The sequence below is a fragment of the Enoplosus armatus genome, chromosome 10 (assembly GCF_043641665.1).
Source record: "Enoplosus armatus isolate fEnoArm2 chromosome 10, fEnoArm2.hap1, whole genome shotgun sequence".
Lineage (NCBI taxonomy): Eukaryota > Metazoa > Chordata > Actinopteri > Centrarchiformes > Enoplosidae > Enoplosus > Enoplosus armatus.
In genome coordinates, this window is record NC_092189.1 from 7,058,066 (window position 1) to 7,128,225 (window position 70,160).

The 70,160-nt window shown below is 41.9% G+C and overlaps 6 protein-coding genes across 10 annotated transcripts; 3 read left to right on the forward strand and 3 right to left on the reverse strand.

Moving 5' to 3' along the window:
• Positions 1-7,124: 7,124 nt before the first annotated feature.
• On the forward strand, positions 7,125-8,155 carry insb (preproinsulin b). Its single transcript, XM_070913323.1, has 2 exons — positions 7,125-7,317; positions 8,010-8,155. The coding sequence occupies exons 1-2, from the start codon at positions 7,128-7,130 to the stop codon at positions 8,153-8,155; spliced, it is 336 nt and encodes a 111-aa protein (XP_070769424.1). The 5' UTR covers positions 7,125-7,127.
• A 415-nt stretch (positions 8,156-8,570) lies between these two features.
• On the reverse strand, positions 8,571-15,920 carry hmmr (hyaluronan-mediated motility receptor (RHAMM)). Its single transcript, XM_070913448.1, has 20 exons — positions 15,849-15,920; positions 15,480-15,578; positions 15,304-15,380; positions 15,107-15,184; positions 14,740-14,928; positions 14,502-14,588; positions 14,261-14,372; positions 14,077-14,142; positions 13,803-13,876; positions 13,625-13,695; positions 13,196-13,542; positions 12,954-13,102; positions 12,619-12,854; positions 11,476-11,592; positions 11,155-11,355; positions 10,330-11,055; positions 10,167-10,239; positions 9,389-9,565; positions 9,096-9,254; positions 8,571-8,979 (listed from the first exon to the last, which is right to left on the reverse strand). The coding sequence occupies exons 1-20, from the start codon at positions 15,892-15,894 to the stop codon at positions 8,938-8,940; spliced, it is 3,126 nt and encodes a 1,041-aa protein (XP_070769549.1). The 5' UTR covers positions 15,895-15,920; the 3' UTR covers positions 8,571-8,937.
• A 2,378-nt stretch (positions 15,921-18,298) lies between these two features.
• cyfip2 (cytoplasmic FMR1 interacting protein 2) lies at positions 18,299-31,281 on the reverse strand. Of its 4 annotated transcripts, XM_070912785.1 has the most exons (29): positions 31,165-31,281; positions 30,927-31,016; positions 30,099-30,176; positions 29,445-29,546; positions 29,060-29,241; positions 28,873-28,969; positions 28,080-28,208; positions 27,856-27,960; positions 27,673-27,761; positions 27,307-27,544; positions 26,989-27,141; positions 26,277-26,416; positions 26,038-26,185; positions 25,072-25,225; positions 24,763-24,919; positions 24,578-24,674; positions 24,417-24,493; positions 24,203-24,311; positions 23,939-24,058; positions 23,627-23,826; positions 23,447-23,534; positions 23,167-23,310; positions 22,948-23,038; positions 21,836-21,966; positions 20,090-20,162; positions 19,842-19,936; positions 19,410-19,648; positions 18,570-18,717; positions 18,299-18,466 (listed from the first exon to the last, which is right to left on the reverse strand). In XM_070912785.1, the coding sequence occupies exons 1-29, from the start codon at positions 31,279-31,281 to the stop codon at positions 18,299-18,301; spliced, it is 3,759 nt and encodes a 1,252-aa protein (XP_070768886.1). The 4 variants fall into 4 exon arrangements, with proteins under 4 accessions (XP_070768886.1, XP_070768887.1, XP_070768889.1 ...); XM_070912786.1 differs by lacking the exon at positions 30,927-31,016; XM_070912788.1 differs by lacking the exon at positions 30,099-30,176.
• A 6,620-nt stretch (positions 31,282-37,901) lies between these two features.
• On the reverse strand, positions 37,902-44,164 carry itk (IL2 inducible T cell kinase). The gene is made up of 17 exons (XM_070912972.1): positions 44,027-44,164; positions 43,763-43,867; positions 43,512-43,593; positions 43,254-43,379; positions 42,920-42,957; positions 42,161-42,312; positions 42,000-42,065; positions 41,828-41,882; positions 41,286-41,365; positions 40,913-41,055; positions 40,738-40,812; positions 40,452-40,620; positions 40,156-40,372; positions 40,002-40,066; positions 39,746-39,864; positions 38,876-39,033; positions 37,902-38,781 (listed from the first exon to the last, which is right to left on the reverse strand). Exons 1-17 carry the CDS (start codon positions 44,162-44,164, stop codon positions 38,716-38,718), a joined length of 1,854 nt encoding a protein of 617 aa, XP_070769073.1. The 3' UTR covers positions 37,902-38,715.
• A 2,350-nt stretch (positions 44,165-46,514) lies between these two features.
• On the forward strand, positions 46,515-48,613 carry med7 (mediator complex subunit 7). 2 transcript variants are annotated; one of them, XM_070913587.1, is made up of 3 exons: positions 46,515-46,624; positions 47,623-48,171; positions 48,241-48,613. In XM_070913587.1, exons 2-3 carry the CDS (start codon positions 47,632-47,634, stop codon positions 48,394-48,396), a joined length of 696 nt encoding a protein of 231 aa, XP_070769688.1. In that variant the 5' UTR covers positions 46,515-46,624; positions 47,623-47,631; the 3' UTR covers positions 48,397-48,613. The 2 variants fall into 2 exon arrangements, with proteins under 2 accessions (XP_070769688.1, XP_070769686.1); XM_070913585.1 differs by having other exon boundaries at positions 47,623-48,613.
• Positions 48,614-50,566: 1,953 nt separating this feature from the next.
• lonrf4 (LON peptidase N-terminal domain and ring finger 4) lies at positions 50,567-58,729 on the forward strand. The gene is made up of 12 exons (XM_070913682.1): positions 50,567-50,864; positions 52,803-52,921; positions 53,514-53,636; positions 54,326-54,514; positions 54,625-54,751; positions 54,938-55,013; positions 55,256-55,370; positions 55,919-56,040; positions 56,177-56,335; positions 57,360-57,522; positions 57,634-57,783; positions 58,369-58,729. Exons 1-12 carry the CDS (start codon positions 50,567-50,569, stop codon positions 58,516-58,518), a joined length of 1,791 nt encoding a protein of 596 aa, XP_070769783.1. The 3' UTR covers positions 58,519-58,729.
• Positions 58,730-70,160: the final 11,431 nt, after the last annotated feature.

Consider the following 70,160-nt stretch of genomic DNA (forward strand, 5'->3'; position numbering starts at 1 on the left):
TACACATTCTCCACAAAATAATGAAAAGTGTTGAAATCCCTCTATCTTTAGCTTGTGCCTCTTTTCTTCTCCCAAATAAGCACCTGTTGTTAATCCCACTTATATATCTGGCTGTAGGTCTGCTTTCTCTACTTTATCTCTAAGAGCAGGGGGGAGACAGGCTCAGGGGGGTGATACCAGCAGTATCGATCGGTGCAAACATGTGCACCCACACACACACACACACACACACACACACACACATAAGAATTCCTTATAGGAGGTGGATGTGCACAGTTTTGCTATAATCCTCAAGGTATCATCTTTCCTACACCACAACTACGAGATGATTTGTGATAAAAGTGAAAACAGTTTCTGATTATCAATACACACACACACATACATCAGCACCAAAATAACCAGCAATATTCTACCATATAATACTCTCCCACCTCGTACAGTAAGATATATGTTAGCAGTGGGGCTAAAATAGTAATGTCGGTTGGTCAGGCGATCCACCACTTCAATCCACACTGAAATATCTCAACAGCAATTTCATGGATTGCCATGAAATTTGGTACAAACGTTCATGTTCCCATCAGGATGAATTTAATCACTTTGGGGATCCCTTCACTTTTCCTCTGGTGCCATCATCAGGTCCACTGCTTTAGCTCAGAGTTCACGAGTTGTGACGTGTTTGCTGATGTGTTCAGAAAGAGGCCGTGGAAGTTAATTTCTCGGTGGATGTTTTTTTCTTCATAATTTTATGTCTGAGGAAAATGTTGATATTCCCCACGCCTTTGCATTTCCTGCCAAGCAGCGGTGTTCTCACGACTTACTACTTGAATGGCAGGCGTACAGTGTACACGACTTCCCATGTCGTAACCATGAGCTCATCTGAATTTGAAGGCAGCATAAGTACAGACTCACCAAGCCGCTAGCATGGCTGTGGACTCTTAGTCTTAAGATGGATGCCACCATAAAACTGATTTCGAATGCTGTCAACAGCAACAAGGCGAAGACTGTATCACCGTCAATCCCAAGCTAAAGTGAATCAACACTCTCTTCCAATGAGAAATGTGAGAGATCAAGCACATTTCAAAGCTGATACTACCTCTCATTGGTGCATTGAAGTGTTATAATACCCAGTTGGGAGGGTCACAATACAAAGAGACACAACATCCTTCTCCCTTCAGATGTGGTGAGAAAAAGAGAAAAAAAAATCCCTTAAGAGAGGAAGCGAGGCGCTCTCATATCAATCCATCAAACTAAAGGACGCCTCACGCAAACTAGAAAAATGCCAATTCTAAATTGAACTCTCTTGTCTCGCGCTGAGCTCAACTCGAAAAGGCCGGTCACATGAGGGTTTAAATAGAAATCTATTTTCTGGTCTGAAAATCAAACTGGCCATCATTCTGTCCTACCTCACCTCCCTCTTGGGGACTTGTCACATTTATAACATGCAGTCATTTTCTCAGCTGTCAAACCCTGCTCTCACCAAGCACTGTTCCCCAACCCAACCTGTCAACTTCTAATTCTAATCTGCTCAAATGTCTGTGTGCGTGTGTGTGTGTGCTATGAATCAAGTACAGTTTTTTAAAAAATGTCTTTGGAATTACGGAGAGATTTCATTCCTTATATTCATCGTTAATGTATGCATGTGTGTGTGTGTTCTGAAAGGGTCCGGACAGAGGTGGCATAGCAAAGTAGGTCATGACAGAGGTTAGTACTGCATTAGTGACTGTCACTGGCAGGACAAGAGAGTGCAGACACCAGGGCAGCCCTCTTCCTCTCACTCACAGTCACACACACACACACACACACACACACACACCAGCGATTTCTGAAAGTCCGTGGCGTTCTGTCATGGATCTGAGCCAGCAGGCCGTGACACACATGGAGGGCGGTGTCCGGAACAGGCAGACGTGTCCAGCCTGTCTTTTGTGTGTATGCGCACGCTTGCATGAGACAATGTTTGCATATGACAGGGCCTGCTTGACCTGCCAGAGTCCAAACTGTTTGCCTTTGCCAAAGATTAAAAAAAAAAAAGAAGTTCTCAACTTTTTTTGATGCGTTCCCTTTGTGGCCCGCAGCGTTTTTTTAATGGCAGTCATTCAGTATTCAAAGATTTGCTCCGTCTAAGCACAGATGAATCTTCATGTAGCCTTTGTATCAGTATCCAGTTCTCAGAGTTGACTTATGGAAATCTGTCTCATTACTTCTGCCTTCTTACGGTTCAAACTCACATAAAAACATAATGATCCAAGCTGTTTCTGTTGTCTGCTGCGTCAGTCAACGATTTTTTTTTTTTGATGTTCTAAGTCTCCTCAGTTTCCATCCTCAGAAAGTCAGGGATAATTATGGGAGTAAAAAAGGCTCTCTATCAGAGCAGATTAACAACATCTCACTAGGCTGAACTCCTCACTCCCTTTTATCTCCTCAAACGCTGTAGAAGAGAAGACGAGTTACGCAACTCCACCTTAGGGATCCAGCCGACTTTCCACCCAACTTCTGTCTGTCTCTGCACGTCTAGGGCGTCTGCTAGTCCTCTGCTATTTGATGTGCGCATTTGAAGCAGCCATGCGACCGGGGAGGGAATGTGCCTGTTGTTCGCAGCCTCTTTTGCTCGGTTCCCTCGAGGAACGAGTTTCAAAGCATGGCAAAGTTGGACCTTTCCTGGTTCTACATTTAACACCTTCTCAAATTGCAGTGCCAAGGTGCTGGATAGCTTTCTTCCCACCTTTCCCTTTTATCATTCCTCCAAAGACCCTCCTTTCATTAGCAAGGTTTTGAAAGGCCTGCCCTCCGCTCTACTGTCATTTAGCTAAAATGTCTCATTTAAAGGAAACGAACATCTGCTTCAGATCATTTTTACAGTGCCCTTTGACACACACATGGACACCCTAATAGTGATGTTCTTTGTCTTACTTTGTCTGATCATGTCAGCTTGATAAAATGTTATTATACATCAAAAACTTACAAGATTTTTACAGTCATCTCATTAGAAACAGCTTCTATTCCCCTTGTTGGAAATAAATGAACAACAAGCTGAACTTTGGGTTAATTAGTCTCTGAGAGTGCTGGGTAAAAATCTTCCATGAAGAATTTTTTGGCTCTGGTTTTCTGGCTTGTTACCACACAAAGGCAATAATTAAATCATCAAAACATCAGGAGTGACCAAAAATGAATTTGAATTCTTCCATCAGAATGTAAACGTATGTTTACTGTAAAAATGTAATTTACAGTCACATTTATCGTATCAGGATGAACCCCTTTGAGATGTTTTATTGTGTATTATTATATTTCCACTCTATGTAGGCTCTGCAACACTGGTACCGATAAGTTACCTCCCCAACTTATATCAGACAACAGATTAGCATCTATGACATCAATAAGGTTGTTGTAATTTCCATAAAATCATGAATCTCTCTCCCTCTGTGATCCATCAGGGGAAAAAAACTGGATCTTTGATCAAACAGTGCATCTTCTGGATCAAAACTCAATACCAACATGAGATCCGTATAAACAAGCAAAATTATCCAGAAGTAACACCGATGGGAGCTTTCTCTACTTGAATGTAACATTCAGGATCCCGTTTGATGTTTTGGAGCTGTTGGTATTGCATTTCATTCTATATCTGCAATGTTTAGATTGGGTTACGTATTAATCTCAGTAAGAGGTCAGGATGCAAGTTTATTGCATTTTCCCATTTCAAAGGGTACGTATGAAACACCAATGATTATTTGTAGAGCATTTTTATTGTTAGTGGACATTGCAGCAGCAAACATTACAGGCAGATTGAGCTGCTTCAGTTTATATTGTCATATACAAAAAGGTGCCCAGCCCATGTGATCCTTGCAGTACAAAAACAGGAAAATCGTAGCAGCATGCAAATATAGATCTGCATACATAGAGCACCACAAATAAGCTTTGGAAATGTAACATGATCCAAGAGTTTCAGGAGTTGATGGCAGGTATATTACAAATGATAGCTCTATCAATCTCAAGACTTTTTGGCCTTAATACTTCTTCAGGTTACAGTAAAAGTACAGAAATCTATCTCATCTCTTAAAATGTACTTGGATTTATTGACCACTGGATCTTTTTCAGGGTGAGCACGCAGCTGGTGAGTGCATTTAAATTCAACGCCGCAATGACAGCTAAAAAGGGGAACGTGGCACATTTTTAGAAACCACATTATTCCTGCTCCGAGGACAGTTCCGCTGAAATTCATGAGCACGCGCCTCTATTTCCTAGAGCTACAAAACTGGAGAACTGACCCTTGAGAGTCACTGAAAGATGTAATATCTGCCAGAGCTCCATACACAATGAATAAGTACTGTTCAAGATTTCTTAGTTTTTGCCCCCAAAGCAGCAAATTTTTGGTAGTACTGTTATAAAATACATTTTTTAGTGTGACAAAATCAGAGCTTTGTTGTCTGTGGTACAGCACCAAATTCCACACTGTCTATGTTATAATATTTTACATGCCAAAAAAAAATGGAAATGAGGAGGAAAAAAAATCTGATCCCTGAACTGATTCCAGTTTATTTACATAAATATGTCAGTATTGATATTTTCCTCTTATAGTCTCCTGTATGCTCTATTTTAAGCTATAGGTGTTCTTCTACAGTGGATTACATTACAACAACACACTGTCCGTGGAGTGGTACCCAGTATCAATTATAAACATTAATAGTGAAATTAAACCACAGAGGCAAAGAGGTGATAGCACAGAGCTGTGCTGCTTCCTCAGGGCCTGACAATTGAGTTATCATTAGATATAAAATTATACAGCATGTCACCTCTCATCAGAATTCGGCCCACCCCCAGATACTGTGGGCACACTAAAATTATAAAGAACAGCTGCTGCACATGACAAGAGACGAGTCGAGGCCTATGTAATAAAATGAAGCTTGAGCAGAAGACAAAAGCAGCTAAATAACTTTTTTCTCCCAAGAATTACACTTAGGATGTAACACATTTCGTAACACAGCAGCTTTGCATGGAATATAATATATATAACAGAGATTTGCTTAAATTTTTAGGGGGACCAAACAAGTTAGTATTGACATTATCTGCACATACTGATACAAAGCTGCGTTGAAAACAGTGTAGAAATTAGCACCAACAGAGCATACGGTCACAAAATGTAAAAATTCTCATCACATCACATCATCACAGACGAGCTCAGAACATAACTGACATATAACCTACTAACTAAACTTATAACTAAAAACCAACACATACACTCAATGCATCCAGGAAAGTAAAAAATATCTATAGATAAAATTATTATTAAATATAATCATTATATTTGACTTAATAATAATTTTAGTCTGCATATTTTATGGCATTTCTAACTTATAGTCAGACTTGCTTTTGTGAGACAAACTGAAAAAAACTCTATTCTCATGAGTCATTATTTGTGCACACAGCTCCACCTTAACCAACGAGCCCGGAAGTCCTCTAATCTACACGATGTGATCAGGACATGGCATATGGTGTTTGTCTGTCAGCGTGTGAACTGCCAGTCAGGCCACAACACAGTGGGGGTTGAACTGGGTATCGCTCTGGGCGACTGCCTTCTCAACTTTATCCCAACTCTGCCGTTAAATGACTTAGTGCCACTCAAGAGCAGATCAACATGCTTACAGGTCAAGGTGTTAATGAGAGGACCTTAGCGTTTTCCACTTAGGCTGACAAAGGCCAGGTGGAGGTGGGGAGTTATAAAGGGGAAAGGTGGCCAAGTGGAGATGTTCTCAGTGCCTGTATAGTCCTAAAGGCCAAGGCCCTTTTCATCAACTCCCAGCTGCTCTTGCTGCACCGAGGCCTCACACGCAGGTAAGCAAGTTTCTCTGTATTCCCTCAAGATTTCAACTTTTAAAATTTATGCGTGTAATAACCAGGGATGAAAGTAAAGAGTAGCACGGGCAGGATCTATAATTCAACCAATCTACTGTGCCAAGGAGCATGGCATACAGCCAAGAGGGATAGAGGAGTGGCGGGCCAGAGAGAGCACTCTGCCAATGTTGTAATGCCTGGCACAGGTGCATTGTTAAAGACACTGTTAAAATGATTCATTTTCAATCCAATAATCTGCAGTACACTGTAAGATGTCCACAAAAGGTCTATATAGTTTCTAGATGACTGCTAAATATGTTTTTCACCTTGAAAATGGAGCTGAACCTGCAACCCGGGAGAACATCCATCACAAATGGGATTTAACTAATAACACTAATAACAATTCTGTAATCTTGGACAGATCATTCCCACTCTTGAGCACCACAGCTGCTAAACTGGACTGCAAGGTGGGAACTGACCTTGAGGATACACTGGCAGTATCCACGGCAATGATTTGGGGACTGTCTTTCTTAGCTTGTAATAGATGGTACTTTGATAAAATAAGGCTCACCTGGGGATAAAAGTAAAGCAAAAAGAAAAAGTCAAAATAAAATCAATTTTCAATTTACTTCAATGGGAGCTGTGTAGAAATAACATTAAACATAACCTTGGATGGCTGATCTCTAAAAGGCTGTTTGCAAAAATGAACTATGAAATGTCCAGCATCGAAAAGATAACATTAACTTTAAAACTATCCAATTCTTTCAGGAGTTTAGAACCCAGTAAAGACTACCTAGGTCATCAAGACGTCATTCTTCACTTTTCACCTGCTTGGGCTCGCGCTAATTTGGACAATTTAGAGATTTGAGTCAAATACCATCCAACGACTTTTCTGCAGACCTTGTTTTCACCGTGGCTTTTCATCCTGGCCTTCGACAGAATGAACTGTTACATTTTCTGCTGCCTTCAAAGCCCTTATTATGAGTTGTGGAGTTTGTACCCTCAAGGCCTGAAGCTATCGGGGGGGGGAATTTCACAGGAACATTGTAAAATATCTATATCTAACATTCTTAAAAGAAAGTGGTCTTGTAAAGCCTGTCAATGAGTGTCATCAAGAAAGGTCTGATCAAATCTGAACATCACTTCATCCTTTAGCTTTCAACCATCTGGCCTTGAAGTATTAAGTATTGATAGGTGGATTCAGTTACTCTGTCTTTGAAACCTAGCATACTAAAAATTTCATCAGATGTATTATTTTGTGAGCTTTTCTTTTTGTGCTCTATCCAAAAGGGTTTCTCTCTCTCATGGCCAGGGTACCATGGGCGGTGCCCATGCTGTTACTGCTGGTGCTCCTCTCTCCCGGGGTGTCCTCGGCCCCCGCCCAGCACCTGTGCGGCTCCCACCTGGTGGACGCCCTCTACTTCGTATGTGGAGAACGGGGCTTTTTCTACAGTCCAAATCGACCCCACAAGCGGGATGTGGAACATCTGCTCGGTAAGGCCACATCAACTCTGGGAGCAGTTCTGAATTCTTTGGTTTTGACTTGTGTAAAATAAGTTCTAATTGCATCCCCTTGATGGTGGGAGTTCAGAAAGGAACAGCATGACATTGCCCCGAAACCCCAGGCTGACTCTGACCACAATGTTCAAAGTTCAGACTCAGTCTAATGAGAACACCAATTTGGATTCTAGCTGGAGGAAAATGTTTAGACAACATGCTGCAAACTTCCCTGAACTAAACCTATGTCCGAACCTTCATTAGGGTGCAAAGCCCGTCTCCAGCCTCTTTTAAATTCAGTGATGTGGCCATACTTTTGCTGGCTTATTGTTGCTCTCAACATCTATGATGTGACAAATGCAATAATCACAAATCTTGTGAAATCCACAAATTCCTCATTACGTTATTCCCAAAACGCATTATTTGGATGTTCCGCCTCAAACGTTCTATTGATGTTTTGAAGTTAACTTTAGAGGTGTAAGCTATGATATGCCCCTGTTGGAGCTCCGTCATATCTCCTCTTGAAGTAGAGACTAACAAGACTAAATGGATTGGGGAGATCAGATTACCTAGCCATTAAGTCTCCATTAAAGTGTGAACAGTCCAAATGGTAGTTTGAGGAACTGGAGGTTTGCACACCAGCAGCAGGACTTAACACGGGGCTATGGAAACTTTCTCCACTTCAAAAGGGTTCCTGTCTAAAAGGGCCAGACAGGAGCAGCGGCTGTGGAGGACTCTGTCTGACCACGATGAGCCCAAGGTGAAGAGAGGCATCGTGGAGCAGTGCTGCCATAAGCCATGCAGCATTTACCACCTGGAGGGCTACTGCGACTGACACTCCACAACTAGCACCACTCATAGCTTGTAGAAAGAAAAAAAAGTCAATTTCTGGCCCAAGACTTGCTGGCTATGTCTTATCAACTGAAGGAAATAAAGCTTCATGACCTATAACCCAGGGCTCCTCTCTGCAAAGATGTGAATTTGTTCTTTGTAGCTAGTATATATAGTGTGGATGAAATAGGGCTGGTAATAGCATTTTGCTTTACTCCAACCTGTGGCTGCAGTCCTACAGTGCTCTCTACTGGCCGAAGACAGACATGGCCAAGAAGACCCAAGCAAAAAAAAAAAAAAAAAAAAAGCACACATTTTTACATTTGGAAAGTAAATAAATCTGTGCAACATTTTTGTTTAAGAAGAGCATTAAAATCTGTCTTTATTTACAAGGAAGAAAGATTTATAAAAGAGCTATCCCACATGAAGTAGTTACTGGTTCTGCTACCCTAAGAATTGCTAAGGAAGGTAGAAGGATAAAATCCCCAAACGTTTATGCTGACTATGCTTCTGTTCTCTGGAACCTATTTCCTCATTATTTTCAAACACACACACACACACATTTTTTAAAATCCATATGTCCTCACTATGTAACAAATTGACACAAAAAAATGGTGTAAAACATCAGAATGTGGGAATACCGTTAACAGTTAAGAATGATCAATTACTGATAAAACTGATGCAGAATTATTAGTACAAATCCAGATTAAAAAGCCTCTGAGTTAGAGACTGATAAGTATTCAAAAGGCCAAATCATAGAAATTAAATTTGGCAGCTAATTGGTTGTCAGTTGTCGTCTGGTTGAAGAGCTCCGTTACGCATCAATTCCTGACAAAAACAAACAAAGAATTAGACTTCAGCACAAATATCTCAGCAATGGCAAAAATCAAATAACTCCAAACTTCTGCTCCTATATAGGTTCAGGGTGTTGCAGTGAGACTCACTTTAAGGGGTTCAGTTGTTTCAGTTTGCATATTCTCCTTGTCGTGTTGGAAAGCTTTGCTGGGATCAAACCTGCGGCGAGGAGCACCAGGGAGCTTTGACTTCAGCTGCTCCAGATCACTCTTTTGCCGGCTCACCTGAGACCGCAGCTTAGACACCTCCTACACACACACACACACACACACACACACACAGCCAGAAAAACGAAATGTGGATGAAGTACAGGCACTTGAGCATTGAGACAAAACGTGCGTGTGTGGGGTTTGAGAAGCAGACAGTGGTGCTGATGCATCACCTGTTTTAGGGCGATATTCTCATCTTTCAGCTTCATCACATGTTTGATCTTCTGCTTCTGGTTCTGGTGGCCCAGCAGGCGAGCGTACGCATCATTCAACTTGTTTAACTCCTCCTGGTTCGCTCCATTTTCATTAAGTAGTGCATTTCGCTCTGCTGCAAACGCATTGAGCTGTTCCTGTGGGCACACATCAACATGAACATTGAGAGGCTTTAACTCATCCATTTGTTTCCACTTAGACCTGCAGGAATTGATTGCTTTGGCCACTTGGGTTCAGCTCAACCAGCTGTAAACACAACAATGACATACAGCATTATCACCTTTATATGGCGAACATGTTAGCAAACAACATGCCCATTTACACATCCAGACATGGAGCAACTGCATTCATTTGGGGTATTTCTAGCCAGGAAATAGAACTCAAAGTCCTGAGGGAAATCATCCAGCTCTTCGCTATGTTTACCAGCTGGACACTAACTTCATCAGTCTGCTGTTGTCGGCTGTTTTCAGCAAAAAAACAAACAAAAACAAAAAACAGTGTTCTGGGGACGGAAACAAGCAGGGAGACTGAATCGAAACAGTGAAGCTGCAGCCTGTAAAACCAAACCAATGAGCTGAAAGACACTAAAATGCTCCTTAAAGCTGAGTGTAACAGCAGAGAATAGTTATCTGTGGTTTTGTTAGTATTTTTTTCCCACCGTTAATATAAAAATATTAATGAGTGCAGCTTAAATGAAAGATGATCTGGGCTACTTAAACTTATGTGGACACGACTGACCTGGAAGGGCCTGACTTTCGCAAACAGCTCCTCATATTGTTTCCTCCAGTGTTCCGTCTCTGACCTTGGGGAGCTAAGAAGAAAGAAATGACAAGTTAAAGCTTGCAAATTGTGAAGAAAAAAAAGGGAGAAAGAAACAATAAAAAAATCCAATCTTGCTCACCTTTTCTCCCGTGCTTCAGTTATTTGTTTTTGGAGTTCCTGTCGCTGCTCCTCCATCTCCCACTGCAACGTAACCTTTTCCTGTGCGAGTACCTCTACCTGCGCCTGCAGAGCTCGTCTGTCTTGTCGTTGTTCTTCCAGCTCACGCTGCAGAGCCAGTGTCTTCTCCTCCGTAAGGTCTAATTGGGCCTGGAAGCTCAAACCCCCTTGTTCAACCTCATCCAGGCGAGACTGAAGCTGCTTTCTCTCCTGCTCTGCCATGTTTAGTTGATTTTCAACAGCAAGCCTGGTCTGGTCCTTGAGCTCTACTTGAGACAGAAAATTCCTCTTTTCCTTGTCTACTCTCTCAAGCTCGGTCTGTAGTCTGAGCACCTCTGACCTGACCTGCTGGTGGTCTTTCCTTTCAACCTCCAATGCCCCCCTTTCCTCCTGAAGGGCTGTCTGGATTTTAACTCTCTCTTCTCTTTCTTGTTGGAGCTGCTCCATTATTTCCCCTTTTTCCTGGCAGACCTCCTCTCGCAGCTCCTGTGCTTTTTCCTTCTCCTTTTGGAGCAGAGTGATGCTCTGACCTCTCTGTTCCTCTAGTTGCCCCAATGCCTCTTCTCTCTCCTTTATCTGCAGCTGTAGCTCCTGCTGTAGCTGACTGATCAGGGCAGTGTGGCTCGCCTCCGTGGCCTTCATCTCCTCATCTTTTTGTGCAAGGCGAGTCTTCACCTCCAGCAACATCCTATCAAGTCAGGGAAAAAAGGGAATATTAAAAAAGAAAAGAAAAGGTGGAATAGTGACAGTTATTTCAACACAGACTGAAAGTGAATTTGAAGCATACCTTGAATTCTCCTCCCTGGCTTTCACTTCAGCTAACTGTCTCTCCTGGTGGTCCTCTAACCCCTCCTTCATGCCATTGATCTCTTCCTCCTTCTGTTGAATCACTTTGTCCATCTCCTCCTCCATCTGCTGGGTCACTCTCTCCACCTCCGCTTCCAGCGTTTTCTGTCTTCCCTCTGCTCCCTTCAGAGCCTCTTTGGCGCTGAAAAATAAGACAAGCAGCCTGTGAACTGTACACGCTGACAGAATGTTAAGCTGAACACAAATCAAACTGACTCCATTCCAGGAATACTTCAAGAAACACTGAGGCTCGAGCGCTCACCTTTCCAGCTCTGTGACAATGTCAGCCATCTTGCCCAGTGAGCTGGTGTGCGCCTCTTGGAGTTCTCTCATGGCGGCTAAATGCTCCTCTTTTAAAGCAGCCACATCATTGCTCTTACTAAAAATGACAAGCACAGTTTGGATGTGTTGAAAGTAGGTATCTTGACTTTACTGCTCTAAAACACAGAACTAATCATAAGCTTTCACATCCTTTTATTTCGGTAATTTTACAAAACTCTAATGCTTGTGGAAATGTAAGTTAAAACAATAAACATTTTCTAAAATACTGGTCCATGATGTCAGTACATCAATACAAAAGTCTTCCGTCAATGATGAATTTGCACAACAGAGTAGTGCTTTAATAATGTTTTTGTAAGCAGAGCTGAAACAATTGGCCAATTCAAATAGTCATCAATAATAATAATAATAATAAATCATTTCAGTCTTACAAGCAAAACATGCCAAATATTATCTGGTTCCTAGCTTCTCAAATGTGACTATTTGCTGCTTTGTTTGTCATGCATGATGGTAAACTGACTATGTTTGGGCTCTGGACTGCTGGTCGGAAAAAATTAGACATTCAAAAGGAGTCCTCCTGTATTGTGTTCTCTACTTTACAGCATTTCATAGACTAAACAATTATCGAATAATCCAGAAAACAACAGATTTTTTTAGTTGTAGTTCAAATTTGACACAAGATGTTTGTTGACTATTTTTCCCTCTGTCTCTACTCTCAACTGTCTAATGAAAACAAAAAACAACATGTTCCCCTCCAAGTGCCCTGGTGCCCCTCACATTCCAAAGAAGAGGTAGTGAGGTGGCTCACAAACTTGAAACTGGTCATAAACAGAAATAGACAGCGACCTACTGTCTGTGTCAGACCCGTGACAGACTGGCAACCTGTCAATTATTTTTCTCTACTTTGTACTCGGTGAATGCTGGGACATGCTCCCAGCTGTCTGTGGCTCTAAATAGTAACAGACAGGCAGTGGCAAACAAATTTAAAAAAAGCTGTTTTGCAAGTGTGGTGGAGAACGTCTTTCTTGTATGACTTCCAAACAAATCTTGATACTTGAGCTGGAAATGGAAGTTTTACCTTTACCTTTTCTTTTCTTATCAGTATGCTTGGCCTTCGGTTGCTCACCTCTCCAACAGTGCCCTGGTATCACTCAGCTGTCTCTCCAGCTCGCCGTTTTCCTCCTGCAGCCTCTGGAGGGCCTCCTCACTACTCTCCGCCACCTCCTGCCTCCTCTGCTCCTGATCCTCCAAGAGAGCGAGCTCTCCCAGCACCTCCTCCAGCTCTTCCTTTAGCTGTCTCAACTTCTCCTCAGACTCCTCCCTCTCCTGCTCCACCAGCACAGACAGGGAGTCCACGAGTGCCTGCAGAAGAGAGAAAAGAGTCAGTTACAGCTTTAGGCGATTCTGCACTGAATCGAAAAAGAATGGCTCATGTAAGACAGAAAAAAACGTTTGTGTAACCTTCTCTTTGGTCAGTTCCTCGGTAAGAGTAGCATGTTCTTGCTGGAGCTGATCCTGTCTCTTTCTCTCATCTTTTTTAGCCTCCTTTAGTAGGACGAGCTCCGTTTTCAACTCCTCCACTCTCCTCAGCCCCTGCTCCTGAGTCTTGCCTAAAAAACAAAAAATATATATACACATCACATAGCCATCAATTTACTTTTGCAATTCAAATTAACATGGCGATAGGATCTTGGCGAACGTACTTCTCTCTTCCTCAGAGAACAGATACCTCTGTTCAAGATGCGCCACTCTCTCATCCAGCTCCTTCTCTGTCCTCCTGAGCACCTCCCTCAGTCTAGCAAGCTCTGCCTCCTGCTGTCGAACTGTCGCTTGAGAGTCTTGAACTTCTTGGTTGGCTGACTTTGTTTGCTCCTTCATGTCGCTCGCTGACTTTTGCAAAGACTTCAGCTCCAGCTCTTGGTTCTCCAAACTCTTCTCCACTCTCACTAATGCTTTCTTTGACGCCTGCAGCTCTTGCTGGTACTTCTGCGCCTCCTCCTCTTTTTGTCTCAGCACATCTCGAGTGGTTTCTAACTCAGACTCTAGTTGCCTGTGGAAAAGTGACAAATGAGTGTCATGGTATACAGTTGAGATCTAACTTGCTTGGCTTGAACCATTAGGTATTTGCTTACTTCACTTTCTCCACCTGGGAAAGAGAAACAGTGTTCTCCTGTGTCTTCTCTTGGAGCTTCAAGCGGAGATCCTACAAAAATACAAACGGTTCATGCATGTCTTTCAAAAAGTATGACTAGAAGAGGGAAGAAAGATGTCCACTTCTGTAAGATTTGCTCTTATAGGCCTAGTATATACCTGGATCTGGTCATTGGCTTCGTCCAGGTATCCCTGCACCACTCTGATCTCCTCCCTCAGCTCCCGTATCACAGCTGGAAGAATATAACACACAATTATGGGTGGAAGTATAAGGAAGCAGACCCGCCAAACACAAGCAGGAGCACCGTTACCTGTGATGTTTATTTGTACATCAAGGGCAATAATACAGACAAACATGCATCTGTGCATAAGGCAGGCTGGAAAATCTGGCAACTGTGTGTCAAGGAAAAACCAGGCCATACACAGAACTTACCATGCAATCTAGCAGTCTCGTTCTCCAGCTCTTCATTCTGGGTTTTGGTCAATTGATGAAGGTTCTCTGTAAAAAGGTAAAAATCACAATACAGCCCTGGTTACTTCATCATTGCTGTTCATCTAATGTGTATGCTTTATACATGCAAGCATGTTAATTTCACTAGCAGCACTTTATGTGTTACCCATGTCTTTATTCCTGTCCTTTAGAGCAGTGACAGTAGCTCTGGCAGCTTGGAGATTAGTTTCGAGCACCTTCAGTTGGCCTTCTGTGTTAACCTGCAGGATACTTAATTCCTGGACGGACACACACACACACACTATACATAAGCATCAGCATCTACTGCAGCTGAAAATGGGCTCATAAACTCTGAAGATGAGGGATTTTATTAAATAATAAAGGAAGTAAGTGTACATAAGTCATACCTTGTTTTTAACATCCAAAGTGTTCCTGGCCTCCATCAACTCCATTGTGAGAGAATTGATTCTCTTTTTTGTAGTGTCAGCAGAAACCTAAAAAACATGTACTCAGTCACACTTTCTGTGCAGCACTGCTAAGAAATAAAAAGCACCTAAGACACATCTCATCCAGAAGTAATCAAGACAAGATGTTTCTAAATACACTAAAGCCTAAATATAAACATAAAAAAACAAACAAGCACACCTTGTTTTTTAGGAACTCGTTGACTTTCTTCAGCTCAGCCCGCTGTCTTTCAAGGGTGGTAACATTGGCAGCAAGGCCTGTCTTCTCCCTGACAGCAGCCAGCAGCTTGGCCTCCACCTTCTTCAGTTCCTCCTCTACAGCCAGCAGGCGACGGTCCTGCTCCCCTCGCTGCTGAACCAGGGACCTTATCTGGAAGGACACAAAGCTAAGGTCATGAATACCTGTAGTAACAGGAACAATGACAATGTGAACATCTGCTGATGTTGCTTAGTTATGACTAAAGGACACAAGCCACTGATTACAGAAGACTAATGATAAGATTTCTGTGGTAAACATATAGCACAAATGTTCCTTTCATGAAGTGTACCTCTTTCTCCAAGAGCTTCTGCTGCTTCCTTTCCATGGTCATGCAGTTCTTCTCTTTCTTTACACTCGACCCTTCAACCTGGGTTTTCACAAGACACAGAGGGTTAGTCTGATGACAGGAGCAGCTGTAGGACTAGCAGCTCTGTTATTGAGCCATCTAAGGGTCGTTATTGCATGCTGACATATGAGAAAACTTACAAGACCATCAACTGACAGAGTCCTACGAACAGGTGACATCAGGGCATTTCTGGAGGGCGATGGAGGTGGCAGAGCAGCTGGAGACACAGACGAAAAGAAGTTATGAACGTGATGTTTTAGATATCATTTGTTGCTTTGTCTTTCCTTGTTGCACTGTGCTTCTCAGATTTACCCACCTGCTTTAAGAAGTCTGAATCGATCAGATTTGTCGAAGGAAGCAGCTCCCTTCAGGTCCCCAGGTTTAATCTCATAGGATCCCGGTGGAGGGGCACAACCTTCGGCCAACAGCACAATGTTAGCCACGTTACTTCTTTGGTAGTTTATCTAACGTTAACCTACGTCCGCTTGCTTTGTTTTTACTTGATTTCATTAACTTCAATTAACCTAGTAGGATACCACACTGATTAAGTGTATCCTAACTAGTTAACGTTTCCTTAGCAATTACGCTATGTGTGTCAGCTAACATAAGCTACTTAGCTACCGTTGAACTTGGGTGGATAATTTGCCAACATGCTACTCGCTACTAGCTTTTAAACGTTACTTACCTACGTTCTCGTTGAACCTTTTCAAAGGGGCTCTTGAAAAAGACATTTTTAATCCACTGCACGTAGCTAATTTTCAATTTCCAACCGTATCGATAAGGCTGCAGTGCAGCTCCCGATGACACACAACAACAAACGCTTCACCGCTGAAATTTCAAAATAACGTCATACGTACGTTTACGTACGTGTGGCCAATAGGCATCCAGTCCTGGATGACGCTGCCCCTCCCATCCTTGACTTCCTCTCATATTTTCATCCAAACCCGCTTCTACATAAGTAAATAAATGATTGAAATGTGTGTAAATTCATGTATCGTAGTACTATATATATATATATATATATATATATATATATATATATATATAAGTATTTGTAATAACTATAGTATACATTACATATAGTGGCTTTGAAAGATATCAAAGTCCGCCTTGAACAATCCCACAATGTGTTTTATATACACCTTTCTTAAATTCTCTTCATGTCATTAAACTATGTGTGCACGACAGTCAGTCAACAGCTAATTAAGTCTGAAAAAACGAGTCTGTTCACAACTTAAGTTAACTTAAGAGGAGCACATAAAGGTAGAACCCATTGAAAACCAATATCGTAAACACAACTTCCTTTTTGTTTTCAGTTAAACATTTTTTATTTCATGGAAATACAACATAATTTCAAATCCTTTGCAGGACCATTGTTGTACATTTTATATTCTTTTTCTCCATTTTTTTTGTACTTCAAAACATGGTCACTTGTACAACAATATCATAAACAAAGCCTCATGTCACAAATGGAGCCATTGATGACAATAAATTACACTTGCCATGCTAAGGTTTTGAGATGATACATTGGTACCTTCAGTTTTACTAGATTAACCTTTAAATGAACAATACGTCGGAGTTGAATAAATATGATAAAAAGACACTGGAGTTACAAAAAGAAACTTTGTTCATTCAAAACGGAGCAGAAAAAGATCACAGGGTTGTTTGAGGAGGGTTCCTTCTTAATAATTAATTTGCTTTCCTTCATATGAAAAGAAAATAGGGACAAATTTTGCATATTTTGATAACACTGCTAAATCTAAAGCAAAAGTCCAACAATAGTAAATACTGACTATATTTAGGAAACTGCCCTTTAATTATAACTGACATTTTAGTAATGTTTTTTTTTCCTTTATGTGCAGAGTATTTCATAGGTCTGCTAGAGACCAACATCATCCATTCACACTCAAAACAGGTTAATCTAGTACAGCACTGTCTTTATACAACCTAGAGGTATTTTCTAATCTTGTTTCTTTTGTTGTTGTTGTTGTTTTTTTCACTTTTGAAAAAGCAAACACATTTACCCAGATGAAGACGCGTCTTTTCCAAATTGTAAATAATATCACTGTATTCATGTACAGAATATAAAAATCTTTCCAACTGACAAAAGAGAGAAAACAAAAAAAAGTTGATGAGGTTTCCGGCCCGTAGTAGAGTGGCAAGTATACCAAGGATGTGTAAATTAAAATATTAATAATTAAAAACAAGAACAATTACAACACTCAACACTTCACTTAGTTCAACAGTGAAATTTACAGTGGTACCGAATAAAAACGTGTCAGGAGGAAGCAAGAAACCAGATGCGGTTAGATAAATAAAAAAGCAAATCAAGGATGCGATGTACCTTCATTCCTTTGAAAGCAAGCAGGTGAAGAAAAAAAGCAATGATAGACACTGTGCATCATGAAAATGGGCAGACCAGATTATCATACAAATGAGTGAAGAGTCTGAAATGTACCACGATAAACAGGTTTGGGTTGTAATAGAGGACACGCATGATGGTAGCACAGGTGTACTGGTGCCTGCGCTAGTACTGTTAGTAGCTGTAGTAGCACTTAAAAGCACCATGTTTTTACTTAAAAGATATTTATATAACTTAGAAAATTAGTCATTTTGTTGCATTATTTAGTATTTTATTTAAACTTTGTTAGGTCTACTTTTTGTCTCGGCTCTTGATTGCAAATTCTGAAAGGCGTTTTTTTGAGTCCCGATGGCTGTGACTTCAAAACAAGTGGCTTCAGATTACAGGACAGAGATACTCTTTTGGCATTTGTGTCAGTAGTCCAATCCACAGGTGTGCAGCGGAAGGAGTAAGAGAAGGCATGCATGAGTCTGAGTGAGAGCCACACAGATAGTAAAATAAAATAAAAGAAGGAACGGCGTGAATATACACTTCCACCTCCAGCCTGGTCCACTTCTAGGAGTTAATGCTTCGAGAATTCAAAGACAGCCACATTTTAGAGAGAGGAACAGTTTGAGAGGATTTGTCTTTGGATTCTTAAAGCCAGTGTGGAGCCATCGTGGCAATCTACAAGACCAGGAAGAGGCAGAAATTGTGTGTGTGTGTGTGTGTGTGTGTGTGTGTGTGTGTGTGTGTGTGTGTGTGTGTGTGTGTCTAGGTGTGAAGGGTCTTTTTCAACAGGTGGTAGCCAGGGATTGGTGTATAGGAGGCTGGAAACAGCGCACATGCTCCACAGTGGAACTGTCCGTCTCCACCGCCTTCATGTACTTGTTGAGGATGGCGAAGATCTCGTTGTTGAGGATCTGGTACTTCCTAATGCGGTCCGCCATCTTCTTCAGGGGCTGTCAACGAAAACCAGACAGAAAATCATGAATAAGTCAGATCTCAAGAGGCGTGTTTTATGCGTATTAAATGCAGTAAATGTAGTGGATAAAGTATACCCACCACATTTTTGATGATCTCATCCTTGCCGTCCTGTCTTTGGACTTTCAGCAGGTGGTAGCAGAAGTCAAAGAGGTCAAAGCGACGCTGCTGTCCCAACAGAACAATGATGGCACAACCGGCCCAGTTCAGCCCATCGCCAAAGCACTGCCTGGAAGGCAAGGCACGTATAACACACGAGTGATGTTTCCATTAAAGTGAGGCACAAGTCTTCAAATTTCAGCAAAATAAAATGCAATTAAATTTTTTTCATCAGCTGCTATGGTGACTGAACGGAGAGACATGCAGAAATGGTCCCTATCTGGACCTGAACCAATGTGTGGTCACGTATGCGTGCCACAACTCCATTCTTTTTATTTTATTTGATCTGTTTTCGGCTCTCCTGCTGCAGTCGAGTCATGTCATGAGTGGCAGCATGATACGAATACTTTGTTTACAGCAGAAGGAGAAGAAGCAGATACTCCAACATCAAGGTGTACTGAAAAAGTCTGTTTCCCTTCAGCTTTATCACATCCTCTCTTTCTACACATGCCAACTTTTCCACCTCAGCCATGAGTAAAAACTTTCACAACATTCTTTTTGCCAAATTTCTGGTGTTTCCAATGAATAAACAGATCAAGCTTTCAAACAACAATAAACAACTACACAAATTCCTCCAGGAGAAAAATCAGGGGAAAATACTTGCTATTTTTGAGAGAGCATTTGCATTCCACATTGACAAACCAACATGCAATTTAAATTGGTAAGACTTTCTAAGATCATGTTTGACTGCATATGTGGTTGATAACTGAAACATCTGCAAACACACTCCTACAGTACACGCAGCAGCCGGGTGCCACTTACTCTGCTGTGAACTCGTGTGTGCCCACAGGGATGCAGTAGACGAACTGCATGGCGCTCCACAGGCGATGGAACTCCATACACTCGTCAACGTGCATCACGCCGTTGGTGGGTGGAGGCCCACGCCACACTCCATCCTGCAGGAAACTGCGGATGCGTGTCAGGATGACTTCGAACATGGAAAGGCCGCAGCAGAGGCGCTCTTTGGTCAGCAGGTCCCCCTCACGGGCAATGGCAATTTGCTGGTAAAAGAGAACAGCCACAATATATCATTATTATTAGTGGTATTAAAATATCAAGGAGGAAAGTGTTTAATCAAGTATTATATATACAAAATAGACTATAAAGTAGGAGAGACAAAGTATCAGATATGTCCTCGTCTGTCTGCTTTCATGCCTGTCAGCCCTCTTCAAGACAGAGTGGTGCTGAACTCACCTGAGGGGTTCCCAACCTCTCAATTAGAGGCACAAGGTGGAGAGGGGCGTACTTTGCTTCCAGCCTTTTCATCCTCACCTCCAGACGCTCTCCCTCTGTATAACGCACAAACATAATGAAATGAGAGGGCCAAGTACACACTGTACAAAAATGACACATAAATCAATGGGCACTGGACTGGACACGAGTAATTTGATTTGTTTTTACCCATCTGCCTTTACTTTACTGCCTGTAACCCTTGTGTATACCTTTGATGTAGACTCTGGGCAGAATGTTCTGGAAGGGGGCGGCATGAAGCAGGTCACACACCTCCTCCTGGGACTAAAATTCAAGCACAACACGAGACAGGGTCATTTCAATTCAAAGAACACCACCCTCTGTGCTTTATGGATCCTTACAGAGCATGCAGGTAGCCATGAGGTGATGTTGAAAACTTCCAGCTGAATTCCTTAACTTAGTCTCAAAGTCAATTAGGTTGACACAGAGTATGATAGCTTTTCAAGGATATTTTAAAGTTATAAGAAAACTGCCATGAGCTCCGTACTGTGGCAGTATACTGATGGATTACTCACTATCTTCATCTTATGCATAGAAGGAGATAAGTTAACTGATGACTGATTGTGAGTGTGTGTCTGTGTGTATCAGGAGGCTATGTTTATCGTGCCATGCTGACAGGCCAATATTAGCAGGATTATAATTTGTCACACTCCAGGTAAAAGATCCCATCTAATCTGGTTTAGCAGCAAGACGTCAAGTTTACAATCATCTTAAAAACATCAGTGTGTTAGTGCTATGTTAGCTATGAGAAGTCATGCTGACAGTGCTGACAGAGTCACTTGTCCATCTTATTTAGCTAGAAGGTTGTCACGGCGATTGTTAGTCAAGACAACAAGCTGTAGGTCAAACTAAATGCCGAGATGCAGCGTCTTGAAACTAAAGGGTGATGGATGAGAATAGAGAGCCATGCAATAATAAAAAAGCCACACACACACACACACACACACACACACACACACACACACACACACACACACACACACACACACACACACACACACACACACACACACACACACACACACACACACACACACGTCGGTGCAGTCAGACAGAAATGGTAGAAAGAGTGACAGCTGAGTAGTGTTATGTAGACAGGCATCACAAGTCCCAGAACCAGAGGAGAGTATGGAGAAAGAAGTGCAGAGTTAAGCACATGACTGTACCAACAACCAACCAGAAATGTACTCTCACCTCTTCCATGGAAGACGAGGACATAAAGATTCTATAATACAGCAGACAAATGTGTCTTTTTTTTTTGACTTATTATTGTCTTGGTCTGTCGTCAAATACAAATAATTTCTTGAGGATTTTGTGTCAAATCTCTTCCAATTCCTAGTAAAATAAAAAGACACTAAAATTGTCTCAGTCCTCTTGCTTCCATGGCTGATTGGAGGTGAAACCGTGTGTGCCAAACTAACATGGTGGAAAAGAAGAAACAGAAACACAACAGTCCAAACCAACAAGAGATAAAAGAGAAAAAGACATTCAGTCTCTGTTATTTTGACAAAACCTAAATCCTTACCACCTGTGGTAGTTGCCAGCGTGTAAGGAAAAATAGAGTTGTATTTCAGAAACAAAACCCATCACAGATCAAACATACTTACAGGCACACGGACTTGGGGCCTGACTGTTTCTGTCCGTGGCATTAGGACATGAATCAACATTATAAATTGGACAGAAACCTTCAGGCACCCAGGTTTATTGTTCACCCACACAAAAAACATGGCAGTCAAAGACGGCTACACATTAGCGGTCCCTCACACTGAGGGAATTAACAGTAGAAAGGTTGGGAAAACAGAGGAATAAATGGAGACAACTAATGTGGCAAGAACGTACAGAAATAAACATAAGATGTCAAAACAACAAAATTGAACAGGGGTATAATAATATAACAGTTTGAAGGGAAATGGAAACTTGTTAAGGAAATGTCCTACCAGAGCTTGCTCGATGAGCAGGCAGAAAAGGATGGCATTCCCCACCTCCCTTAAACTCTGGAAGACATCTGTCTTCAGCTCAGCATATTCGATGATATCCTTGAGCTGATGGTGGAAGAACTCCAGGATACCTGGAATGGCAAAAATGGAAAAATATAGCTATGATGCCTCGCAAGTCCACATGCAAAATCTGTTACCGCACCACCTTTTCCTTCCTACAGTCAAACATACAGCCAAGCATTAAGCGCCCTCTAATACCTCATTATGTCATTGATAATCTATTGCTACCAGGATGAATCGGGATGATGTCAGCGGACCGGCGTGGCTGCCCTGACCCACATTTGGCCCGAGCATCAGGCCCTCACAGCAGAAGACGCTAGGCTCATTAACTGCCAACAGTAAGATCACAGGCAGTAAGCCAGGTACAGAACTCAGGGTACAGAACATCAGTAATCTACAGATTACTCAACCCTCCTCATAGGGATATCCCATCTGACTGGCCTCTAATCTGCACACACAGCTCGGGCCAAAATGCACAGAGAGGTCAGGAAGTACACAAAGATGCAAAGTAAGTAGGAAGAAAAGTAAAGTGTCTTCTACGCTTTAAAGGGGACACGCAAAGGCATGCCTGATCGGATTTATCTCATTTTAATTTTATGGTGACAAATAGATCATTTATAACTCTTTCTGTATTTGTTTTATTTATATTACAATATACCAACTATCCCAAACTTGATTTCCATGGCAGCAGAGTTGCTATTTTTCATTATTATCAGCATGCTAACCTGCTGATGTTAAGCAGGTATAATGTTTACCACGTTCACCACCTTTGTTTAGGGTTTGCTACGTAGCACAGAACACAAAATACAGCAGAGGGTTATTGGGAGTGCCATTACCTGTTGAGATATTTCAGTCTGGACCAAAATGGTAAGAGACTGTGGTAAATTCACAATTTCCAAAATGTCCGCCACTCTACTATGCATCTAAATGTAATAAGCATCATTTATCACAGCTTAAATGGCATGAAAATTGGTGTTGCAAATCTCGTCAATTCCACAGATATAACCCCGCATGCACTCTTTTCACTGTAACAGTGGGGACTGTAAGCTCACCGGGGGAGCCGTACTCATGGCGCGGTAGGCGGCAGATCTTGGGCATGACTTCTATCAGTGTTTTTACGTACTGCAGGATGGTGCCCTGTAACTGCAAAGGGACAAGGACGATAGATAGAGCACATCAGACGAGAGGGTAGAGAGGGAACAAAAGAATTCACTGTGAGAGGGGAGGGAGACATGTCTTTAGGGATGCAATGGATAAATGAAGATAAATACCAGGCTCTTGACAATCTTAAGCAGCTCCTCCATCACTACAGCAATGCCTTGGTAACCAAGGAGACGGCAGATGGTCTTGAAGTGGGGCGGGCCAACAAAGTTTCTGTAGGAGCTGTATATGTGGGAGTAGGCAATGTTGAGAGGCTGAGAAGAGAAGAAGAAAGAGAAAATGTGCTAATCTGGAACAGTAGGAAGACGGGGTTTCCTTACACATACTGCTACAAGATTTGAGGAGAATCTTCACTGTAATATCAAATACAAGTCACCAGTGGCACCATACCTTGGACCCATACAGGTAGTAAGGCTGCACGTTGGCTGGCTTGTCTCTTTGAGGCTCCTGAGTGAAGGGAATGGCTGTGCGTACAAAGCTGAAGAGAAATCGACGTTTAAAACCAAAAGGAAAAAGAAAAATGGCTGTTAAAATAAATGTATCTCTACAAACAGGCAACGACAAACTGACCGGTTCGTGGATCCGTTGTAGCAGTAGTTGGGGAGGAAATCGAAGTTGAGCTCCCAGAAGACGTGGAGCGTGATTCGCCCGTAGGGAGCGGAGACGTTGTGGTTGGCCTCGCGGAACATGGCGTCAAAGCTGTCCAGGGTCATGTGCTTGGACAGGAGGCGGTGGGTTAGTCTGTTGATCTCAAGCAGCCACTCCAGCTCCTGTCACAGAGGGACACAGAGTTTGTATGTGAGGGTTGATTGAGGAAATGAAGGGGAAAGCAAAGAGTGTGTATCCCCGGTGTGTGTGTGTGTGTGTGTGTGTGTGTCGTACCACTATGGAAGTGAGGTCCTCGCTCTCAAAGCGGCTGATGGCATGGTCCAGGGACTTGTACATCGCTGCCGAGATCCTCTGGGTGATCAGACGGTTCAGGTCAATAGAGCGACCCAGCAGCTGCAAGACACAGGAGGAATGGTTAAGAAACACACAAATAAAGTGCCAGAAAGGTTTTACATGAAGGCCAAAAATGATGGCTGTCAGTCTGAGAAGTAGAACAGAAATAATGGCACCCTAGAGGACAGTTCATGTTTCCAGTACCTGTACGTGTCTCTGTTTGAGCAGCGTCTCGTAGCGGTTCGATGGAGGGTACGGGATGATCACGCCATAGTTTTTACACTCGGCTCTGAAGCGCTTGTCTAGGAGGACACTGTGAACCAACAAAGCATGCAATTTAGTAGATGAAGTTTGCAGAGACTGCTATAATATCTGCCAATGACTCCAAACGTATAAAGGGGGAAGCCACTCATCCTACCTTCCAGCCATTGCTTTGTAGTAGGCAAATATCTGATCTGCTAACTTGTAGACAAACTGGTCAAAGCAGAGGTTTACCTAAGAAGAAGAAAAGCACTGTGAAGCAAAACTGCATTTGAATTTTAAACAAGACTGATTCAAGTGACGGCCATAAGACCTTACCTCAGCCTCGATTTCATCATAGAGGAACTGTTTCTTGAACTTAGTGAGAGCGTAATAGCCGCTGTCATTATACAAGTCTAGAGGGTACAGCACATATCTGGAGGAGGGAGAATGGCAGTTATAACAAAGTCTCAAGGTACAAACACAAGCTTGAGTTTTTTTTCCACTGGAGGTTTTCATCTTACTCCATCATAGAGGGCTCCTTGGTCTCCAGGATGTGGTCGGTGAGGATCCAGGGCATGGACATTTCAATGGGGAACTGGATTCTGCGACCCATGGTCAGCTCCAAGAAGAACTCTCTGAACCACAGCTGGGACAGGTCACAGCACTGCTGCAGGGCCTCTGGACAGTGCAACGACACAAAAATTCATTTGAAAACATTCAATCATTTTTACAAGAGCGGCTTCAATACAATCGGTCATCCTGGCAATTTATTTTATGCTTTTTGTGCCATTTTAGCGTTTTTGCAATCTATGTTGAGAGCTTGTGGTCACCGCTGAAGTTGAGCAGGTGTGTGAAGAAGAAGGATTGTTTGTGGAAGTCTTCTATGGCCACCACTATGGGTCCATCCAGACTGCTGCGGAGGGTCTTCTTTGAGCCACTCTTATCTGCTATCAAGGATTCCAGCATAGTGCGCACCATGTACAGCTGCAGAGCAGAGAAGAAGGTAAAAAAAAAAATCAAAACTGACCCAGCAAGTTCTAGGAGACGAATGAAATGAACCATTGTTAATCATTTGCCACCACATTATTAAACATGACTGACATTTTCTGATTATACTTTGCATGCAGCATTTGAGTTGATTCAAGAGAAACATTTGCACTATTTTGGGAGGAAAAGGAATAATAATTGATGATTTCTAACCTTCAGAATAAAGGGCAGCGTTGCCTAGTTACACCATCCACTACAACTCACTATGCTCTCACACTGCATGTCAAATGATGAGTCTCATTTGATGTGTGGACCATTAGGCCTGCTGTATGTAAGTTATTTTGGGGTAAAATTCTAACCAGTTCACAGGATTGCTCTACATATGGGAAAGTTTGTACTCAACTATTTTGTTTTGGTCAGAGCCAACAGCATTTCAGCTTCTGGTGTCATTTGGGCATTTGCACTCCACACCAGTAGGGGGCAACAGAATAGCTCTGGTGGTGGCCCTCACTTTTATGTAATGAAATGCACTTTTACTCTTGGTAGGTGGTAGGTTTGAATAGCGGAAGGCACAGCAGTTCTTACAAAGCAAAGATAAAGATAATTCATAAGCAGTAAGCGCCATACCATAAGTCAAACTTCCTCACATCCTCTGCACTTCAAACGGCAACCCACCACCAACACACACAACACTGTGCTTCAGGTTAGTATTCGTCTTGTAAAGCCATTCATTCACTACAGTGTCAGTTGGATAGCTTAGCTGCTAACCTTTTGGAATGTACACAACCCTGTTCTGTCCCATATCCTACCTGTGTGCTGGAGGGTCCTACAGCCCTGCGTGGCACTTTGATATCAAAACCACCTTTTGGGTCCTTCTCTCCCCTCAGACAGGGGTCATTCGGTGGTTCCCTCGCCCCCTCCCAGTCACAGACGGTCTTTCGAATGGCCTGAAGAACACTACAGACAAAGAAAATCGGATTATACTTTAACAGTTAAAAACACAAGAGCCATAAAATGAAGTACTTTTGATCCGATCATCACTGTGTACCTGATGAGGACGTTCTTCTTTTTGCGTACAGCCTGGCGCAGAGGCTCTCTGAGGGTCATCTGGGCAAAGTCCTGCAGGGCTGCGTAGATGGTATTCCTGATGGCTTGGTTAAACACAGACTCCATTCTGCCCATCAGAACCTACACAGTTCATTACACAGCACCATGATCATCACCGTCGTCTTGATGATAAAGACTACTGAGCATCAACTTGCTATTAAAAGGAATCATTTGACATTTTGGGAAATGCACTTATTTGCTTTTTATGCAGAGAGTTAGATGAGAAGCTCAATACCACTCTGTCCATTAAAAGATGTCTTCCAGACATTAAAATACTCTGAATAATCATTTGCGTTGAACAAAAAGTTCAATTACTTCTTATATATACACATATTCCTACATCACGTTCACTCCTTCTCCCTCATTGACAAATCCAAAAATCGAAGAATAGACTGAGCCAGGCTAACCCATTCCCCCGTATCCAGTCTTTATGCTAAGCTAAGCTATCCGACACATATGAGAGTGGTACTGATCTTCTCACCTAACTCTCAGAAAGTAAATAAATGTGTTTCACAAAATGTCAAACTATTCCTTTAAGGTTAACAGTGGACGACATCATAGCTGTTTGGAGGATAGTTTCTCATATTGGATACAATTATCTGACAAACTAAGCTCCATTAATATATATATATTTATGTACACCAGTATTGTACCTGCAGCCCCTTGATCATGGCAATGACCTCCACCAGTGCAAACTTCTCCTCACTGGTGTAATTGTAACGCGTGGCTCGTTCATACTCCTCCGCTGTGCCTGGGCAGTCCTTGTTACAGAACTTGTCTGTGGGATGGACCAGCTTCCACGAGTACTAAAAAAAGAAACAAGGAGAGCTTATAAATAGAACAAAGCTACAATGATCAATGGCAAAATCACAAACTTTTTCATACCTAAACCCACACACATTGACTGCTGCACAACATTATTCCTGCCCACACACACACACACACAAAATCAATCCCTTGCTTTTACTCACAACTTCCATGACGTGCGTGCTCCACTTGGACAGCAGCTGCAGACCCCTCAGAGCGAGGTCGAACAGCTCTCGGTACTCCTCGTCGGACTTCTGGCTGTCCAGGCCCGAGCCTGTCACCACCTCGCTGTTGCTGTAGCGCGCCAGCTCCGAGATGAAACGGATGTGGTCCTCCCTGATCTGCACCATCTGCTCGCACAGGTTGTACTGCGGCGAGATGCTGCTCTGGGTGCACGTCCACCTGGGCACAAAATGGAGAAGATGGGAGGGTTTGGGGGGGTGGGCGGGAGCAGATGGCACGGCGGTCAAGAATTGCTTGTGGTTGAGAGCATCTCTGTAATGTAGGTATATAGACGGCCAGACTCTTACTTGGACTTGTTCTCTTCGTAGTGAGCGCTTGTCTCAATGTAGCGCGACAACTCTATCTGCATGTCTCCAAATAGCGGCACCACTTGGAGCTGAACAGCAGAGGGAAGAATGGCTCACACTCAACGTCATGCACACAAACACAACTCTGGATGGAAGAGACGCTGAAAAAGCAAAAAGCCTTACTTTGAAGAACTTGTCAATCTTGCTCAGGTTGATCCTCTTTTTTGCATCTAGTTTGTAGATATTACTCACATTCCCGTCCATCAGGTAGAGACCAAAGCCCATCACCTGACACACAGAGAGAGGCGATTTGTTTTACATGAGCAAAGGACGTTTAGCCGCCGTTAAAGATCAGACTATTGGCTGTTACTGGTTGGCAGCAGGTGAAGATGTCAAAATGCTTGTACCTTAAGTAGCATGTGTTTCTCACTGGGTGTCAGATACATCTTGTTCTCATAATAGTCTACACAGATGTTGACAATGTCTGCCAAAAGTTCCTCGTAGCCAGGGATCACCTCCAACTGTTGGTGCAGGCACTACGCAGAAACAGGGACGGAACAACAGGTCACCTTCAGATAAATTCATTTACAGGCAAATGCCACTACCCTGCATATAAACATATAAACATGTTATATATATCTAGATATCTATATATATCTATATATATATATGTATATATAGATATATATATACATATATATATATAGAGAGAGAGAGAGAGAGAGAGAGAGAGAGAGAGAGCAATTACAAAATTTTCATTATGTTTCGAATGGGCTTTTAATGGGCCTCTAAGTTATTAAAAATGCTCAATCTATAAAAGGGACCATACAATCTTTGTAAGTTGAACACTGCTTGTTCTGTAGGTCAGACGTTAATGTTTAGGTTAATAGCTAAATTGCTCCATAAGACACTTTCATTCAGACTGCACAACAATCTGTCATGTCACCCTTTGGAGAGTACAAATGTGAGTCACTCATCCGCTCAGTTTATCTAGCGAGTCATTTCCTGCAGTAGTAGGTTAGAGGGTTGCTGTAATTTTGTGTTATTACAGACTAAATATTTTGATTAAAAGGTCTATTGTGCTTATTTTTTATTTATTTATTTATTTTTTACAAAAATGCACTGAAAAAATGTCTGTGCCCTCAACGTAGTTACACGTTTATACACCACACACTGACAGTCCAGAGTCTGCACACCAACCTGAGTGATCCTGTTGTGATTTGCTAAAAACATGGAGAGGTTCTGGGACTCCTGGATGGACTGAGGGTCAGCCATCTTTCTCAAGAATTGAGCTGCCCTGGAGGTAGAGGAGGAGAGACATGTTAGCTCTAGCGGAGCTAGACTACCATGTTTACGATCAGGATTCCTTCATTTATGGTTCACCTACCTTTTGTAGGCAGAGTGATCATTCTTAACGCTACACTTCATGTTCTTCAGCTCGTCTAGCACTGCAAACATGTTAATAAATTTGCCCAGAGTGAGCAGGTAGGCCTCAGACACAAAGTCCTTCCTTCTCTCTGCGTGACACAGACGCTTCACTTCACTGCAGAAACGTTCTATGGCTTTCCGCTGCAAAGACAAAGAAAACAGGATGTACGGAATTGTTTATTGACAAGAATATATTTAAAAATGCTTGCATTAACATGCAAACTCTGCAATGAAAATGAATTCCATTATATGAGCCCAATTGCAGGGTTTTGTCTGGCATGTCTCTCTACCTTTTCAGGTTCAATTAATGATAAAATATAAAAGACACTGTCAGGCAGTCTTACCTGGAAGTACATGAACTTCATGAGCTTGGTCACTTCAGGTTCTAACACCTCCACCGTCTTCTCGTAAATCTCCACTCTGTTAGGCTGCTCATTGCATTTCACCTAGCAAACACAAGAGGGTGCCATTGCACAGCTTGATTTTGCAGCAGCAGTACAGTATGTTTAGCTCAGCTAGTTCATGGAACAGTTATTTTGTCTGCAGATAAACGTTATACTTAACAAAGTTTATATTTTTCCCACCACCATATACAAGCTGTAATTGGCCAGTTAGGAGAAATTATATACACACGTGTACACATTGCATAACTATATATTATGTACATGTTTTTTCAAATCAATGACTAGATTAGAACTCAATATATTTCCAAAATACGGTGATCTCTGATTTATCTTAAAAAATGTAGTTAGTCAAAACAAGTGAATGCAGGGTAGAGGCAAAACGCTCTGGCCGAATGACATCAGGTTTGGTGAGGGAACGGTCACATTTCATCCAGTCACAAACATTTTTACTTTACAGAGGAATTTATGATCAACCTTTGTTGAGTCTCTCTTGGAAATTTGACAGTGATGCAATAAAAAGTAAGAGATGAGGCATCTTATTAAGTGCAAGTGTGTGTGTGTGTGTGTGTGTGTGCGCGTGTGTGTGTGTGTTACCTGGGGAATGGCTCTGGAGCAGCTTCTCCAAGTGTAAAGCATCACAGCATACTCATGTCCTTCCTCCAGCATCTCATTCTGCACAAAAAATATATAAAAAAGACATAATTTACAGCAAATATTCAACTGCGAAAAGCCTCGAGTGTATCCCCCTAATGCCTTGTATCTCTTACTTGTTTAAATTTTGCAAAGCCACTTAACAACAAAGTATTATGAGATTATTATGAGATATAATATATCTCAGACGAGTCACACACTCCAGGATGAATGGGGCTTGATAAATATTTTAGCAGGGGAACATTTCTTCCATTCAGAAGTAGGTGAGAGAGATTTCTCCATCAGTCTGCCTGAAGAGAGGAGTGTCCTCAAATAGACCAGCTTCAACCTCAATGGGACTTCCTGAATAAATAAGGTTAAATAAAGCGCTACTTCCCCTCTTTGCCAGTCAAATCACACTCACCATTCATTCACCATCAGGAGAAAGAGGTTTACTGGTCCACTGCCTGCCTGATTCACCAGCGTGTGAGGGAAGTGTGTGTCTATATGAGTGTGCATGTGTGTGTGTGTGTGTGTGTGTCCCGCCACAGGCCTAGCCAAATCCCAACAAAAGAGCTGAATGATAATCAATTCACCAAAAACACAAGGCTCTCTTTAAGGGCGTGAGGCTGCGTCCCACAGTCGGCTTTGTGTTCACTGAAAGGGGAACAGCAACTATTTAAATATACACAACAAAAAATGTATTCAACCAATCAGATGTAAAAACCAATACGATTGAAAGCCATGGCGTGTGTGTGGGGTTTTTTTTTGAAACTGGAGCACATATCTCACCATGCTGGAGTGGACTGTAGCTTGCTCTATATATCGAGCGATGCCGGTCACAAATGCATTCCTGTCTTCAAAGTTGGTGTCAAAATTAGCCTGCAGAGTGAGGGAGAGAGGAGAGAAAGGGGCACATTGAAAATGTCAGAACAACTGGGGATGATGGTGGGTGGCAGCAACAGAGTGTGTGTGTGTGTGTGTGTGTGTGTGTGTGTGTGTGTGTGTGTGTGTGTGTGTGTGTGTATACCTGGTACATGATTGAGGAGGGAGGGGGTTCGATGCATGGCTGCTGGTCCGGGAGGGGCAGTTCCTCCAGCAGGTCCACATTGGACAGGGCATCTTCCAGGGTCACGTGGGTCGTCATGGTAACAAGGCGTCACTCACACAACACCCCAGTCTGACAGAAATAAAGAAAGATAGAGCAAGGATATGAGATGAGGACGCAGAAGATGCAAAATGGGACTGTATATGCAACCAGGGGCACTTGTACCCCGGGGGGGTTATTCTGCAGTTGCCAGGAAATACTATTTGTTGAGATAAATATATCCAGTCAGAGTTAGAACAGCTTAACTTCAATGTGTTGCAAATAAGAATCCACGAAAAATAATTTGCAAGCGAGCAGAGAAGTTGAAACAGTTGGCTAACAGTTATGGACGAATGGTCAAAATAGATAGTAAAAGTAATGGATAACTGGTGGAAACGTCCAGCTTCTTCCATGCCAAGTTGTAGTATTACAAACGCTTAACCAAACAACCTAATCATCACAACATCATAACTGTTAGCCTCAATAATGTGCAGTTTAAAGTCTAGCCTAGATCAAATGAATGAGGAGGGTGACATATGCCAATTTAAATATATGCTATGGTCAGTTGATTTTTCTTTTCACTCAGAAACAAATACACAATATTCTTTGATATGTGACATGTCTAGACAACTTCACTTCCTCTTATGAAACCCTGTTGGGGCTATGCAGTGCAGTATGTCTGTGTGTTCACCCTGCACCTGTATCCTCTCTCATTTCACTATATGTCAATAACAGACTAAAGCTCAGAGGAAGTAAAGGGCAGAGGCCCCCTCACTGTTTCCTGCCTTTCTACCTTTTTATTTGACTAGAGACATACTTGAAGCGTATAATTCTTGAAATGCCTAGACCTGGAAATCTCGTTGATCTGAGAAAGGCAGAGACCGGTCTGGCAGTGAGTGACATTTGACGAACACAAAATGTGCTATCTTGCAAACCCAGAGGACCCACTGGCAAATGCCTTTTTTCACAGAAGCTTTAGGCGAGCTGATATTTTGTGTTTTTCTTACTCAATATTAATATTGGGTGATATATATGAACACAGAATGTACATGCACCTCATGCACTTAAAACTTAAAAGACTTAAAAAATCCACAGCTACCATAATGACCGTACTCCGTCTGATCCGTCCTTGGAATAAATTGCTAGACCCCCTTGAAACAGTGCAGCCATTGAAGTGCCCTCTTCCTTGTTATAAAACACCAGCCCAGCCAAAGCAGCGAGTATGCGCCCACCCGTATATCATGTGCCTCTCCGAAATATGTGTTTTACGTCTGACCTGGCAGACAGGGCTGACAGGGCCGATAATCAGCTTAATATTCACAGCCAGAGAGAGCACCACTAGAGCTGAGAGGGCCAGAGGCCAAACAGCACAGAGAAAAGAGGCAGATAAAACTAAAACGTGGCTGTCTCCCTTCTCCTTGCCATAGGTAGACAAACAGCTTACAGTAACAGAAGTGTTGCATCAAGTTTGCATTAAAAACAGTCAAAAAGCTTTTTATTTGTCCTGGAAGTCAGCCACAGACTGAGGATCACATGAACAGATAGGTGAACTGCCTACTTCTGAACACAGTTATACTTCTACACACAAGTGGCACTCACAAATAAACGCCAAAGCAGCAGCAGCATGTTGGCAAATATAAAGCCAGTGTAAGATCTTAAGAAACATCATTATGTACTTTCAAACTGAAGATCATGTTTACATTCATTGTTGCTTACAAAAACATACAGACACACACCCACATCATACATTCACAGTCACACTAGCATGATCTCAAATGGCCTGAAAAGGAGGTGGGTGGAGTTTCCTGTCACATCAAACTGTCAACGTTAGCGTACACGAAGGTTATATTTGCACGAGGTAAACCACCAGCCTCCAGGTCAAAATCAGACGAATGGCTAAGTCATCAAACTTCTAGTGATAGGTAAGCAAGTGACACTTAAGAGTATTGGTACAGAAACAGCCATTCACATACAGATGGTCATAAGGGAAATTCATCTGGAGTGCGGTTCCCTGGACGTTATTTTTCATTGTAGCATACAGAACCACTGACATTCTGGGAGTTGTAGTCCTTTGCAGAAACCTTTTATTTCTGCTTAATAGCTTAAGCAACAATGAAGATGAGACACATTCTGATGTACTGCAAGTTTGAAAATTAAATAAGTAAAAGGCCTGCAGATCTTAAAAGATATCGGTGAACACTGACGAGGACCCTGTGCTGCTGTAACCTTGTAATGTTTAAATTACGTTTAGCTGTTGTTTCCTGTATTGTTTCCACTGCTCTGACTTCACAACCTGATTCTTTGATCACTTGGTTGGTTATTTTTAACCGTTCAGCTTATAGAAAATGAAACATGCAGCTTGCAATAAGGGCTTCTGTCAGGCGGACAGACATGCTCAGTGCCACTAAACTCCCATCTGTGCTTGGGAATACAGACGCAGACTGAAGCCTGGGTTGGCTGAATAAACTTTCCCACCCTATACCCAACTCTGCTCAACAGTTGGCATGTCTGTCTGTGTGTGTGTGTGTGTGTGTGTGTGTGTGTGTGTGTGTGTGTGTGTGTGTGTGTGCATCTTTACAAAGCAAAGGGCCCCCTTCATTCCCTTCTGGACACTTGGTAACCTAGCTGTAGGCCTGTTTCACACCGGAACGACTAAGTGAGACCACACAAGACAACCCTTTCAGAAATCCCATACAGTAGTTGGATTCTTGAGATTCTGGGAAAATTAAACACAGAACATCAATGATATGCACAGCAAATCCCCCCCCGGGCAACCTGACAACCTCCTCATGACAGCACTAAACCAAGAGGATACAAGGGCTCAAAATATGATAACTAAAAATGGGAAGTATGAGTATGAGTAAGAGTATGAAAATAGCAAAAAGCAGCATTAACACAGATGATATACATCGTTTGGAGAAGAAAATGATGACCAGTACGTGCAGCTAGGCGTTTGTGTAATACATCTTGCCTGAGAGAAAGACAGAGAGTGAGAGAAAGTGTGTCATCTCCAGGGTCACACCACTCAATGGGATCCCCCCCCATCCTCCCCCCCAGGCTAGCTTTGTAATATATATTCATCCTCACAATAAGATGAGATCCAATCAAGAAAGGGGATCTCGAGCATTTATACACGCCCATATACATGATCATTTACAACACATTCACTAACAAACACAAACACACACCAGTAAAGTGTGTGTTCCAGCAGCAGCTGGCTGGCTGAGGTATTTGACGTGCTGATTGTCATTTCAGGGACCAGCACCGCAAAACTGTTGTCGTCTCATGATCCCCCATGATGTCATGCTCTCCTTTTAGACCAACAACAATGGCCGTCACATGAATATGTAATGGAGGGGGGACATTAGCCTGGCTCACATGACCAAACTTGACAGGTAGATGATGGTAAACAAAAAAAACCCAAATGAACATCACCAGCCTTTGAATGCCTGGGATTTTTCTTCATAGATTTGAGGTACTTTTGGCAGCCAGCAGTTTGAAACGTATTCAACTTAAAAGGACAATGTCATGATTTGTGACATCTCAAATTACCTCAACTTCTCTTTTCTTTGGCTGTTTGGTTGGTTGGCTATTCAAGGTCTTTGTCTTTGACTCTCCATTTTCTGAACTGAAAACAGAAAACCCAGCAACAGCTGCTAATGGCTGCTCATGATCATGTTGTCACAGGATAGAGCTACATTAATGCTTGTAATATGGTGTGTAATTTATCTACAAGGCCACTATAAAAGCTGTTGCAAAACTAAATTAAACTAATTAAATAAAAACTAATTCCAATAGCCATATTATAGGGATAGTACTAGGGCTCAGACCAATTGTTATTTTCATTATACTGTCAATTATTTGTTTCCAAATAACTGATTACTCATTTAGTCTACAAACTGTCAGAAAATGTCCATCACCATTTCTCAGAGCCCAAGATGAGGCCTTCACATGTCTTGTTTTGTCCAACTAACTAAGTCCAAACCCCTAAAGATATTCCATTTACATCTAGAAAGGAGCAAATCCTCACATTAGGGTGAATCTTTGCCATGTTTGCTTGAGTTATGAATCAAACAATTTACTACTGACTATGAAAATAGTTAGCAGCAATTCATTTTCGACTCATCAATGAATCAAATTATCCTCCAGCACAAGATACTACAGTGATATCACAGAGAGAAATAACCTGAAGGCTGAGTGCTGTCAGCAAACCAATCATCTAGACATCTACAATCTCTTCCATACCACATCTACTGCGTGTCTGTCGTGTTCTTGAAGATGAGTTGCTCTTTCTCAGGTTTCGTCAGTGTTTTTTCAGGGGATTTTTTCCCCCCCATAACGAACCGAGGGTCTAAGAACAGAGGGCGCAAAGCACTTTGGGACAAATGTGTGGTTGGGGACTACAGAACTAAAATGCACTTCACTAGACTAGAAATATGAGTGGAATCTTGGTGATATCATCTCATTTTGCACGGCTCAGTATTAGCAGCAGCAAAGCATCCAAAGCCTCATCATTACATCACTGCTTGTTGGTGAGGGGCTGGCATACAGATTCACAACTCAGCGAGTCTGCAACAGCAGCAGCAGCACAGTCAGATGTCTTACTCCAAGTCACTGGGTGGATGAGTAATGATCACAGAATCGAAAAAAAGGGGATCTAATGGAGAGTTGAGCATAAAAGCAAACAGCAGTGCTTAGACATTTGAGGGAAACGGAAGTAGGTGTACCTGTCATCCGCGCAAGCAGTAACAGGCCTGCCTGCCTGCCTGCAGCTACGAGAGCTGTGAAAACGGCTATAATGCTGTGTGTCTCGCCTGCTCTCATGTCCATGCTGTGCCCTGATGGCTGGATGGGTCAAGGCGGCGGTACAGGAGAGGGGGGAAAAGAAGGCACACACACACACACACACACACACACACACACACACAGAGAAATGATGAAAGAGAGTGAAAGCGGCGATGTGAGCTCGAGCCAGCTGAAGCATCACACTCGCTCCTCTCTCCTCGCGGACATCTCTGATCTCCGAGCGGCGGAAAAAACACACACACACACACACACACACACACACCGCGATCAGGTCTGAAAAATCGCTCAGCTCGCCTCGGTCCATCTCTCACCAGCGTGCACTTGCCACACAGGAACCCTCTCTCCTCACCCCACCCATCTCAGCGCGAGCTACGATGCCGATGTTAAGCTAACGGGGATCCCATTCATGTGTCAGAATAATCCGCGAAAACCGGGACGCTCGATCCGGTTCACGAGAGCCCGAATTTTTCCATCAGTCGTCAAACCCCCGTTAATTTGCTTGTGCACGGACAGATAAGTAACGGGGATGATGCACGGCGCGAGGAGGAAGAGAGAGAGAGAGTAAAAAAAAAAAAAAAAGCTCCCCGGTCTCCAGCCATCATCACCACCCAGCGCACATCACCAGCCCCGTTCGTCTTCACTGCTGCGGCTCCATCCATCGCTACATTCGCCACATACCTGTCAATTGCATGTCCGTCCGGCGATACACGAAGGCGGGCGGACGGTGTCGCGGTGTGCGACGGCGGTCCAGTGTTTGCTGATCTTTTTTTTTTTTTTCCTCGTCTTCTGTGCCGATTGATGCTCTAGTTTCGCCCAGTACCAACCCAGTGCTAATCCACCCCACACAAAGAGCAGAAAATGGCTGCAAGTGCATTCTCTTAAAGGGACAGTCACCGCCGAGTGATGGCTGATGATGATGATGGTGGTGATGATGATGAGGGGACCCCGACATGTTGAATCCATTCAGTTTGAGCTTTTATCACTGCATGTTTTTAAACTTCATTGTATGTATGTATCGAATACATCCTGCAATTCAGAACTCAAATGTATTCACATTAAAAGTGGTTTGTTTTGGGGGAGAAGTGATCGAGTGAACTTTGATCCATGGCATGAAATGTGGTGCTCACGGTGGTGGTGGTGGTGGTGGTGTATTCTTTATCTTGTTTGTTTGTTATATCAGATACGCGTTAGAGACATGCAGACAAAAACATGTAATGATGATACAGGACCAAATTAAATAATAGTCATCTCAGACCCCTGGTGGCAAGATGTCATTGCCCCACTTGTCATTTTAGTCTTTAATTAATCTTACAGTTTAAATTGTGTTATATATATTTATTTTTTTGTCAAACGTGTAAAATGAATGCATAATGCATTATGATATAATAGATGCATTGTAGACCCATAGGCTACCCACATATTCAGTTATTATCATTATTAAGCTGTTATCATTGTTGGTTAAGAGGCTGGCTACATGATGCTTTACTGGTTGGCTGCATGGATGTACTTAACACTTAAGGCCAAGTGACTGAAATGAAAGGTGCTCATTCAAAGCATAAGTAAGTCTTCCTACTACTACATCTGTGCCCATAATTCATGTGCTTTATTCGCCTTATTCATTTAGATGTGTGCAATGCTCAGGAAATATTCTTAACATATTTCTTTCTCTTGTAATGGATGTTAAGATCCACCTTTGACTTGGCACTTGTAGATATTTTGTGACAGTGTGTATGACAAAGTCTTTCTGACCTGTACTTCCATTTTTGGCCACTAGCCACAGAGCAGAACGCCTGGCTTGACCGATGGCCTGATAGCAGAAACTGATTACATGTATATGATGTTGTGACCCCACACACTTGCTACATTGGTCCCAGTAATGATTTGTTTATTATTAACATTTTTTACATTTCCACCATATCTAAACTGACATTTTTGTAGTAACAGTAAAGAACATTGTACTGTGTTTAGCCATATTTTGGCAAAACTGTGACCTTTTGAAGCATATATAGTGAGCATACAGGTGACGAGCAGGGAAGTGGGTTATGTTGCAGCTGTGGTTTGAACAGTTTCTGTTGATAATGTTTCTGTCGTGAAAACTTGTCACCATTGGAATTCATTGCAACTGACCTGATGTCAAGTTGGCTATAGTTACTGCTCTCCATAAAGAAGCAAACAACACGCTCTTTACAGCCTCCTCTCAAGTTTAGAGTGGGTGACTACTTGGCAAAAGATTGATATTTATATCTGAATTCTTACACAATACACTTTGTGGCAACTTCAGAAATCTTTTTTCATTTCTGAAAAGCAAATATATCACCTACTTTTGTTCATATCTAACACGCTGTCATTATTCTAGTGCTGAAAATATGTAGAACACCTATGAGGAAAAAACACATGGATTCATTTAATTAACAGTGAGTTGAACAACATAACCATCTCTCCTGTTTAACGTACAGAGACTTTACAGAATATTTGAAACCTTGCAGTGAGCAGCAGTAGCTGTGTGAATGGACTGCGTGAACCTTCTCAATAATAGACATACAGAGGTATGAGACAGATAAAGTGCAAAATCCAGGAATTTGAAACTCTCTTGTGTTTCGTAATCACCTTAATCAAAACAGTTGACAATAGATCAATAAATAAAATAAATATAGCTATTTCTTTAATCATCCCAGCTCTTATCTTGGTTCACAGGTCTGAGAGGGAGGCCAGCTCATGCAGGAGGAGAGCAAAGGATGGACGATCTTCTGGTTTCTGAGTGACAACCCGAAAAAGAAAAACATTATTACAAACAGTTTCGTATGTCAGCAGTTCTTCTCGTAGGTATAGGTTAAACTTCTGTGCCCACCTCCTTCCAGCACCACTCCATGAGCAGGTGCACAGCGTCTGGGGCCAGGCGTGGCTTCAGGAGCCTCAGGCCGGAGTTCAGGGACTCCACCACCTCCGCATTCGAGCGGTTCTCATAAGGAAGACGGCCCTCGTTATACACCTCCCACATGAGCACACCTGAGCGGGGGTGAACAGGGAGACTCTGATTGATATAGAGTAAACACACCTATAGTTAGAGACTGACTGTTAACCTTTTAAGTGATGAGGACAAACTAAAGTCAAGAGGACTGGCTGCTGATTCAATTATAAGCAGCTTTTATCCATTTAGCAGTATTTTAGCTACAAATGCAGTCTCCAAAACTTCTGAACCCAGAATCTTGTCCCAGGGAACTGTCCAACTGTTGCCTGTTTTGGCGATGGTCCTAACAGCATTAACTTCTTGGAGATTACTGTGAATCCACTAGATGGCATTGCAACATGAAAAGAGCTACCAATAGCTGCAGTCTTTGGCATCTTTTTCACTTGACCACCATAAATGCATGTCTGGAAATGGCTACTGTAACTCTGGTTTCCACAACACACAATCTTTTGCTTTGTGTGTTTGACATGAAATGTGTCCCCACAGCGTCCGTTGAAAATTGTATCGAATCATTGTGGTCTTGTTTAGCTTCCCGTTTAGTTCGATGTACTATAGAACACCAGACTCAATGTGCTATCAGGGAAACACAGATTATTTTGGTAGAGCTGCTGTTTTCCTGTGAAAGCTGTACTTCAACCTTAACCTCAAAGTTATGTGAATGGTTAACAAAAAGACAGAGGAAGGACGACTACAAGGACAGCAAGTCAGACACACAGACAAAAAGGCACAGAGATGGGCAGATGAACACACCGAATGCCCAGATGTCGGACTTGCTGCTGAACTTGCAGTACTTGATGACCTCTGGGGCCGACCACTTGACAGGGAACTTGGAGCACTGGGAGCTCGTGTACTGATCATCAAGCACAAATCTACAGCGCGGAGAGCGGACACACACCATTACACAGCAGTTTATATTACTAGAGTGAAGACATAATAAATGTTGAGATGAAAAAATTCCACACAATATGGTGGGCAGTAAAGAATATATAGACTGCGAAAAACATACCTGGTCATACCAAAGTCCGATACCTTCACCTCATTGTTCTTTGAAACAAGACAGTTCCTGGCAGCCTGCAGCAGAAAGACGAGCAGAGGAAGGATTAAACTATTCTAACAGAGTGGACAAGTGTATCAGAAAAAGCTTATGTCCGTTGCTTTACCAGATCTCTGTGGATGAAGTTGGAGCTCTCCAGGTAAGCCATCCCCTCACTGACATCCAGACACATCCCCAACATCATGACCTGAGACAAACAGCCCTTCCTGGCTCGCAGGTAGTCCGACAGACAGCCGTTCTCCATGAACTCAGACACCAGGCACATGGGAGAGCGCTGTGTGCACACGCCGTAGAGCTGGACTAGCTTACAATGGGACAGTCTCCTATTAAAACACACACACAAGCTGAGTGGATTTTGGTTCATTTGGATATGAGGCAACTTTATGAATGAATGGCCCTTACATCATGACTCTCGCCTCCTCTTTAAAATCCTCGTCTGACATGCACTCTTCTCTTATCATCTTCACTGCCACCTTCCTCTGCCTCCATCTCCCTTCCAGCACCAGCCCAAACTGGCCGCTGCCCAACTCCTGACCCAAGGTCAGCTCCTCAGGGTCCACTTCCCACTGATCTGTCGAGCAACAACCACTAGAGGTCAGCAAAAACAAGATTCTCAGCATTAAGTTATGATTGTTTTGAGCTCCAGTTCAGCCAGCTGACCCATTTACACAACAGTTCACCCTCTTACCTTTTGAGAGATCAGCAATGTCCTGTGAGCTGCCTCTGTCTTGAGAGACAGGGTGTCTCAGACGCGTTATCAGGCCTGTCACACAGAGAACACACAGACATATTAACGCATATTTATTTATAAAGCATCTTATTGTTAATACTATTTCGGCATGCGGAAAAGCTGCCACACTTGCCAGCAGCATTGTGTTGATGGTAATGGATGAGCTCAGGAATGGTGCCGAACAGGTACTTCTCTGCCAAGTAAAATGAGGCCTCTCCTGTTTCCGTCTGTCTGATTTGGTAATGCTTCACTCTTGGATTCTTCTCCCCATTCGACCTGAAGGCAAATAAAGAGTTGATTTTACGCAGCTAATCAAAGGGGGGCGTTTTAAGTGTGAAGTGTTCGCGGCACATTAAAACAGCGTAAACTGGGCGTGTCAAGCTATTATCAGTTATTCTGCCAGCATGATTTAAACAAAGATTCAGTCAAATGTCATCATATATATCCATCACCACATTATCTACTAATCATTAACATTTAAATACATAAGAAGGAAGTAAAATTACCCCGGTGCTTTGGTGAAGACTGACACTGTGTAGACTCCCGCCTGCCTGGAGTCACGCACCATGAATGCACCTTCTTTTCCCTGTTGAAACAACATAAAATCAAAATTAATTCAATAATATATCTGCAATACACGTTAGACATGGTTACTGATTGTTTAATCTGCAGCTAATATCAGCGTTGCCCTTGTTGTCATACATGATGGATAGCTGTTCCGCCTCCTGCTTGCAGAACCTAGCAAAGCACTTCACGGCAGGAAATTCAACATTGAAGGAAACATTGTGGTTGTGAGACATTTTTCCTGTCCCGTGTCATCTCAGATTCTCGTTGCACAGGTGCATTTGCATACATTTTGCAAAGATTTCTGTAGCTGACACAGTCACAGCACAAAGTGCGCTGCACCGTACAGGAGCAACATGCTACCTGCTAATTACCACCAGAATTATTATTTGGAGCATTTGTTTTCTGTCAAAACACAGCTGGAAGCATAAACAAATGAAAATCGAATAATCAGTGGATCCTTAAACACTGACATTGTTTTTACCTCTTTCATTAACAAGTCCTCTGCTTCCCCTCTGGTTATGTTTTTGTTGTACCATCTGTGAGAAGACAAATTAACCACAAATAAATGAATTCTACAGAGGACAGAATGGATTTGCAGATATCCGCAAGCTAACAATTACAAGCTAAACAGAGAAGAATTAAATCAAACTCACTCAAATCTCTCATAGTTGTTGCCAGATTTTACAGCTACGTACGTACTGGGTACAAAGCCTGTGTTCCTGATGAGGGGTCGGGAAAAAAAGTATTAATCATAGACTCATAATCACCCATATTTTCAGCGAAAGACTGGGATGGGCATCTTTATGTGCCTTACCCCTTGTCATCCTCTACAGACCACCAGTCAGAGTGGGAGCCGTTAACCAGGACATACTCCTGGTCTTTCTGAAGAGGCAGGTCGTCGTCTCCGTGCGGCGTGTAGTCTAGCAGAGCGATGACCATCTTCTGTCCTGCAACCTGCAGTTGCATCTGGCAGAGAAAGAAAAAAGAAAGTCATCAAAAAAAAGAACTAGACATTATTGATTATATGAATTCCAAAGCAACAAACTCTATTTTTGGGAGGAGAGCAATTACAGTGTATCGTATCACACAAAGTAGAAAAGTAAAATAAATAAGCAAGCAGTGGCTTCTTTTTTTCACTTTACATTTTCTTCAAAAAAGACACGCAACAGACAAAACAGAAAACAGATGTAAACACCCCGCAGAAAAGGACTTCAACCGAACAAACTTCTTCACAATTTGGGTCATATTAGATTGAACAATAAGAATATTCTGTTTTACAACAAATTGTCAGCTGTAGAGGAGGCCAAGCAATCACGTGATTTGAGCAATACAAGATAACAAACCGACCTGCAAAGATACAAAATCGTCGAGCATTGGTTAAAAGATATTAACAACTACAACAACAGACGTGAAAGGGAGCAGTCTCGAAAAGAATGACAGCTTCTAGCCAAAGAAGCAACAGAATGAATATAAAAAACGTTATTTTGTCTACCCCCTGTAGTTTGAACAGTACTGACTACCACATCAATGAAAATTCAACAGCACATGTTATTCATGCTTTAGAAAGAGGTACCTCTGGATCTGGGAGTTGTGGAAGTGGCTTTTTAGAAGCTGTGGAGAAATTTAAAAAAATTAAATTGCAGAATGTGTTAGACACAACCAAATGTACAAAAATGGCAGTTTAATGCTGTATTTTGTAGAACACTAAGTTATGCAACACTACCAAATTCAGATCAAGATCAAGATTCGCCCTAAACCACGATTAGATGCATGTGCACGTCAGATCACATTACTTTACATGCAACTGTTCATGTGCATATGGATGACACAATGTCACTCCAGATCAAATAAAGACATTGGGGTTAAAGCCCCTGATGTAAATATATATGAGAAGAAATAATACAAACCATAGCCCACTGGGTCGTACACGTGACAACCCGTCGCCAGCTTCTCCGTCTGTTGGCAACATCTCCATTTCCCATCCATCCAGAAGTTTGGGTGATATTTAGCCACCAAATTGTTATGTTTTGTCTCTTCAGACAGAATAAAAACAGTATGGTTTGAAATATCAAGCTTGTGGATTTGTATTATGTACAATCAAGGGATCACAATAATTAGTTTTACCTCCGTCATTGTCTGAAGCAAGACGTTTTGAAAGTGCTTACCCTCTTTGAGCGCTCTGACCCATCTCTGACGACAATCATTGTCTGGGGCAAAAATGTAGAGGTAATGGCTGTCATGGAAAACCTGTGGAGACATTTGCACTTGAGAAAATCCTACGTTCGATCTTGTGTTATGACATACTTATACTATATGCTTAATTATACAGTATACGGGCTGTATATAACACTACAGGTAGTTGTTTATTTTTAAGTGTGTTTTCTTAGTTGTGTAGTTAGTAAGTTATGAACCTCACCTGAAAAGGGTACTTATAGTTGCATGGTATGGGGACATCACCACACACGATCTCCACACACTTGATTCTGGACAGCTCGATGCAACCTTTCGTCATAGGCTTTTTCTGAAAGAAAATTATCTTTACTATACACACCGTGGATATGATTGAAATTATAGTTAGTTTCCCAGGAAGCCAAATGTACAGACAAAGATTGTATCGTATACAAGATTGTATAATTTCAAATTTAGATCCAGTGTATTCAATGATTAAGTGCATGCTTACCCCGGGACGGCGTTCCGAATACTTCAGGTCTTGGGTGTCCAATACAAAAAACCTCTCCTTGTAGTTGCATGGTGATGTTCTTTTCTTTTGTTGAGATTTTTTAATCATAGTTGCCTTCAAAATCACCCTGGGGAACATGGTAACGGCAAAGAGAAACACTATGAGAAACACGGCTGGGTTTTGGCTTACAGGGAGATACTGAGTACCTCAGAGTGATAGAAAAAACCTGATAGAAGCCGTGGAGCTTCCGGCATTAAGTTGTTGCACTCGGTAAACCACATCCTTACGGCATGAAATGGGGTGTGCTAGCAAACACCCACCCGTGCACACATACACAGTCACACATGTACTTTCACTGACTATGGTGCAATAAGTCAGTGTGTCGAGCGTGCAGTGTAGTAGGAGGGTGAATCTTTAATTTCTGCACTTTTGAACATTTTCCACCAACATATGCACCTTGAAGATAATAATGTATTCTGATAATGACGCAACGTTTTGGTAAAAATATAAAGTTTTGGACAGAGGTGTTTGAGAGCGTAAACCAAATGTCACTATCAAAACAACACCTATTGAACTTACTTGAAAAACTTGTCTTAACACTTAACTGTGTATTAAAACTGAGGTTGGGCAATGCAAGGAAACTTCTGCATTTGTTGCGGCATAATGACGATTTTGGAGGGGTGTTTTGAGTTATGTAACTTTGTCTTGACTGTATTTTATGATTTACCTTGTTGTTTCTTTGATCGTGGCCCACTGTCATCATATCTGTCATCTCATCTCTGTCTACAGTGCTTGAGAGATGGTTTCAGTTTTCTTGTCTATTTTAATCTCTCACTCTCACTTGTGCTTGGGTTGTTTGGGCCGTGTTAGAAAAACAATGTTGATTATAGCTTCAAGCAACAATAGAGGAGAATCTTGGAAAGATTTAAAAACTGAAACAATTCATCCCCAGAAAACATGACCGATTTAGATGGATTCTACAGCACCACCATCAGGAAAATTTTGTTCATATTAGAATGTTGGATGAGGACTTCCATCTGGTCTCGCTGAACTTTCACTGACGGTAAGGCACTTTTTTTGTCACAAGGAATAGGTGGAACATGAGGATAGCTGCGGATAAAAAACATGTTTACATTTAGGGGTTAAAATATTTCTATTCAATATTTCTATTTTTCTTCTATTATTTGCTTTGAAATGTTGAACTGGGCAAAAGTTTTATCTCACATACACTCATTGAGTTCTATTATGGAATTAGTACAAAATAGAAGATTTTCTGTAGATTGGAAAATGTAAATTGATCTTGTTCAATTTGAGCATTTAAACAAGAGAAGAGATTGTGGTCTGAAAGGTGTATATATATATGTGAGTGTGTGTGTGTGTGTGTGTGTGTGTGTGTGTGTAGTCTTAACATTCCAGTAGAGCAATCACAACATAACGCTGAAAGATAAATACCAGGTGAAACAGACCAAAAATAACTAAGTGTACACATTATAATGATGTATATAGTGACAAATAAAAATAATTTATAAAACTGTATCCACAAAAGATCAGTTTTCAAATCAAATAGAAGAATAACTTGTCTAGAATTTTTTTTTTGAAATCCTCAACAAACTATTAAAATGTGTAAAGTTTTAATTTTGTTTTGAAGATTTGACAGAATTAGAATGACAGACTTTATGAAGTGATGTCCACTAGACTGAAGTGTCTGAAACAGTCTGCAGTGCTGGACCTACATGTTAGTGGAGTTTTTAAAGTTGTATCACATATGACTGACTTTTTAAAAAAAAAAAGGAATAACATTATTCTATAAATCATTGAAAATGGCTTTACTCTCTCTTAATACACATTTTTAACAAAATGGATTTTCTTAATGACATTTTGTAATATAAAATGTCCATTAACACAGCTAATTTCTGTATTTCAAAAATTTTCATCATTATTTTATTGTGAATTTACTTATTTTATACAATGTGGTGTAATTGTTTACCTCAGGCAACTGCTTTAATGTACGTCCATTGTCTTCTATTTTCCTAACTCTGGAAATGACTTTGTGCTTCCTGCTGGAAAAGTGCTCTATAAATAAACTATTATTATTATTATTATTATTATTATTATTATTATTATTATTATTCTCATTCACTCAGTCATTTAGCTAGAACAATCTTTGGTGTAGCCTGATGGTATAACAATGACAACAAAGGTGGTTTAAAATATGTGTAACATATGTTACAAGTTAACGTTACTGTAAGTTAGCAGTGCACTTTTTATTATTATAGAGGTCAGAAATCCCCACGCTACAAATTAAACCGCAAACAACCCTAACCTTGATATCATGAAACAGCATTCACAAACCATTTATCATACTTCGAAAAATTACGACCAATCAGGGTTTAGTTGTTCGTCAGGCACGGTCCAATCCGCACGTCCAAAAAATTGTCACGAGCGCAGTTCAGCCAATGGAATTGAGAGAGAACGTTCAGTCATAATGTCATTATATGGAAGGGGCTAAGCTAGTCATGAGCTAATTGTCCGATTAGATACCTCTGTTACATTTCATATCGGAAGTCTACATTCAGCAACCGAGGAGTCATTTAAGAGGTGTGTAGAAGTATCATCGTTGTCTTTTCATTCACGGATTTTGTCACGTAGTTTTTGTAACTAGCTAGCAGAGGCTAACGTTAGCAGCAATACCGCTAGCTAGCCACATAGCTAGTTAGCTACGTTTGTCTCTAAAACGTTGTGGTCCTGCTAACGCATACGACTGGTTGTAGACTGTAGAGTTACATGTTTAACAACGCAAATAAATATTTAAGATTATAACGTCATATGATAACGTATCTGCTCATCAACTATTTGGACAAGCAGCCGCAAACGTAACTAGCGTCGCTCGCTTCTTATGTTAGCCCTCACCTGTACTGACAACTGGCAGGCTAACTTTGTTCTTGAAAAGTTTGCTATGTGGGCGAGATATTTTCGCTGCTGCGAATTGAAACAAACAAACAAACAAACAAACAAATGTTGCCTCGATTGTCGACAAAAGAACTGAGATACAAGTTATTTCCAGAGGTGGAAACAAAAAAAACGTGAACATAATTACTGCATTTAAAGGCGAACGTATAGTTTTATGGTAACGTTACTGGTGCATTAGCTGAATAACATTTTCTATCTGTGATTTAACTCCTCAACATTTAAGTGAAACATTTTGTGAGAGCTGCAGTAACAGGTTAGATCGCAGATTCATATTTATTTCTAACGAAACATATGAAAAGCTCATGAAACGCATCTCCTCACTGTAAATTAAAATACTGATATACTAATACTACTAATTACAATTAGCAGTCCTTAAAGTTAAGACAATTCAAACCCCTGGACTGGCCACAACAATAAATTCCATGTTTACTTACACATTACTGCATTAAAACATTTTTCAATGCTCTGAAAATCATCATTCTTTGTAATGAGTACTCATTACAAACATACTAACTTTCACTATGCATGTTACTGTTAAAATTGTACAGAGGAAACCTTACATGGCATTTCAGCTCACAACTGGTGTACAAAATGTAACTTGTTTCCTATTTTTGTTATTGTTTTAGGTTAGCATCATGGGTGAACCTCAGCAGGTTAGTGCCCTGCCTCCTCCACCTATGCAGTACATCAAAGAGTACACAGATGAAAACATCCGCAAGGGTCTGGCTCCTAAGCCACCTCCACCCATCAGAGACAGTTACATGATGTTTGGCAACCAGTTCCAGTGTGATGACCTCATCATCCGGCCTCTGGAGAGCCAAGGCATCGAGAGGCTCCATCCTATGCAGTTTGACCACAAACGGGAGCTTAAGAAGCTCAACATGTCCATCCTTGTGAACTTTCTGGACCTGCTGGACATCCTTATCAAGAGCCCTGGCAGTATTAAGCGTGAAGAGAAGCTGGAGGACATAAAGCTTCTGTTTGTTCATTTGCACCACCTGATAAATGAATACAGGCCACACCAAGCCAGGGAGACACTGAGGGTGATGATGGAGGTGCAGAAGAGACAGAGGCTAGAGACAGCTGAGAGGTTCCAGAAACATCTGGAAAGGGTGGTGGAGATGATCCAGGGGTGCCTTGCCTCCTTACCTGATGACTTGCCACAGATGGAGGGTGCGGATGGTACTGGTGATGGGACAAGGAGTGTGTCTGCAGCAGCTAGTGTTGGTTGTTCCTCTGGGCAGGCCCCCAGGCTGAAAACTGAACCAATGGATGTAGAGGAAGCAGGTGCCAGCTGTATGGCAGCAGGTCACCAGGACAAAAGCATCCCTACCTCAAAAAGGGACAAAATATGGGACAAGGATGCTGCCATGTGCAGTATTATCGATGAAATTGCTTAATTTTCCTGTTGAGTAGTTGTGATTCTTTTTTGTACACCTAATCTGTGTTTGCTTTTTGTATGCTGTACTTGGAGTAAACATGAAAAAGTTTGTTTTCACTGGGCTTGAAATCCTATCTGGAGTCGAATGGTGTTTTATTTAAAAGCTATCCTGTAGAAATTAGTAACAGTTTCTGTGAAGATATTTGAACAATGTAAATATTACACAGGTCAACTGGGCTGGCAACTTTTTGCAGCAAAACAATAAATACATTTTCAATTGGAGTAGGAGTGCAATTCTGTCACAATAGCACAGTAGTGTTCATTAAACCTGTCAATGTTGTAACGGAAACTGCATCAAATCACAAAGAGAATCTCAAGTATTTTAATCCATTAAATGTGTTAACATGCGTTATGTCACAAAGTATTTAAGTCCTGTCACTGAGACATGCACACTGTCTAATCTACTGAGAGTGGTCATGGAAAGGTCAGTATGCATAGACTGTTGTTAGTTACATAGTCACTCCTCCCTCCCTCAAGCCCTTTCACCTTAGGTGTTTGAAAGCACTTAACAATATAACCAGTGTTGTGTTGCTTTTTCAGTGTATATTTCTTCCAGCAGCAGCAGCAGCTCTTGTTTAATGAACTCTACAAAGCATACTTCTCTTTTGAAGGATCCTAATTTCCTTATTGCAACACAGAACTAAAACCTTAGGGAGGTGAATTTGAATATTGAAATATACTGGGTCTACTTCTATGACACCAGGCAGTTTCACCTAAGGTTGACCTTGTGTTAACAAGAAGGAATACTGTTTTAGATACATTTAACAAAGGTTTTTCAGTAAAACCTGTTCCAACGTCTGTTGAGTGATAGCTGCTTGGGAAGACTTTAAAGGCAAATTTCTTACTTTGTTTCTTTAAGTAAATGCTATATAAAGCATGTTTTTTACACAGGGGTCTGGGTGTCTCTGTGGCCCTCAGAGGCCGCATGCTATGATACTGTGAATCTCAGAAGTATCTATGTTTGGCCACCCGCAGGCTCCAGCCTCATTTCATTGACCCAGAAAGGCCTCTATGAGACAGGTTCCACCCACTTGTGTAACAGATGTAACGAGGTGTTGTTATAACACCGATCTGCTCTGCAGCATTGTCCTGCCAGGCCTACAACCGGAAACGTATGACAAATTATTTTTGTTTTCTTAAACAATAACAGCAACTTGAGCGTCCATGTGCAGTTTGCACCTCCACAGAGACTTGGCTCTTTTTAGCATTACGAAACGTAAACACGTGGCTTAATGTTTAGGGTATGTAAGTAAAAGCGGGCGGTGAACTGAGCTGACTCGATGTCATGCTCGGCCAACCCGCTCCCTGGCTGCTGTCCTGTGCTGGGATTCCCTGCACGGTGTCAGGGTAATTTTCAGTTCCTGCACTCTTTCATTTAATTATTATTACTGTAAGGACTAGACACACGAGACCATCAACTGATTTCCCCGCAGGTGTCTCCATTGAACCGAATAAAAAACAGAAACTTTTGTCGCAGGAATGATGTTATGAAACTCGGCATCCTTTGGTTTCACAACAGGGCGGAAAGCCATCATTTCATCCAATCGGAGTGCGTGTCTCTGCGTCACGTGATCTTTATTTATGTAACGTAATGGTGTTACACAGTAACCCAGCTGTGTGGCGGTGTGGATACGTCGCTACAGGGGTTAAACACGGACACGGACCTCTAAAAAAGAAAGATTACTCATGTGCGGATATTGTGGCTTGGCTCCTGCTGCATTTCTGGAGATTGGAGCGGCGAGGAAAGCAGCGCATTGAACTGGAAGCTTGAGTTTTTTTGTAATTCAGTCTACTTGAAAGGGAACGACGGCATGTGTCCCAAACCAAAGACTAAGTTAGGGCTGAGAATGGATGTCAGCGGGTGAATTTGATACGAAAAGGGAATTTGTGAGGTGAGCGTTTGTCAGCTCAATTTAGCAGTTAGCCTAGCTAGACAGAAACCCGGTAGGTTTCGAGCAGATGTGATCAAAGAGGGGACACATTCACTGTATCGCGTGCTGCCAGTGTGCTATTTAAATGGTCCATGCCATACTATCACACAGAGAAGTCTCTCCGTCCGCATTGCTTTGACGAAGACAAGCAACACCTCTGCCCGTGGGACGTTGTTCTGGTGACATAACCCATCCACCATGGATATGCTGGAGTGTCCGCTCTGTCTCTTCCTGATGTGCGAGCCGGTGACCATGTCGTGCGGCCACACGTTCTGCCGGAGCTGCGTGGGCTGCTACCTGCCGTCCAAATGCCCGTCGTGCAAGGAGAGGTTAAAACAAAGGGAGGTGAAGAGCATGAAGAACAACGTCTTGCTCATCAGCGTCGTGGAAAAGTGCTGCCCCGACGAGACCAAGGTGAAGTGCCATGTCCAGGAGAAGCTCAAAGCCAACGAGTTCACAGAAGCGTTACGCATCGCGAACGAGGGGCTTGACTTAGGTAAGAGACATCATTACAACTGCAGACACAATACAGAAGTTTGTACACTAGAGTCCCTCTTTCACGCACAGCTCACAGTTTTGGCTGGTGCCCAGCGGTGGTGGCTGCTGGTGCAGGAGGTGTAATGACAGAAAGGAGAGAGAAACCTGGTGTTTCAAGCACAGATCTGGATGCTGTGGGATTCATTATGTCCACTGTCTGAGACTTTGTGATGACCTGAATGTATAACTGGGTCAGTAAACAGTCTCCAGATGCTCCTTCCTGCCTCTATAGCAAGAGAGTTGTTTATCTCTGTGTGCACATTGAACCATTCAGACAAAACAACCAACACTGAACCTAATGATAAGGGAGATGCACTGGGAAAAGTTAACCCGCATGAGTCTGGTTTAACATTTTCCCTTCAGTCTATGTCAGCCACACGCAGTATAAGGAGCAGTAGTAGCAGCAGCTAGAACAGCTGTTTGGAAAAAAACAAAAATTGGACAAGGGCTGAGGCCATTTCTGGTATTTGAGAGCAAGCTTTTTGTGCATTTCTGCTGTCAAATCATGGATGGAAAGGCAGGGAGTGCTTAAGAGGATGTGGATTAATATTTTCATTGCTAAATGCCTTGAAATAATGCAAACAGATCTTTTCTGCTACCTTATATGTACAGTGCCTTACCTTTAGTATGTGCAATTGGCCGTATTTCCTTCACAGCATTTAGGAAGTAAAAAGGCACAACTTCTAGTCAGTAGGCGTCCTTGGGGCCGTAGGAGTGTTTGTGCTACAGTGAATCAGTGTTCTATTGAATTACCTACATGTTTGCCATCTCTGCCAGTCCAATTAAATACTGCTGCTGCCTAACTCCAGCCCTCCTTGGTTCTTGTGTAATGATCTCCTGGCAGATTTGTGTATGTCAGTATTTCTTTAGTTATTGGAGGTTTGACGTTGTTGACATTTTCTTTTATTATTTCATTATGTGATATTACTGTGTATGTAATTAAGGGCTGTGCGCTGTCAATAAACGTGACCTGACTGGACCAGCAGCTTTAGGTAACAGTGACTCTTTGAGCCTTGAAGGAACACATGTGCACATTGGTGTGGCAGGTGTACCGAAGCAGTTCCTTTACTTGACACAAAAGCACAATCAAACATGAGAAAACATAGTTTGTGCATGATTTTTAAAATTATTTTGGTCATTTTGGTTTAAGTCAACGGGCTGAAACATGAAGGTTAAATCTTGTATGTAACCAGTATTGGAACGGGAAGGGATTGTACACATTCAACAGTTATGTGATAGCATGGACACATACAAATCACAATGTTAATTTTGGGAGTTTGACCTTTCCTGTATACAAGTCTAACCTGACGCTTCATCAAAGCAATTGCACTTTTTCTCTCCTGATACAGATTCCGATACCTAAACTCACTATTAATCAATATGTCAATCAATCAAGTTTATTTGTTACAATCATGGTACAATCACAGTGAAATGTAATCCCTCCAGTTCCTTCAATTTGTCCATTAAAAAGTTTTAAAAGAATAAGAATAGTAATAAACATAAATGTATGTGTTGTATATGTGTTAATATATGTGCTGTACCAATCTGATACCTGTAACATTGTTTTAGGCTTGTGCAAACTTTAATTGCATTGTTCCAGAAAGCTTAGAAAAATTGCAATGTTACAATTTAATAATGACCGTGACTAAGAATGAGCATTTAATGTGGATCGGTCACGTCTTGCCGGTGCATGATCTGTTTAATAATGTCATCGGAATATTGGGTCAGTGCTTCACGAGTGTTTGGATGTCCCTCATGTTCCAAAGCAAGCAAATCCACTTATTGTGATCAGGCTGCTCCATGCCTGTCACAACATGTCTGTTTGTATGTAGTAAATCATCTCCTCTCTTTCTCTTTTTCTTACTCTCTCTTCTTTTTTTTTTTGTTGCATTCTCAGTCCCAGACGATCAGAATTTGAAGGTGTACAGAGCTGAAGCTAACTGGGGCCTGATGCGTTTCTCTGATGCTCTGACAGACCTCGACTACCTCTGCTGCCTTCGTCCCAACTGGACTGAGGTGAGAGACAGGATAGTGTTGGCCGGCCGCATTGTGTCTTTCTCTGCACAGCACGAACAAATCTGTAGAAGCCTCCGCACACGTCTGCTGAGTTCCCTCCACCGGTTGGTTTTGTTACATGCATGTAATGGCACACACGAAACCACGAAGAAAAACTGCTTCTTTTTTTTTTAATCTGTCTTTTCATATTTCACTTCAGCGTGCAAAGCTGACCCCTTTAGAGCGATTTTCTCTGCTTTTATTGATGTTATGTCATTCACACAGTTATGCAAACAGCTACTTATGTCATAATGTCATTTAATAACTTCGTGTCAGTGGGTGGCTCACTGCAAAAGCAGAAATGCCCACCGTGTCTAATCTTTTATATTGTTTCATTTATTTCTAGAGATGTGTTATATCACTTACAAATGTCACATTACATTACACTGTTAAATCATTTAACTGACCGCGATATGTGATGCAAATGACAATCAAAAAATTAGAAAATTAAAAGTGTTAACCTACTTCAACATGATTCAGATGAACTTATTGATGACATTGAATTATATGTTCTCTATAGTGTTGTGCTGACTTCACTGTTCTGTTTGTGCAGGGCTTCTTTCGTAAAGGGAATGTACTGCTGGAAATGGGTCGGCAGACAGAAGCCCTCATCCAGTTCCACCGTTGCCTAAACCTTCAAGCTGACTTTGTTCCTGCAAAGAGCCAGATCAAGAAGGTTTGTTTATCTCACTGACTGCTCATCAGAGGCTAATTTCATGGAAACCTACACCAAAACTTTAATTAGAAGCTGTGGGGTCTGACATAGAAAATGGCGACAAATGATGAGTTTGAATTGATTAATAGATCTGAACAATGTCATAACTGTGTGATTTTCTCATTTCTTTTCATTACTATTCATAGGTCACATCATGGTTCACATGTTCAGAAACTAGACTTAACCTTTCATGGTCGTCTGCTCTGATTACAGATTGTTTCCAGTATGTGTGGGTGCAATTATAGATCGAGATTTTCCATTAATTGTTCATTTAGCTTAGCTTTGGTTTATTTCTTTTAGTTTGAGTTTGTGTGGGGTTATGGTAGTGTGAATGTTTTCCTCCTACCTATAATTATTAAATTATTGTTGTTATTATTATCATTAGTAGTAGTACTAGTTGTGATGGCTGTAATAGTAGAAGTATTGATACTTCTTAACTTCTTAAAAACCTACCACAGTTCTGTCAAACAATGTCTTTAATTTTAAAAATTGTATCGCATGTTTACATCCACATTTAACTTAAAATTGTATTTCCGATTGCAACATCAATTGTCACTCTTTTCATTTGACAAGTTCACAGCGCTTGTGGAAACAAGCACATTTATCTTAATACCTTTTTATTTGTATCATGACATGGACTCAAATGGCAGATACTTGAGGCAGGGGGCATGGCAGTGCCGGACGAGGTGTCCTGCATCCTGCAAGTGGTGTCCGAGTACCTAAAGGAGCCCTGCCCCATTACCAGCCTCAGTGGCTCCCAGGGGCCAACTCACCCCGAGGGCCTCAAACATCCCCATGGGGATGAGGGAGAGGGAAAAGGGAGGAGAGAGGCACACCCGGTAAGCTCTGCACACTGGATGAGGAGAGTGTTGTTATGCACACTTTGTGGGAGGTGTGTGAATACAAATATACCGTGAATCCAAACCGATAACTAATTGTGTGTCTTCAGGGCTCCAAGGTGAAGCATGACGCGGGCACTGAGTGCTGCCTCAGCCTCTGCCAAGCTGTTTCCTTCCTCCCTGCTGCTGAAGAGGATGAGGAGATGATGACGAGGAAGGAAGATGGGCATAGCAGGGGTACGCACACACGCATCATCGTCCTCATCATGCATCATCTTCATTGTCACTACAAACAGCTTTACCATAACACCCACCAGATGTTTTGAAAAATGCATCATAACTGCCACTTCTTCTTCAGTCGGGCAAACTCAGCATGAAGCTTAAAAGTGACTGTGTGTCTCTCTCGCTCTCTCTCCCTCTTAGATGAAAGTAGTCACCGCAGGGAGAAAGCTCTGGGTGTTCTCACCGTGTCAGACTTTGAGTGCCCTCTCTGCATTAGGTCAGTGTGCTGGAGTACTTGCTCTGATCAATAATGCATTGCTGTCTGTACCTGTAGAGTCACATAACAGGCCGATTCTGTTCTTGCTCTCCGCTCTCTCTGGTTAATGTTTAGCACCCATGCTACTGCACAACTCAAGCAGTCCCACCAGACTTACAGCTACTGTACAAATAGCATACATATTCTTCCTCAGCTGGGGCTGTTTTTAACTGAAGCTCATGTCTTCCTCTGTCCTCCTGAAGGTTGTTTTTTGAGCCAGTCACTACTCCCTGTGGCCACACCTTCTGTAAAAACTGCATAGAGAGGAGTCTGGACCACAACCTCCGCTGTCCACTCTGCAAACAGCCACTACAAGAGGTGACCACCCACAGATACCTTTCATGCGTCTTTTTTCAGCACATCTCCACTTTAAAAGCTGCTTAATTTTTAATGCATTGTGACAATAACACCAAACTGAGTTCAGGCAGGGTGAGATGCATCACTCCTCTACTTCAGCTTTGCAACAGTTTGATTTTCTGCAAATCACACTTGATTTTTCAGACACCTCTCACATGCTAACACATTCACATAAAGTTACAGGACAAGAGAACGTCCTGGTTCCTCATTCCTCTGTTTTGCTTGTGATCATATGTATGATGAATAACACTGTTGTATCAGCTGTGTGTATGCATACTAAATTAATGAAGCAATATTTTATACCCATAAATGCATGGCAGGACTGTCTAAAATTATACTTTGTTGCACCAAAGTGCAAAGTACAAACATGGTGGTGCTTTTTATTTCTTGCAATACAGTAAATTGTTTGACTGTAGCATTTTTGGAATATTAATAGTGTTATATATAATTGCTTATAAGCATCATAATATTGTTATTATAGCTGATCGCTCTCGCTTTTCTCTTCCCAGTTCTTTAAAAACAGGAAGTACAACCCCACAGTTCTGCTTCAGGACATCATGACCAGACTTTTTCCCTCACAGTTGGCTGAGAGGAAACAGGTCCATGATGCCGAGATGGCCGAACTGTCCAAGTAGGCGCCTACCTCACACAATCTACAGTCGTGATTCATTGTAGCGACTTTATTCGCGCCATTTTCTCACACTTCTTTCCTTTATTTCTTTTTATCTCCATCTTCTGTTGCCCCTTGTCTGTCTCTTCCTCTGTAGTCTTACTAAGGACATCCCTATATTCGTTTGCACGGTGGCCTACCCTGGAGTGCCCTGCCCTCTGCACATCTTCGAGCCTCGGTATCGGCTGATGATGCGTCGCTGCATGGAGACCGGCACCAAGAAGTTTGGCATGTGCAGCTATGAGCACGGGAAGGGGTACGCAAATTATTTCTTGTCTTATCCAAACTATTTATTTGAAAATTGTGGATTTGAGTAGATGATAATTGGGCATAAAAATATAGCCGGTTCTGAACGAGGTGAGGCCCTGTGCATTTCCACAGGTGTTTACAGTTATTTTGGCCAGACTGTCTGGGCATGCAGAGACTGTGTTTGACATTTCCCTAACGTGAAGCTCACAGCAGGCTAGGTGGAGCCTGATGGGATTGTCGGCGATGCAGCACAGTGGGCAAAGTTTAAATCAGTCATACTTGACCCTTGAGTGGGTGGGAAATAGCAGCATGGTCACCAATCTGGCGTGAGATCTGCTGTGCGAATTCAGCCCCACCAGTTCCTTGTTCCACTGTATGCTGTTGCATGATTATATCCAATGATCTAAACTAATATTAAAATATGCAAATAATTTTTCTGCAGTTCATTCTGTTGATTATGCAAGTTTATAAACCTTTTGTGCAATTCTGCATCATTCCCCACATTGCATGTTATAATATTTCCTTAAAACGTATGAGATTACGCTATAACATAAATGGCAATGACAAGACACTTTGCAGAGCTTATACCAAAATGAGGTATTTCATGTGAAAAGTTTTGATTAAAAAAAATCAGTGTCAGTGAATGGGAGGCAGCAGCTGTGTCCTGCTGAGGTAAACCAAACTCTGATCAATCAGGGGTTGACAGGCTTTTTAAACTCTATTTAAAAGGTTTCAAATTCTTTATATAAATGATTTTTGCATCACAATATGTATGTACTTGTATACTTTCAAAGGAGGGTGTTGATGGTCCCTAGAAAAAAAGGCACAAAATATAAAAAGCTTGAATACATTTTTGGCTCAAAATGAAATGACCTTCTTTACACTACAATGAATATTAGATTATATATATTAGTACTGAGACATCAAAATGCAGTAATGCAATATAAAACATTTATTTTGCCTGATAGCGCAAGAGATGAATTCTGATGTATGAATTTAAGACTCTCATGGTTTTGCCTCATGTGCCTCAGGTTTGCAGACTACGGCTGCATGTTGGAGATCCACACTCTGGAGCTGCTTCCTGATGGACGATCCTATGTGGACACAGTGGGTGGCAGCAGATTCAGGGTGCTTAAGAGAGGCCAGAGAGATGGCTACCACACCGCAGACATAGAGTACTTGGAGGACCTCAAGGTCAGGGTCGCAGAGATCACAAACCGAAGCAACACTGAAGATGCACACTGAAAATATATGACCTCTCTGTCTCTTGACTTTTTTCTTGTCAATGCATCCTCTTTCTCCCAGGTTGATGGTAGTGAGTTGGAGCTTTTGCAGCATCTCCATGACAGCGTGTACCAGCAGGCTCAGGACTGGTACCAGCGCCTTGGCAGCCGCATCCGCGAGCAGATCAACAGACAGTACGGCATCATGCCAGAGAAGGAGGAAAACATTCAGGTTGGAGCCTTAGAATAAGTGTGATTCTTACTGTGACTCTAATTCTGAAACGTTTCTCCAACAGTGTCCAGGAACCACTGAGCATTTATTTATCTGTGTTTTTTGCCGTCCACCTCTGAAATGATAATGTTTCCTCACTGACCATTTATTTGGTTTATAATTTTTTTATTTATTTTTTCACTTAAGTGTTTCCTAAGGTTAATGCATCCCAGACTTTTTACATCATCAAACCCATGTGGTGGCTAATTAGCATGTTTTATTCCACTTCATTTTTCATTCCATTCTGAAATTAATTGAGTAATTCATCCCAGAGAAGATGATGCTTTTATTGTTTTATGGTCATGCAACTTATCCAATCAAAGTGCACTCAGAGCTCCATTACTGCACAGTGGAAACATTAACTATACAAACAATAAAAATAAAGATTATGCTCATAGGGGCAGAGTTTCAGTGGAGTGAATGGAAAACATGAGATAGACACAAAGTATAAGTAAGAGGGCTAATGTGCTGGTGTGGTACATTATGTATTTTCATGATTAAGAAGGCTACATGTTTCTATTCTAACCCTTTATAACTGACCTCTAGGCCTCATCCAATGGTCCGGCCTGGTGCTGGTGGCTGCTGTCGGTTCTCCAGCTGGACCCTGCCTATCAAACCACTGTCCTGTCCCTGAGCTCACTCAAAGACCGCTTGGGACACCTCCGCCTCGTCCTCGAGTACTTCTCTCAGAGCTAAACCCCATAGCACAGTGGTATTGTGGCCACAACCAGCTGAGAGTCAAATATTTGGCACATACACAAATTCAAGGTTTCATAATAGTTTCTGAATGGATATACCAGTAAGACCTACAGGGTTGACCAAAGATGCTTCTTGATTAGGTCCATCAAATGTGGTAAATTATCATTTTGTGGATAAACTAAATCATTTTCCAACTGATATTGCTGAAAATAGGCACTAGGTGTCACTGTTGATATTTATACATGAAGAACATGCAACAGCATCAGCCAGGCTAGTCCAGTACACTGAACTGTCATGGGTAACTCAGACCAGACTCTTTGCATTAACATAGCTACATTTGGAGTGAGAGTGAACATTGATAGGACACACAGTTTGTAGAGAACCTTTCAGGACTTTGCACATCAGATGATTAAAGTTCATGCATTGCAGGTAATCATTAGTTATTTGGATATTGCCAAAGGGCATAACTTGTAATGCTTACATTTTAGTTTAATCTATTGGCCTTGGCAGCCATTGACTATGGCTCATTTTATACTATTGAATAAGCTTACATGGTCCCTGTTTAGTATTAGTGAATATTGCAATAATAATTTATAGTGTCACGTGGAATGGCAGCAGCTGGAGGATCTTTTTCTAAATGAATGAAAGCTGCTGACGTGGCTGCTGCCTCTGGATCCTCTGGATTGGCAAAAAGTCTTCTGTGAAATTACGACAACGAGGAGATGGGGTCAGTGAATGAACTGGAGACGGAGGCGCGCCAGCTTTGTTATACAGTATGAACCTGCGCGAGTGTGTGTGAATGTTGATGGTCAAGTGTGGATGCAGCACTGTATGTATGTGTCATTTTTGTCAGTCGCCATCTTCATAAGCTGTTTGGGTTTTTTTTTTTAAATGACATGTTGTGTGGTGTCAGCACTGATTATGAATGAAGCATCAGTCCCAGGACACAGTGTTTAACATCTCTCGCAGGGATGGATGTGAAATAATTTAGGTAGAGTCTGACCAGGACAGAAATCCCCTGCTGTGCCTCTGTGTAGGCCACCTGCGTCTGGCCCCCCCTGACTGTGTCTCCCTGTCTGTCTGGCCCTTCTACCACCAGTCATGGTGCCTTTGAGTGCCTGGGCCAACACACCAGGAGACCTGCACGTCTTAGAGTTTCTGCGCCACATAGAGGACGGACTGTGTGATTTTTTTATTTTATTTTTTGGGTGATTTCTATTGATATAGTGCTACATTCCATGGAATGCTGAAGCTTACGTATCGTTAATTTACTAACAAATACGGGCTTAACTGGGTGAAACAAAAAAAGTTTGTTTTTGTTTTTTTAAGTTTGATAAATGTGCCATAGATATTTCTATGTTATGTGTGTTGTAGGAACAGTTTTCTGAATAGTCACTGTGTTTATGCCTGTCTACATCATGGACAAACATGCCTTTTCTATGGGGGGGGCAGTGAACTACCATCTTTTTACGGCCAACATATTGCTTTACAATCACAGTCACAGTTAGTCCAGCAAACACACTCAAAGACACAGTTTGTGCGATGGAGAGCAGTAGCCCTGCCTGTGTGATATTGTAGATACAGCTTAGAATAAAAGGGGTAATCATGAGACTTGATACGCACAAAACAATGTCCCACTAAAGGATGAAGCAATAGGTGGATTGATGGATACTGGGGTAGCATTGGTTTCCTGATAAACAGGCTAACCACTGAACTCTGACCTGGGAACTAACTCTTTACTTGAGGGCAAGAAATAATGTTTTTACCATTTCATAAGATGGGCTAACCAACCTCAATTCATCTTCTGAAGTTTTTGATGCTGTCTGCGATGGAGATTGGGAGTCACAGACTTCATTGAGCCAGTTGTCACAACATGTCTCCAAAGCTCGTAGTGTTTATTTCACTGAAAAAGCACATGCATCATGCATCAGGTCAGTTTCTTACTACCAGACATGGTTAAAGCTCACTCAACACAAAAAGGGACTGAGATTCTTATAGAACTTTTGAATGACTTGCCTCATTAGCCTCTGTGGTAAACACATGACCTCTGAGGTGGATTTCACCCCCCGGTCCTACTTCTTATCAGAGAGGCTTTTGCACAGTGAAAGCATTTTGTTTGGTTTGTTTTCTGCCGTTTCTCACACATTTCTCTTTCTTTTTTTCCAATCAATTTCTGTGTGTCACTTTTGTTAAAGATGCCACCTTTCTTTGAATAAAATGATGACACATGTTGATCACAGCAATCAGTCTCATATTGGTTTACTCCGTTTAAAACTGAACGTAATCTCTGCACCAGCGTGTGATTTAATTTATGATTAAATGCTAAATATGTTTAGGGAAAAATGATTGTACCCCCATTTTTGTGATCCAACTATTTGTCAACTTGATGTTTCATTTGCCTGTAATCTTTTAATGGGTTCAACTTTGGTGCTGCTAGTTCATTGCAGCACAGTCATGATTTTTCGTCCCATTTAGAATGCTGCTCTTGCCCCTTCATCCTCTGGCAGATGTCCATTAGCCAAAGTTACAGTGTAATTGGGCTATCAGTAAAAAATGTCCTCCAACACAGTTAAAACAATTTGCTCTGAATCCACATAATCTCTAACACAGAATATGGAGCATAATGAGTGACCCGTTCTTGGCAGCCATTCCCCTGTGAGAACGAGTCTTACACTTGTGTACTTGGGAAAGGCTGTGAAAAGCACCATGGCGGCGTGTTCTTGCTATGTGCTGCAGCTTGCAGGAAATGTTGGCTGATGTGGTCTGATGGTCAGTGGTCAGTGGTCTGTATGAACTAGAGACACACATTGTTATTGTCTTCACTCTGAAACCTTGATGTTTGTACCAAGCACATTTAAACCCACTGAAACTAAAGCAATTTCCGTCTGGCTCATTTGTATTCATTCCTCCAACTCCCAGCCAAGAGCAGTAAATTATCTTGATCAGATTATTGTTTATTTGCTTGCCCCCCGGATGACTTTTCAAATGGTATTATAAATAAAGCTTTTCAAAGCAAATTCTGTATTACCTTCATGTAATGTGCCTGTTTTGTGTGAGTGATTTGAATGTTATGCATCTAATTTTTCTGGTCATTAAAGTGACATTACAAGCCAAATGGAAGTGGTGGGGATCTCTTGCAATTCGCAGCATGACAGAAATTGCTGGCGATGGGAGGGGTGATGGGAGCGAAACGTGCCTCACACACTGACAGCAAGACATTTTGGCTTGCAAACAGTTATAATTACAGAGAGATCTGTGAAGTGCTGCAGCTGCAGCAGAGTGAACGAAGCCTCGGGTTTGCTCTTGTGGTTAGAAATTAAAATTAGAATAGAAACAGTGGGTATTCCCAGTGAATGGTATCTTCAAATTAGCATACTAAACTTAGACTGTACAGCCACAGAGAATTGACAAGGGTTATGATATCAAAGTTGCCTATTTTTAAGAATAACACGTCTGGTCAGGTTCTGGGCCACATATCTGAAATATTATCTCTCTGATGGGTAGTTGTTGAGATGTTTCTACTTTTTGTGTAATATGAGGAAGCCACTGCAAAGTGTCATCCTCACTACAGTACAATCAAAACGTGTTTCAATACAGGAATTCAATCTACCACAAACACGTGCTATAAACAAACCGTCCACCAGGGGGCAGTCTGTAGCTGTAGTAGAGTGTTGCACAGGTGGAAAATCCTAGTTTATAAACAAGAAAAAATCTCATATGAGTCTGCCTTTTCCATCCCATAAAAAAGGGAAAAAAAAAGATCAATAGATCATGTTAGTGTCACAAATGGGGTCAAAAGTGAGATTTTTGGCTGGCAAGGAGAACGAATCATATGAAACAAGCTGGAAGGAAGTAGTTATTTCCCATGCAGCTGAAAGAGGACATGAATTAGTGAAAGTAGAAGAGGATGTGTGAGTGTAGGTGTGCAATGCTGAGAAAAAGAAAAAAACAGCGTAGCAGAAGTGAGGCACGTTTCCTGCCAACGTCCTCTGCATAGGAAGCAGGCAGATGAAAAGAGGTTTCACTGGCTTCAGCGGGGTTCTGTAATGCAGCTCAGCGTCTACATCAAAGCCCATTACATTTGAAGAATGCCACAGCTTTTCTGTACTAAATTGATCCATCGGCTTGCGCTGACTCCCTGCTTGTGTATGACTGAGTAAGGATGACAGGCGTTTTGTAGGAGTTATCGCAAAGGGGGAACCGGCTGCGGCTGTGGCTGTGTGTGTGTGTGTGTGTGTGTGTGTGTATGTGTGTGTTCTTGTATTTCTGCCGTTAAGAGGACCACGTTTCCTCACAGGGATAGAAGGGCAAGAAAATCCTTCACAGAGAGGATATTTTGGCTAGTTTAGAGTTATAGGTTTAGGATTAAAGTTGGAATTAATGTTAGGTGAGGGTCAAGGTGAGAAGTGCGACAGAGAGAATTAAGTGCTTCAGTCCTGAAAAGCATATTAATACAAATGAGCGTGTGCATGCCTGCGAATCTTTAATAATTAGCCTCCATAATTATGGAACAACTCACTGGGGTCCCCACTAAAATAGACTATCCTGCAATATAGAACAACAGCAAGAGAGCCGCAGAGAGCGCCAGAGGATGAATGCAGCTCTGTTGTCATAGGAACAAAACCCAGCCTGGCAAAGCTCAATGTCAAGAGTGGGATTATCAATTAGGAAATTGAGAAACTTTGTCTTTGAAGTGAAAAGCATTTTGTTTACCTTACACAGCATGAAAGACAACATGCGGGGAGCTAATTCCCGCAGATATAAGTGTGGTGAATTGTAGCAGAGTGAAGGGGAGAGGGAGATAGTGGGAAAGAGCTCAACTTGCCAAATCTGTGTGTGTGTGTGTTTTCTGCAGTGCTCAATGCCCCTCTTCTTTTGGAGTATTGGAGTTTCTGTGTGTGTGTGTGTGTGTGTGTGTGTTCTCCCGTGGGTCTGAGGCTGATAAACCTTGCTTGTTTCTGTCTTTGTATAATCCCCTTGAGTGTCAACATGATGATAAACCCATGAGTACGCTCTTGTGTGTGACAGCGCCTCTGAGAGCCAAGGTAAACATGTTGGCCACCTGCCTCTGTTAGCACCATGGGACACATCGTAAATACTCCGATATAAAGAAACACAGACATCCAAAAAACAAAAAAAAGACAAAAAGACAAAGAGACCCAGCTCAGGACGGGGCATTGTGTCGCAGGATTAGCAGACAAAACCATTTCCTTTCTTCTTCTGAAAGCTCTCCCCTTCCCCTCCAGAGAAGACACTTGATGATTCAAACCATAAACTTGTGATTTGTGAGGCAAACAAAAGGATTTGACCTTCCGTGTTGCATGATTGACAGTTTAACTTGTCAAAAAGATGGATGAGATATCCCTTTGCCCCACTACAAAGAGCTCTCAGAGGAGCCGATTTAGTGGGTTAGAGGAGGAATAAAATGGGTGTCCTTATATATTCTGGTGATTCCTTGTAGAAAAAAAAAATAGAAAAAAAGAAATGAAGCAGATCGGGATCGCCTGCTGGGAGATGAAGGACAGGAGACATGATGTCATGCAACTGGCTCACTGATTCGTAGAATTACCGCCTGCTGAGACACACACCTGGCTGTGGGGCTGCTTTCGCATGGTCCTCACAGTTGGATAAAGTGGTCCGTGTGCATGCTGTGCTGCTTGTGTACATGCATGTATCTGAAGGACAAAGAGAGCAACAACGGAAGGTCATTCCCAGAGCCAGTTTTGTGTGCATTCTTGATTTACCATCTGTATGTTGTAGCGTGCAAACAACAGGTGTTAGAATACGTGTTTTCACATGTGTCCGAGGCCAGCTGCATGCTCCGAGTTACTAAATGTGATTCAAAGTTGTTGTAGCACAGCCTGGCTCATCGCAGTTGAATAAAGTTTCACCAGCAACTTGGCAACATCATCATCTGATTGATTTGTCGTTGCTGTTTTTTTTATTGACTTGTGATTTATCTCTTTTATTTCCATTGTTTCCTGAAAATATACTCTCAAGGTTCTCAGTTTGCCAGGCACGTCATTATCCAGTTAAACCTCACTGGTAACTGGTGGGTGAGTCATTACAAACTCATGCCCTGCAGCCAAACATTGTTCAAACCCACAGTCAGGCTGAATTTTGGGGAAATGAAAATGATGCAAAAGACTTCATATTTCCACTTGATGGAGGGGTGTAGCTATAAAAAAACATGGAGTCTACAGAATATGTGATTATTTTTCCAACATTGAAGCTAGAGAATTATCACCCAACTCCACAGCTAGCTACGGTGCTTTAGCATCTTTAAGCCAATTGTTTTGTTTTTTACGGCTCACAGCTTTACTGTTTTGTTTCAGTGTCTCACCGAATGAACACTGACCCTGTTTCCTGACATAGCGGGCGACTGCTTTTACTGTAAAACCTCGAACCTACTGTGCACTACCTGCCCAGCACCAAACAGCAGACAGACAAAGTTAGCGACTAGCTTAGCAACTAGCTCACTGGAGCAGCAGCCAAAGAGCCAGATATTTCTGTCAGGAGTTGGTGGAGATCAATAGGACATTTAATATTGTCCTAAAAATTATCAGGTGGCCAGAAACACGACTCCATGCTAATGTTGTTCTGTGTCAGCTGGAAGTGTAAAAAGGCCACTGTTTGCTAACATGTTATCCATGTCAACTTTTTAAGGCAAGTGTTGTGTTTACAAATTGTTTTGCTGCCCTCAAGAGAACAAGTGTATGTCAAAGGGTCAAAATTAAACCAATAGACTACAAGTCACTAAACAATTGCCGTGTTGTTTCAAATTCTTTGGTGGAACTAGTGACGACAGATTTTGATTCCTGTGGCATGAGTCAGACCAGTCTCTCACAGTTCAGCATAGTGTAGAGAAGGCAAAAGGCAGATACTTTTGCTTAAATAAAAGGATGACAGGAAGCTAGGAGACATATGGGAGAGATAACTTTTGAATAACGACCACCTGAATAATGAAAAACAGTGCGGAAGATCATATCTACAAGTTCCAAGACAACGGAGGGGGATAATGATCACGATGGAGATGATGAAAGAAGGAAATAAGTAGTTTAAGAAAAGTGCAATGATGCGGAAGAAGTGGGGAGGAGGGATTCAGGGAGGAAACCGAGATAAGAAGACAGGGTGATTCAGAGGCTGGTTCAATTTGACAAATATGCACATTTCAGTAAATACAGCGATATCAGTCTGTTTCATCTCATCACCTAGCGGTCATAATTTTCCCAGCGGCAAGTCATCTTACCTCGGGGTGAGTTTGGGATTTAAGTTAAGCAAAGGTGTGTCTGTAAGATAAGGCGACATCTGAAAGGAAACAGCGGAAGCCAAAGCTGTGCGTGAGATCATATTTACTGTTCAGCCTACTGGAATCTTATCATTACACTAAGTCCTGTAACAAAGGAGCAATGTACAGCAACAGGGAGGAGGGAAAAGTCAGATGTGATGTGGATCAAAGAAAAAAAAGAAAATGAATGTTTATTTTTTCGAAAACATGACATACAGGCCCCATCAGCACAGTGACTAACTGCTTTGAATCTAAGCATCACTGAGCACAGGGACTTTCTCGGATTTTGATGTTTGGTTGTCATGGAGGTGAAGCGGTCGGCCTTGGTTACCGTTACATTGATAATCTGCTCACTGGCCATTTCTTAATTAGATCACTGTTAGATCCTGTGTGCTCAGGGACAATATGAGAATATATTTATCTCGTCTGTCTCTACATCTGCACATATCCATCTATCAGTGTGTGTGTGTGTGTGCTGGTGCATGTGAGTGTGTGTATTCAGCCTATATCCTCCCTGAGGATGCTGTACAAACACTTGACGTCAGCATCTGTAGAAACAAACAGCCCTCCTGTTTCTTAAATAGGCGCTTAGTACTCGCAATGAGACTCATTTATCAATATTTCCACTTGTTTAGATTGCTGAAAACGCCAAAACGACTCATAATGAATATATAAATAAATAAATTCATGAGTTTACGTAAAGTTTTTAAGACTCAAGAGTCCACATGAAAAAAAAAACCCCAAAAATGTGGTCATCCTTGACAGATGAGACACAATCCGCCCTAATGCAGAGTGATGGTGGCCTGGATCACCGTGACGCACAGTCAGTCTGAGCTGCGTGGTCCCACCCAGAACACAGCAGGCACAAAGTTAGAGGGCTGGGTAGACTTCATTAAGTCTGCACGTCCTGACAGGTGACCACAGTGCACCTAGTGTGAATATTCATTGGAGGAAGTTTATCTTGTAGTTTTTTTTTATATTAAGAGTTTTATCATGTGGTGGAGGGAACTTTAGGGAGGCTATTTGAGGGAGAGCTCTTCAATAATACATGCTTTCCAACATCTGAGGAATATCTGTCTTTTATAGTCCCCCACAAAGAGAAGTGGAACTGCTGCAAAGCTACTTCTGGCTGGGATGAGAGGGAAAGAGGAAGCACTCTGTCTGTCTTTCTCGGTGTGCATGTATGTGTGGTTGTAAGCATGGTGTGTGTGTGTGAATATTCATATGCCACTGTGTGTTTTGTGTCTGTTTTGCATGAGGGAACACTTATAGAGACACATGGCAACACTCGCAAAGACTTTAAAGTGCACATCAAAGATGTGAAATGAATCTAAAGCGATTGACAGAACACAAGAGGAGACATTCAAGCACACACTTAGCCATATGTATCATTACTGTATATGAGTGGGAGTAAGCACTCTCTCTCACACACACACACACACACACACACACACACACTTGCTCACAGAAAGCATGTGCTGCAGCTTTGTGAGCGCGGTGTGCGTCTCCTGTTAGGGATTTGCAGAAGATAGCAGTGAACATAGCGCAGGATTTCTGTCATCATTGAACACATGGGGAGAGGAGTCTGCCTAGACAGCAGCATTGACAGATTGCATGAATAATTTAGGAACAAAGTGAGAGGCCTCATAGACCTCTGAATCACTACCAATGACAGCTGCCTGCTCTGACTTTGGCTCCTCTCTCATCTTTTTTAATGCATATTATTTCCATAAATTCCTCTCCTTACATCTCTAAGCTGCGTCCGGACGCAAAAGAGCGTGGCGCCGCATCTCGGACACGCATGCAGCGGCGTCCGTGGCCTGTAGGGACGAGACAAGATTACTTTTAGAAAACAACAGAAGCAATAGCATGGCAGGATTTCACTCTTACTTTGCTTGAAGTAATTAAACCCAAAGTGGCTTTTCTCCTCAACATGAATTTATCGGGAGGACGTGTTGAGGAGTTAAATATCATTACAAAGTTACAGTAGATGATGAATGGGACATTACAAAATGATTTCCAAGAGATTCACACTTAGATCATGAGCATTCGGCAAAGGGTAGCAGACAGACTTCATTGATTTGCAATTTTCTGTCAGATATAACGGGGGGATGGTGATTAGTGGACTTGTTGATTTCAGAAGGAGGAGGAGGAGAAAAGGGGGTCGGAGGAGGAATGAAGGAATAAAATGGAAATGAAAGCTGGTGGAAAATCCTTAAAAAGTCTTTGCTGCATTGCAGAGGTCCAGCATCAGTCAGAAACCAAAACAGGCAAAACAGCCGACGCTGTCTAAACTCCAGATGTTTTGCTAATTCACCATCACTGTCATCAGTGGAGACAAATAAAAGCTTGTTACTGCAGTTATGCCAAATCATTATTTACATTTGCATAATCATCACAACTCAGGGGCAATAGCTTCTGTTTATCGTGTCATGTCATCATGTTTTTGTGGTCAGCAGAAGCACTTTATGGGGAGATGCAACGCTGAGCAAACATTTCTATGTGCGTTGATGTGCCTCGTTTTTCTTGGGATCACATTCAGCCAAAGTCTTTAACTGCAGCACTTCATGTGTATACTAGAGCTAGAACAATATGTATCGGCCCACGTTAGCATATTGCTCACATATCGTTATCTGCCAATGTCAGCCAATGGGTAACAAGAATTTGCAGCATAGAAATACCAAACCTTTACATAGTTTGTCCACCAGAGAGCACTGACAAGTTGATTTTTCAACTTTGAAATGTTCGGCATAAAATGTTTCTGTTTAATGCAACTTTATACTTCTACTGCATTTCTGAAGGAAATAATGACAGCTAGAGTTATCAGTTACTTTGCAGATTAAGACTTTATTTATAAAACATCAGCCTTTATTGATTTGTTGTAGACTAAACTGCTCAACAACAGTAGCTTGATGTTGACCAACTACAACAGTAAAACACTGTTTACAGTTAATGTAATATATCTATATATAAACAACAGTACAACACTCGTAATGATTGCTTTTATTTTTGATAGTGTGAGTATAATTTCACGATGATACTTTTGTTCTTTTACTGTTGAATGCAGGACTTTTACTTGTAACAGAGAACATTTATATCATGGTATTGATACTTCTACTTAAGTAAAGGACGTAAGTACTTCCACCACTGCGTTTATCTCAATGACAATAAATCCCACAATCTTTTTAATACATTTCTTTTCTTGTGTCGGCCTACTTTTGTTTATTTGTATTCATTACAATATGAGCAGTTAAAGATTCAGGACTCATTTGGTTGAATGTCATTAGTTGAGCTATTCTCTGGTTAATTATGTGGGCAACAGACTAATTATTTATTGGAAAGTGCACTGAGAGTAAATGAGATCCGATTGGAATTCAAAAGGTCAGTAAATTGGCTTTATTGTCCAGTCCTTGTACATACACACAAAATAAATACCATAATGTTAAAGTTGTGAGGGAGGCTACAAACTGACCCACTTCACTGCATGTTTGAGTTTAAGCCAAGCTGCAGCGGTTGATATATTCACTTGAGCACATGATTAAAGAGGGTTTAAAACCCTGTCTGGAGTGTGTGTTTGTGTGTCAGAAAAGTCAAAAAGGATTGCAGGCTGCTGCATCAATGCCTGCCAGTGGCTCGAGGTTAACTCTGGACAACTTGCACCAAAGAGAAGTGACTTCAGAAGTGTGTTCCAAGTCACTTCTCCGAGGCAACCAAAAACAATCAAGGTACATGCAGCCTAAATCCCACGAGGCACTCTATAATCCCCATAGCCTTTATTAAACACTGACCTTTTTCAACGTGGATTAAAAAAAAAATCCCCAAATCCAATGATTTTTAAATGGCCCTTTTGCACTAGAAGTGATTAGAAACAGCATTCCTGTTCCCCATGTCACGTACAGAGGGACTGGCAGACAGACCTACTATAATCTGCATTTTCACCCCTCCCTCTTTCAAAGAGGAAGTTGAAGGTTTATTAGAGTTGGTGGCCTGTGATTGTGTTTTAATGAGAGAAAGACTGCGGTGGGGAGATAAGGCACCCAGTTTGGGCTGAGAGGTCCTTGGTGGGATTAGAATAATAATCAAAAAACGGCATGTCTTTAAAAAGCACACAATGGAACAGGGCCGCTCCTGTGGTCCTCCACTCCTCCACCCATTCATCCCTCCATCTCTCCGTTCCTCCACCCCGACACCAGTTGGCCAATTGACATTCCAGCGTGATGGTCCGCTGCTGGCGATGGAATGTGACATTTTCTCTCGTCGCTCTCTGTACCGAGCCAAATGTGCGGTTTTACAGATTAGACAGGGACAGTGAGAAAACGTGAAGAAAGGGGGGGGGGGGGGTAGTGTGGAG

Bases quoted from the DNA above. Each gene is read 5' to 3' on its own strand.
- insb (XM_070913323.1), top strand. From the start codon at position 7,128: ATGGCCAGGGTACCATGGGCGGTGCCCATGCTGTTACTGCTGGTGCTC. The intron at 7,318-8,009 runs GTAAGGCCACAT...CCACTTCAAAAG, and splicing joins GGATGTGGAACATCTGCTCG to GGTTCCTGTCTAAAAGGGCC.
- hmmr (XM_070913448.1), bottom strand. From the start codon at position 15,894: ATGTCTTTTTCAAGAGCCCCTTTGAAAAGGTTCAACGAGAACGTAG. The intron at 15,381-15,479 runs GTGGGTAAATCT...CTGTGTCTCCAG, and splicing joins ATTCAGACTTCTTAAAGCAG to CTGCTCTGCCACCTCCATCG. The intron at 13,103-13,195 runs GTACGTTCGCCA...TTTGTTTTTTAG, and splicing joins GTTCTCTGAGGAAGAGAGAA to GCAAGACTCAGGAGCAGGGG.
- med7 (XM_070913585.1), top strand. From the start codon at position 47,632: ATGGGTGAACCTCAGCAGGTTAGTGCCCTGCCTCCTCCACCTATGCAG.
- cyfip2 (XM_070912785.1), bottom strand. From the start codon at position 31,281: ATGACGACCCACGTGACCCTGGAAGATGCCCTGTCCAATGTGGACCTG. The intron at 20,163-21,835 runs GTAGGACATTTC...CTTGAATTTTAG, and splicing joins TGCTCATCGAGCAAGCTCTG to TCCCAGGAGGAGGTGTGTGA. The intron at 19,937-20,089 runs GTATACACAAGG...TGCGTTATACAG, and splicing joins GCCCAGAGTCTACATCAAAG to AGGGAGAGCGTCTGGAGGTG.
- lonrf4 (XM_070913682.1), top strand. From the start codon at position 50,567: ATGGATATGCTGGAGTGTCCGCTCTGTCTCTTCCTGATGTGCGAGCCG. The intron at 55,014-55,255 runs GTCAGTGTGCTG...GTCCTCCTGAAG, and splicing joins GAGTGCCCTCTCTGCATTAG to GTTGTTTTTTGAGCCAGTCA. The intron at 55,371-55,918 runs GTGACCACCCAC...TTCTCTTCCCAG, and splicing joins GCAAACAGCCACTACAAGAG to TTCTTTAAAAACAGGAAGTA.
- itk (XM_070912972.1), bottom strand. From the start codon at position 44,164: ATGTTCCCCAGGGTGATTTTGAAGGCAACTATGATTAAAAAATCTCAA. The intron at 40,067-40,155 runs GTAAAGCAACGG...TTTCTGCTGCAG, and splicing joins ACTTCATCCACAGAGATCTG to GCTGCCAGGAACTGTCTTGT. The intron at 38,782-38,875 runs GTGGGCACAGAA...GTTGTCACTCAG, and splicing joins TGGAGTGGTGCTGGAAGGAG to AAACCAGAAGATCGTCCATC.